Source organism: Emydura macquarii, unplaced genomic scaffold, assembly GCF_026122565.2.
Source record: "Emydura macquarii macquarii isolate MOO-44397 ecotype Brisbane River unplaced genomic scaffold, CSIRO-AGI_Emac_v2 contig_554, whole genome shotgun sequence".
Taxonomy (NCBI): Eukaryota; Metazoa; Chordata; order Testudines; family Chelidae; genus Emydura; species Emydura macquarii.
In genome coordinates this window covers 3,814,047-3,883,953 of record NW_027130691.1, presented here as the reverse complement: position 1 = coordinate 3,883,953, position 69,907 = coordinate 3,814,047, and the positions used below count along the sequence as shown (strand labels likewise).

The 69,907-nt window shown below is 46.3% G+C and overlaps 4 protein-coding genes and 2 long non-coding RNA genes across 7 annotated transcripts; 2 read left to right on the top strand and 4 right to left on the bottom strand.

Annotated features, from left to right (window-relative positions):
- Positions 1–12,305: 12,305 nt before the first annotated feature.
- Positions 12,306–16,942, top strand: FICD (FIC domain protein adenylyltransferase). The gene is made up of 3 exons (XM_067539491.1): positions 12,306–12,374; positions 12,789–13,097; positions 14,333–16,942. The coding sequence occupies exons 2-3, from the start codon at positions 12,800–12,802 to the stop codon at positions 15,406–15,408; spliced, it is 1,374 nt and encodes a 457-aa protein (XP_067395592.1). The 5' UTR covers positions 12,306–12,374; positions 12,789–12,799; the 3' UTR covers positions 15,409–16,942.
- Positions 16,943–18,357: 1,415 nt separating this feature from the next.
- Positions 18,358–40,630, bottom strand: SART3 (spliceosome associated factor 3, U4/U6 recycling protein). 2 transcript variants are annotated; one of them, XM_067539489.1, is made up of 19 exons: positions 40,252–40,630; positions 37,692–37,818; positions 36,807–36,911; positions 33,203–33,387; positions 32,126–32,231; positions 30,881–31,005; positions 30,202–30,357; positions 28,745–28,883; positions 28,203–28,310; positions 27,684–27,761; positions 27,401–27,459; positions 26,502–26,611; positions 26,125–26,237; positions 25,559–25,635; positions 24,983–25,151; positions 23,591–24,051; positions 22,071–22,223; positions 20,386–20,573; positions 18,358–19,383 (listed from the first exon to the last, which is right to left on the bottom strand). In XM_067539489.1, exons 1-19 carry the CDS (start codon positions 40,420–40,422, stop codon positions 19,203–19,205), a joined length of 2,811 nt encoding a protein of 936 aa, XP_067395590.1. In that variant the 5' UTR covers positions 40,423–40,630; the 3' UTR covers positions 18,358–19,202. The 2 variants fall into 2 exon arrangements, with proteins under 2 accessions (XP_067395590.1, XP_067395591.1); XM_067539490.1 differs by lacking the exon at positions 40,252–40,630 and having other exon boundaries at positions 36,807–36,928; positions 37,692–37,810.
- Positions 40,631–40,654: 24 nt separating this feature from the next.
- On the bottom strand, positions 40,655–42,109 carry LOC137147432 (uncharacterized). Its single transcript, XR_010918210.1, has 2 exons — positions 41,153–42,109; positions 40,655–40,924 (listed from the first exon to the last, which is right to left on the bottom strand). It is a non-coding gene; the product is annotated as an uncharacterized lncRNA (long non-coding RNA).
- A 159-nt stretch (positions 42,110–42,268) lies between these two features.
- On the top strand, positions 42,269–46,821 carry ISCU (iron-sulfur cluster assembly enzyme). The gene is made up of 5 exons (XM_067539488.1): positions 42,269–42,424; positions 42,768–42,881; positions 43,736–43,846; positions 44,683–44,761; positions 46,210–46,821. Exons 1-5 carry the CDS (start codon positions 42,323–42,325, stop codon positions 46,305–46,307), a joined length of 504 nt encoding a protein of 167 aa, XP_067395589.1. The 5' UTR covers positions 42,269–42,322; the 3' UTR covers positions 46,308–46,821.
- Positions 46,822–49,023: 2,202 nt separating this feature from the next.
- LOC137147429 (uncharacterized) lies at positions 49,024–52,000 on the bottom strand. The gene is made up of 2 exons (XR_010918209.1): positions 51,794–52,000; positions 49,024–49,424 (listed from the first exon to the last, which is right to left on the bottom strand). It is a non-coding gene; the product is annotated as an uncharacterized lncRNA (long non-coding RNA).
- Positions 52,001–59,215: 7,215 nt separating this feature from the next.
- Positions 59,216–69,453, bottom strand: TMEM119 (transmembrane protein 119). Its single transcript, XM_067539360.1, has 2 exons — positions 69,342–69,453; positions 59,216–61,477 (listed from the first exon to the last, which is right to left on the bottom strand). The coding sequence occupies exon 2, from the start codon at positions 61,449–61,451 to the stop codon at positions 60,540–60,542; it is 912 nt and encodes a 303-aa protein (XP_067395461.1). The 5' UTR covers positions 61,452–61,477; positions 69,342–69,453; the 3' UTR covers positions 59,216–60,539.
- Positions 69,454–69,907: the final 454 nt, after the last annotated feature.

Below are 69,907 nucleotides of genomic sequence, written 5' to 3'. Positions count from 1 at the left end.
CTTGCCCCAGTGAAAAATGAGAGAAACAAACTCTTTAGAAATCAGAGGCGAATGCGAGAAGCAGATGCGCCGGCAATGCTAAGGCAAAACCAAATTTGAGCTTTGTGCAGATCAGACACTAAAATGAACTAACTTAATTTCATGCCATCTTCAAATCTTTGCCAGCTGTCAGCCCTGTAATCATTGGAGACTAGGAGTAATAACTAAACAAGAACAGAAATGCAGCCAAGATTGGGTTCTGGTGGAAGTCCATTTATTAGGAGTTTTATGTTCTGGGAACTTAGTGAGCATGCCTAGTTTTTACCGCAGACATCAAAGGCCAGCAAGAAACTTTTCAAGATGACATCTGCAAACGAAGTAAATACTGGTCTAGGCTAGTGTTTATTCCTCGCATTCCAGTTTAGCCCGTTACCGGATTTCTCTATGGTCCCACCTTCCTTAATTTCCCAACTGGCTGAGCCAGTCTCAAGGTCACATTTCCCCAGAATGGAATGGGAGCCAGGTGGCCACCGTGGATCCTCTTGGACCACGATCTGATGTTCCAACCACTGCACCAAACAGCTGCCTCCATCCATTACCTGTCCTCTTCCTCTTCCATCGCCACACCAGCCTCTGGTTTTGTCATAGCTGGGAATGCACAATGTGGCGCTTGTTTGTCTTCCTGAGTGAAACACCCGGAGAAGGAACACTGTACCCGATCAAGCCTGAGAAAGAATCTGTCTGCCTATCACTACCATTGGTAACCAGGCTGCATCCTATGGCATGTTAGACCTAAATGAGGCCCCAACCTCTGGTTTAAACAGCGGAGCTGTGTTGAATTATGCGGCAAGGTGGGAATTACGCAGCGAAGCTGGCTGATTATGAAATCATTCAACAAGCCTCCATTTTACTGAAGTGACTCTATAATTGCAGCGCAAAGTAAAAAATTCCAACTCCTGCCTGAAAGCGTTTGCTCTGCAGCCGAGAATAGCACTCAGCGTCTTCCAGCGTTTCCACAGCAGGCCACACTCTGAGCAAATGAAATCCCTGCTTAAAGCATTTCCTCGATCCGCAGCATGGCTAGGATTCTCATCCACACAGCAAAATGACATGGGCCTAACTGATTTCAGGAACCAAACCATGTGCGGGGCGAGGCAGTTAGCACGGTAGGGAACATGGTGAACCCGTCACCTGTTGTAGCTGATCGTTAGCCATGAGCGGTACCGATGCAAACTGTGGTTTTAGCCCATCAGCAAGAGCAAGGTAAAAAGCTGCCGCATGGCAAGCAGCAAACAGCAGCACTGCCACAAGTTGCCAGTCACTCACAACAGAAGAGATTCACTGAGGGAGAGGAGCGTGTCACACAAGCAGCGCGGTGAGAAAATGCACGTACCAAGTTTGCTATGAAGGAGCAGGTGATAACAACAACAACGCCCCATCAGAGCAGCTTCCTTAGAGCTAAGACGTCAAAGCAGGCGTTTGCAATCCCTTTCGCTTACAGACTTGACGCGTGCGTATGCGCACATGTGCATCCATCTGCTCTGCTGTGGAGCTGCCTATATTTCTGTGGCAAAATACCTCATCGTGGACAGGTTGTGAATGTGGAAGAGGCTCGGATTTACATTAAGTCAAAGTTGCAGAAACTTGTCTAGAGTGTGCATCCCACACAAGGGGAAAAAACTCGGAGTGAAGTGTTGTAGACCAAACTGGATGAAGAAGTATCACCAACAGGTTATTAAGGAAAAGCAGAAAGCCTCCAAGGAATGGAAAAAAAGACGGATCAGCAAGGAAAGCTACTTCTTGGAGGTCAGAAAGTGAGAACTGCCAAAAGCTAAACAGAGCTGGACCTTGCAAAGGAAATTAAATCCAATAGTAAAAGGTAAAAGCATAATCTAGGTCTGGCCCAACACCTGGATGAATACTTTACTTCAGTTTTTAGTAAGGGTAATGAGGATCTTGCGGACAATGGAAGTAGAAATTACTACATCTGAGATGGAAGCCAAACTCAAACAGCTTACTGAGACCAAATCAGGGGGCCTGGATAATCTCCATGGTAGAATATTAAAGGAAGTGGCACATGCAATTGCAAACCCAGTAACAAGGATTTTTAATGAATCCATAAACTTGGGGGTCATACACCATGAATGGAGAATTGCTAACATAGTACCTATATTTAAGAAAGGGGGAGAAGTGACCCAGGAAACTACAGGCCCATTAGTTTGGCCACTCTTGCATGCAAGGTCTAAGAACAAATTTTGAAAGACAGAGTAATTAAAGACAGAGGTAAACAGTAACTGGGACTAAATACAACATGGCTTTGCAAAGGGTAGATTGTGCCAAACCAACCTGATCTCTTTCTTTGAGAAAATAACTGGTTTTCTAGACAACGGAAATGCAGTAGATCTAATCTACCTGGATTTCAGTAAAGCATCTGATACAGTTCCACATGGGAAATTATTAGTTAAATTGGAAACGATGGAGATTAATATGAGAATCAAAAGTTGGGTAAGGAACTGGTTAATGGGGAGACTATAGTAACTCATGCTGAAAGGGGAGCTGTCAGGCTGGAGGGAGGTTACTAGTGAAGTTCATCAAGGATCAGTTTTGGGACCAATCTTATTTAACATTCTCATTAATGAACTTTGCATCAAAAGTGGGAGGATGCTACTAAAATCTGCGGATAACACACACTGAGTAGGTATTGCCAGTACAGAGGAGGACAGGAATATCATACAAGAAGATCTGGATGACTTTGAAAACTGGAATAATAGAAATGGGATGAAATTTAATAGTGCAAAGTACAAAACTAGGGACTAACAACAAGAATTTTCATTATTAACTGGGGACTCACCCGTTGGAAGCGACAGAGAAGGAGACGATTTGGGTGTATCGGTTAATCACAGGATGACTATGAGCCACTAATGTGATGCAACCATAAAAAAGGCTAATGCAGCCCTAGGATGCATTAGGTGAGGTATATCTGTGTTATCCAAATAAAGGTCAGGGGCCTTTAGGAATCCGGGGCCTCAGCAATCTCCTGGGGCAATGATGGCCACCATGGTGGCCAGCACCAGGGTCTGAAATGGGGAGTCTCCACACAGGCACTCTGGGTACATCATAGACGTGCATCCCCGATGGATCCGGCCGGGCCCCCAGGGGAACACACAACACACAGACCACTGGGTTACACTGGCACCCACAATCTACGGGCCTGAGGCCTTGTCTACACTGGGGGTTGAAGCACCGGTGTAACTGAGCTGATGCAAACCGCTCATGTAGACATGTTGCGCCGGTGTACACTGTGACTTGCACCCTGGGGTGGAGGGACACCAGTGTAAAAGGGGAGAGTAACATGGGAATTCAGGCCCTGGGGGATCAGCTGGTTGCAATTTGGTATGGGACTCCCTGATTCGGCCGTTCACCTCGCAGTCTGGAATGCCCTGGAGGCGTCCATCTCCACATCCCTGGCTGCCACGATGACCTCGCTAGCACCCAGAAGCCCCAGTACATTAAGAGATGGCCTGAAGATCTTAGACAAGACAGGGCTAGACAACGGAAGTGAGGAAGGGGTGCAACACACAAGCAGAGTGATCGGGGCAAGCATCATGTCGGTTCCACAGTCTCTCTTTTTTTGTCTCATTATGGTTTCCTTGCACTCCCGTCTGTCTGTATCCAGCTGGTGTCTCTCATCTTATATGTAGATTGCAAACACCTTGGGGCAGGGACTACTTTTGTGTTCTGTATTTGTACAGCAGCTAGCACAAGGGGGCCCTGGTCCACGGCTGGGGTTCCTAGATGCTACGCTCATCCAAATACTAACAGTGCGGTTCTTTGTTGTGTGTTCACCCAGGTACGTTAAACGTATAACGAGGCAAGAGGAGAAGCCAGGATGCTAACAGGCACATCAGATGTTGAGGTGAGTGAGGACAGGGGATAGGAAGGCGAGTGGAATGTAGAGGGTAAGGACTATTCCCATTTATTAGCCGTTTGGTGCCTCTGGGGTGACTTCATGCCGATAATTCCCACTAGGGCTGGGCCAGGCCTTGGGGATTTCACGAGCGCTGTGTGCTTCCCTGTGCAGGGCAGGCAGGAGCAATGAAACTGGCAGTTTCCCATTTCACCATTAAGCCTTGGGGGTCTTTGATCACAGAGCTCCCAGTGCCCCAGGACCCGGCCCCGTCAGAACAATGACCTGCAGCCGTTGCCGGAGGCTGTTTGGTGGCAATCTGAAAGGCTGCTCAGGGGCTCAGGGTGCAAATGACATGGTGTGTCTGGCCCACATCGCAGCAAGCCGGCACTCAGTGGCCACTTTTCAGCCATCTCAGCAGAGGACCCCACGGACAGAGTGGGCAGGCAGGCAGGCAGACTCAGTCCTTCCGCGGGCGTCCTGCAGAACTGGGCTGCAGCTGGGTGAAGCCGGCCGTGGTGGAAAAAAGCCTGCAGTGCTACTGAGCATGCTCGCTGGAGAGAAGACGTGTCTCCAGGTTGTCAATCACCAGTCCTGAGCTGCCTTCTATAAATACAGGGGTGCTGGGGGCAATACCCAAAGCCTTTGATCTCCACCATATTTTTCCTTTAAAGAGCCCCAATGTGCTGAGCCTGTGAATCGCCTGCTTGTGCTGACTCTGGATTGGGTCTTTGCTTATTTCCCCCCATTAGAATAAGAGAGAGAGAACCAGGGTGGGGGGGAATCTGCTTTTTCCACAGTCTCCTTGCTCATTTCCATTTCTCACGGTTGCTATGGGGACCAAGGATCATACCTTCAACAGACACGATTTTTCTTTTTTTTTTTTTTTTTTTTGGTGTTCCCAAAGCCTTTCAGATCCACCGGCACCTGTAGACGCCACCTCATCACACAGCTGCCTCCGCACTGCCGGGCCGGAAAGTTTCAGTCACGTCAGCCGCATCCCTCTCTGTCACTGGGCTCCCCGAGCAGGCTGGAGCTGCAGCGATCAGGACCCCGGAGCTCCAGGCTCTGAGCAGAAATCTACAATCACAAGGACGTCAGAATTTCCAAGTGGTGGGGGGGGGGAAACCTTTGAAACAGACACAAGCTGCCCAGATGGGAAGGGGAGGGACAGTCCCGATTGAATCAGAGAAGCAGCTTCCTTTGAAACAAGGGGGACCCCTTTCTCCACATGCCAAAAACATCACACAAATTAATTTAAAAAATCCACAGACACTTCAAATCTGATATTAACCAAAGCTGGGCTGATGAATGTGCCGGGAATATCCCACCCTGAGGAGGGATCACGGTAGGAGGCAGAGGGAATCTGGATTAGAGCAGACTCCTTCAGCTCAGCTGTAGAAGGAGCTCTCTGCACCTGCCCTTGGCACTTGGAGACGGGCCAGCACCAGATCAATTTTATGGGCCTGAATCTGGTCTCCCACTGGGCTAAAATCAGGAGCATCTCCATGGAAATCCAGGAAGCTATACTGGTACACATGTCGTGAGAGTGAGAGCTGCCCCAGGCCACGCAAATGCAGCGTTTGTCCCCCACCCTCTGTCTGAAACGGTGTCTGTGTAAAGGACCAAATTCAATCCCGGAGTAAGTGGAGCCAGCTGCACTGTTGTATTAGTGGGGAAAACTGCCTGGCAAAATCCTATAAAGCCGCCACCTTGTTCTCCTGGGACTCTCCGCTGCCGTGAGGCCTGCAAAGCACTGACAGCTGTCAATGCCTCAGCCAACAGTCAGCTGAGACTAGTTTTACTCTGAGCTCATCCTCTGACCTCCCCACCCCTCTTCCCCTCTTGTCGGGAGCCTAGATTGCATGCGCTCTGGGGCAGGGGCTCTTTGATTGGTTTGCACACCACCACGCACAACGAATCTCCAACCCTCAGGGGGCGCCTTTCCTTGCTCCTGTAATACCCATCATGGGAACAACCCTACTCCCATAGCACACATCTGCTGGTATCCAGAGGAGACATGCAGCATGCAGGAAATGTTCTCTGCCACGCAGGCTGGCAGATCCATGCCGCAGGCGGTGCCAGGGCCTGAAATTGGGTGGAAGGCTCCTTCGTCTCTTTCACCGGCAGCCCCCAAATCTCTTTCCTCCACATTACCTGTATCACAGGTGGTCTCCGATCGACAGGCTTCAGGGCCAGCGTCCCCATAGTGCTGACGATGGGTTGGATGCTGAATCATTGAGAAGGAGCGTCAGCTCTCTGCATTAACAGCCCAACCCTCCTCGCACGGTCAAACTCCCACCGTGAGCAATGGGGAAAAAGCGAGGAAGAACCTGACTCTACCCCTAGGAACCTGCATATCCCACAAGGTGCTGATTATCTCCTGGAGCTGAGGAAGTTAATAGAAGCGGGGGGACGTTCAGCACTTTGCAGGATCAGCACCTTTAGAGAGGAGATTGGTGAAGATTGACATGCAAATCACCAGCACTAAAGGTAGCTCGTAGGATTAATGTATTTCCAAATTGCCTGGCATGGACTCACATTAGTCAAGTATACGTGGCAGTCAATCCAAAACCTCTAGTTATTATACAATCAGCAATTCTGCAGTAGCTTCAAGGGCAGCCTGGAGCCAAGGGCTGATGGGAAGTCACTCGGTCATTCATTCTGTTAAGACCTGCTCGATGCAGAGTCCCCAGTGAGACGCACCAAAGTGACAGAAAAACCCCTAGTGAAATGCGGGGTAAACGCATTTGTCATTGTGAGTCCAACCCAGAAGTTTTTAGGGGCGCCACGGACAATGTCAGAGAAACACCCATTTTCTGACCCTGGGAAACTAGCAAAATTGGGCAACTTTCTGGGCAAATGCATTTCTGAAATTGTAACATTTCTCACTTCAAAACAAGCCGGTTCCTGAGGGCAAACAGGTTCTCTCGGTCACTCCAACACAGGGTCGTCGCTGTCAGGCAGAACACTGACATTTCCATGGAGGTTCTCCCCGCAACGTGGACCCGTTTGAAAAGCCTGAAATCTGAAAAGTTCCATTTGTCGAGGTTTTGAATCAGATTCGACCTTTCATACCCCTGTGGGCACAAATGCACTGCCTGGGAAACCCTCGTCGGCGGGAGCCGGGTCGTAGACTCAGTGATTCTGAGCCTCATCATGAGCGTCCACCCTGCTTTGCAAGCCTGGGTTTACAATTGCTGGACCTGGGTCCCGCAGCCGTGCCGACGCCTGCATCCACACTGCACTAGGCAGACCCTGTGACGCAGGGTCAACACTGTGCCAACACTGCAGAGAGACAGGGCTTGGCCTGAGTCATAGTGACCTCTCAGGGTCCTAAAGCCCAGGTTCCAAGTGCTTGTTGACCCGAGTCACACTGATTTGTGGGTGGACGGAAGAGGAGCTTGGATTCAATCCGGAGTCAGAAACTGGGCTTAGACTGCAGTGTAGACACACTCTTTTTGTCTTTAAGCACTTGCCAAACCATCAGCAGCTTGCAGCCAACCGAAATAGCGGGCTGACAGTAAGCGCAAGAAATAAAGAGAATTTCTTCCACTCCACATAGGACCTCCTGTTCCATTCTCTCCAACGCCGCTGAATGGGACCTATCCTTAGACTGGTGGCTTTGTCACTTGGGCTTGCTTGGGACGTGCTATACAAAACAAGCCTGGATTCCCGACATTAAATTGGAAGTCACTAACACTCCTGTACAAGCTTGCTGTGATTACACAGCGTGCTGCTCCAGCATGGCTTTTGAAGTTCCCTTTTTGTTCATTTATTCCCAGTGTTAGAAACCAATCTGCTACAGAACCCTGCTTTGGGCATTTATTAAGAGAGCCAACAAAGACCTCTGTTTCTGTCTCATCCTCTTCAGAGCTTTGTTCCCTTCCCACATACGGATGGATGTGTTTTGCCTTTGTCTTTCTTTGGCATTTGTATTGAGAGCAACACACTTTTGCAAAATTGTTGCTTTCATTGCACGCAAGGCACAGCACTCTAGTAGCGGGTGTCTTTGCACATTGCAGTAATTGTCTTCACCTACAGTCAACAAACCTGGCCTCTGCCTTTTGTTTACCTGGTCCTGTGTTGCATACTAAGGCACTTCTGACGTTTCACTGCTTGCTAATGTGTCTATTTGGGAAGTGCCCGTTTTCACCAGCCTGCCAAATATTTACTATAGTTTGTGATATCAAATTCATTTCTCACAATCAACCTTCCTCTGACCTGGTCAGCAGCTACATACCACAGGTAATTTGGTCTCTTCTTAGTCCGTCTTCTAACTGTCCAAAATCCCATGACTTAGTCTTGGTATGCAGGTCTCTAACTTTGTAGTCAGTGGGGTCTCCTGGCAGGTGGATTCTTGCCAAGAAAATGTGCTTTTCCCAAGTGATATTCTGACATGGATCATAGAATTTTTGAATGATTTTGCCTGCGAGTTTACAAGCCCCTTCACCCTAGCACTGGAATGTATCACAGCTCTCCAAAGCCTCTGGGCCTGGATTGCAGCTCTCCAATGTCTCCGCAGTACTGAGACATTTGGGGGGCATCATTTCCTCTGTTTTTGCCACGATTTAATTTCATGATCTCTCGTGTAATAAAAGTGTGATGCCCCTGGAGAACCTCTGAGATGGCTCCTCTCGTTCCCGACACAGGTTAGGGTTCTGAAAGATTAACACCATCACAAAATTGATTCTAGTGGCAGAACTATACAAGCTTTCATCTAACAGATATGCTTCCCATATAACAATAATGGTAGCTCAGCAGGAAGAGATTTCATATATGCTCATTGCAAACAGCATCAAGGCAACTTTCAACCAATGTTAACAGTCCCCAAGGCTGTTCCGGTGCCTTTCACAGCCTTAAACTCTGTTTTTCAAGCTCACTGCATCTAAATGAAGACCAAATCCAGAAGCAAAAAATATTGCAATGCTCCTTCCAGGAAGAAGAAAAGCAGAATGAATTACTGCCATCTAGTGGCTACATGGCTGCAAAGGGTATTTTCTCCTTTGGATAAATACTTGAACGTTACCGAGACAGGGATGAAGGAACAAAATGTTCCATCATGTCAAACTCCATTGCTAGTAATGATAAAAATTAAGCCTTTACAATTCTTCCCACTTATTTTTGGGTTGTTTTAGCTCAGAAATATGAAATATGAAATGCCTGTGCATCTCTAATTATATGACTGTCATGATATGACCAATAGAACACGATTTCTAGTGCAGTCACCGTGGGAGTCAACGGTGAAATTCAAACCGTTCTGAACGTTTACACTGGCTTTTGGCTACTTCCGCTGGAGATCCTGTCTATAGAACCTGAGTAGAGGCCAGTGGAAGGAAAGTAACCTCTGGGCTACATAAATGTACAAACATGCACCCCTAGACAACAAAGTGTAACATTATTGTAAATGAACTGGAGAATCAGAACAGTTAAAAAATGTCCTAGGCCATATACTACTAATGGCAACCCTGCTTTGGCTCAAGTCATAGTGGCCTGTGCTTCTGGAATTCTTTCTCTGCTACCGTTTGTGAAGCTGTGAATAATCCTGGTGTGCTACAGACCAACAACTGCAGTCCTTACACTGCCATGGATTTGTCATTTACTTGGCATTTACACTGCACTTTATAAACACTGACTGAATAACCCTGACAACACTCCTGAGGGCTAGGTAGGCAGGTAGGTATTATCATCCCTGCTTTACACACATGGCAACCGGGTGTCAAAGACATACTTTTCATAGGCCAGTGAAGACGTTAATGTCGAAGCCAGGATTAGATCCTAAGCATTCCTGGCTACTGGTGTTGTGCTTGTGCCATTCGATCAACTGTAACTACATCACCAGTGACAGATTGTACATTTGCTTCTTAGCACTTAGCTAGGGACTGTCTGAAGAAGAAAAAAATAGCGCGTGTGCTGTGCTGCAGCTGTTTTCTATTCCTCAATTATTCTTCCACAATTAGGTTTGGGTGCAATGCCCTTGCACCCAAGTGTTTGCATTAGAGTTTCTTTGAAGAAATGTTTGGCTGATCCCTTGAAGGCTATTTTATTGTTTCAAAACTCATTCCTCCACATTTTGTCATAAAGGACACGGGCATGGTCAAAATTAATAGACTCCATGGTAATTTCCTGCTGTAGGGATTGCCTTGGGCTTGGTTGGATGCTAAGCAGCCTCCTAGCAGAGGCATTGTCAGTCTTTTAGGGATGCAGGTCTGATTGAGCGGATCAAGCTGCTTTTGTCAATCCCAATAAGTCAAAAAGCATACGGAGACAGCCCAGCCCTGAGAAAGTGGCTGCTGCATTTCATATTTCTGAGCTAAAACAATCCAAAAATAAGTGGGAAGAATTTTTCCGGGCACCCAACTCCTCTCTAATGGCAACACAAGAGAGATCTCTGCCTTCCCTGGAATCCTTCATGTGACAGCAAAAACAACGAGAGTCCTGTAGCACTTTAAAGACTAACTCTGAGCTGCAGTGAGCAGGGTCTGGAGCAGCAGAAAGCAGGTGAAAAGTAGCCCACAATCCAGGTCAGTGTGTGTAAATCACAACCTCCTGCTCAGAGCAGACTTCCCTGCTAATAATGCTTTTATCTACGTTTCTACACTTTGCTTGGTAGCATTCAAGAGACAGAAAGCAGCACAATCCCCCAGGAGCCTATCACCCAAAGAGGCAACACAGCATTGTGTGTCCCCGAAAAAGGTTGTCTTGGACTGTCACTGAAGAAGGGAGTCACATTCCCATTATTTTCAGTGGGTCTCAGCTATTTATGAGAACCTGCAGGGAAAAAGCAAGCTCTAAGGAGGGATTTGAAAGCAGAGAGGAAGAGTGCCGAGTACAATAATGGAGGAAGAATGGACTTGTGTATCAGGCACTGACGCAGAACTCAGATCTAGATTTTCTTCCTGACTCTGCCACAGCACACCTGGGTGACCCCGGAGAAGTCACAATCTCTGTGCCTCAGTTCCCCATTTGTAACAAGGGATAACAACTCTTCCTTACCACCCAAGGTTTGTTTTGAAGGCAAATGTTTTTAATGTTTGTGAGGCACTTGACTGCTGCGGTGATGGGGGAAGGACAGTCCAGCCGTAAGGAGCAGCAAGGACAAACCCAAGTGAGACAACTAAGGAAGTTTTTCAAAGGAGAATTGAAGTGAGCACATTGCCCGTGTCTGAGGCTTTTGTTCTGCTTTGCTACAATACTTAGCTCTTACAAAGAGCATTATAAAACACTTGATAAGAAAAACAAATCTGAGGCAGCTGAGCATAAAATTAACCCCATTTCACAGATCAGGAGAGTCCAGCACAGCTTTGTGGTATCACTTAACCCTTCTGTGGCAGAGATGGGAACAGGGACACAGCACTTCCCGGATCCCTCACGTGTGCTGTGCTGTGCTGTGCAACACCTTTCTCCCTAGGTTAGAGTTTATGTAGTGGCACTAGGCTGTGTATCCCAGGTGCTGAGTGATACTTCGAAGAGAGTCATTGCAAGACACAGATGCACTAGATTTGTAAATTCCAAGGCCAAAAGGGACCATAGTGTTCATCTAATGTGACCTCCTGAATAACGCAGGCCAGAGAACTGCCCCAAAATAATGCCTACAGCACATCTTTTAGGGGGGAAAAAATCCAATCTTGATTTTCAAATTGCCAGTGATGAAAACCCTCCTAGCCCTTGCTAAACTGTTCCATTAGTTAATTCCCTTCACTGTTGAAAACGTACACCCTATTTCTACGCGGACTGTCTGGCTTCAATTTGCAGCCCTGGGTGCATGTTACATCTTCCTGTGCTAGACTGGGGAGCCCTTTACATCTGTTCCCTGTGTAAGCCCTTCTCCACGGTAACCGAGTCACCCCCGGCCTTTAGCCCAGCCACAGAGCAGGTGAGAAGAGGCCTGGGATGGTCAGGACAGAGGGCACCATCCCTGCACTGGTCCAAGTGGCCCCACCCTGCAGTACAAAGGGCCAAGCGGCCCCCATTGGCCCCCAGCAGCAGGGCCATGGAGAGCTTCCTTTGATGCCCCCAGCTCCTGGAGCCGTGGGATTAGGGCCCAGCCTGGGCTTCCACCTCCAGACAGGTCCCCAGCCCTAGTGCCTGGAGGGCCCAGGCACGCAGAGCCCCGGGGCCCAGGTTCTCTCTGCCCCCCCATCACCGCCCAGACCGCGCAGCAGTAGTAGAGCCGTATCAGCCCAGGGGCGTGGCCCGCCCACGCCCTTCCTTTTAAAGTGGGAGACGCTCCCGCCCTCCATGGCCGCTCGGCCGTCCCATTGGCTGCCCGCTCCGAGACTGGCGTGAGAGCTCCCCCATCGCTGCTCTCCACGAGCCGCTCCGGCGCCGGAAGCGGGGGAGGCGGGCTGAGGGGGAGACGGATAGGCCAGGCGGCCAATGAGAGGGGGCGGAGGGCGGAGTAGCCAATGACGGTGGTGGGAGGGCCAGGCCGGAAGAGGGTAGCTGGCGGCCGGCTGCCGGCCGGGCGGAGGAGGAGGGTCGGCAGGTGAGTCCGCGAGGGGCTGAGCCGCGGGGGGTCCCGGAGGGGGAGGGGCTGAGCCCCGGGTCCACAGCTGGGAGGGGGGCGCCCAGGGGCTCCAGGCAGGCCGGGCCCAGGAGGGGGCGGGGGTCCCGGGCACTGTCCAGCTGCCCCCCCCCCGTGGGTGGTCGTGGGGCAGAGACACGGTCCCGGGGGCCCCTCCGCGGCGCGGCACAGACCCCGAGGCAGAGACGGGCCCTGCCCCCCCCCGGTAGCCGGCCCAAGCCTGGGATGGGCAACCACAACCTCGCTCGGGGCTAGCGCCTTGCCCCGCCGCTCGGGGCGGAGGCGGGCACCGAACCCGGCTCTCCGAGCCCCCGGCCGGGCTCTGGCTGCGGCCCGGTTCCCGGTTCCGGGCGCTCACGCGCGTTCTCTCCCCAGCGCCGGGCCGGATGAAGCCGCCGTCCATGGCGCTGGCGGCCGAGGCCGAGCTGAAGTGGCTGCGGCCGTGGCTCCGGCTGAGGTGGGCCGGCGTGCTGGCGGCGCTGCTGGGCTCGCTGCTGGTGCTGCTGCTGCCGCTGGCGGCGGTGGAGGAGCAGTGCCAGGCCGTGCTGAAGGGACTCTCCTTCCTGAAGAGCAAACTGGGAGCGGGCTACGTCGGGATCACCAGCTACACCGGGCAGACCACCGGCCTCAGCGTCACCTCGCGCGGACTGGAGCTGCTGGTGCTGAAGCGCAGAGCCTCCGCAGGTGAGAGACGGGCTGCGTGTGCCCGGGTGACTCGGGAGATGCTGGTGTTTTACCTGCCCGGGGTGACTTCGGTCCCTGTCACGGTGTGTCTGTGCTGGTGAAGTGTCGGTGCACCGATTTCTGAAGGCAGCATGTTGCACTGATGCAGAGCAGCCTGGAGTCTGCAGCACTTCGGAGATGGTATCATCTGTTGGGCTAAGGTTTTTTTTCCTTGGGTGTGCATCCTCTGCTGCTGTTGACGTCTTTGGGCAGAACTGGGCTGAGTGGTTTGAAAAAATATTCCGAGGGACCATTGCACCGCTAGCACTAACTGCTTGGCTGGTTCGGAGCCATTGTAATGCAACAGGAAGGTGTTAAATACTTTACTGGGACATGCTGCTTCATGCCAGTCCCACTGGGTATTTTGCATAATTGGCTACATGCATCATCTAAAGCACCAGCCCTTTCTGAAAACTGGACGCTAGGCAAAGGGGACCAGTCATCTGATTGTAATAACAAGCGAGACGCCTTCTCCAGCAGCAAGCTGTGCGGGCAGAGAAGGTCCTGATCTACAGACCTCTCTCTTTAGGCTAAGCTCAGGCGCACCCTTGGAAGGCTTTGCTGGTATAGCTGTAGCCGTGTATTATACTGACACAGCTCTCCTATGTGAATAGAGCTAATACCAGCAAGACTGTGTTTCTTCCAGTATAGCTTATTCCAGCCCACTCCACCCCGAGCGAAAGAAGCTATACCTGCAACAGTGCAGTTTTGCTAAGACAGTGGTTTTCAAACTTTTTTAGGCTGTGTACCCCTTTCCAAATAATGTAGTCTGCTGTGTACCCCCGTCTGATATACAGTCATAATATAACCATTAGATGGCCAAGCCTTACTAAATAAAGTGTGTTGTCTATCATTACAGGATTTTTCTCGCATACCCGGGACGAGAGCACGCATGCTCCTTGGGGTAAGCGTACCCCAGTTTGAAAACCACTGTGCTCGTATAACTGCATCTTCACTAGAGGCTTCGCTGGCACAGCTGCTTTGGTTACAAATCACACCCTGACCAACATAGGTGTGCCAGCAAAAGTTTATAGGGTAGGCCTGGACTGAGCTTCTAGTATTTGCAGCCCACAAAGTTTAGAACATAATTCTTTATAATATCACCCTGAGCATGATTGATTTCATTTTAATATGAACTAAATGAACACTTAGGGCTTTCTGTAGCAGTGTCTAAGAACTGTTGTTGTGCATTTCAGAAGTCAAATTAGAAGCCAAAGCAGCCTTGAATCAAGCCCTTGAAATGAAGCGGCAGGGGAAGCGTGAGAAAGCCCATAAACTCTTCATGTATGCCCTCAAGATGGATCCAGATTATGTGGATGCTCTGAATGAGTTTGGCATCTTTTCTGAAGAGGAGAAAGACATCATTCAAGCAGACTACTTGTACTCCAAAGCACTGACCATTTCTCCTTGTAATGAAAAAGCTCTGATCAATCGGGACCGAACTCTGCCCCTGGTTGAAGAGATAGACCAGAGATACTTTAGCATTATTGACAGCAAAGTTAAAAAAGTGATGTCAATCCCCAAAGGCAATTCAGCCCTGCGTCGAGTGATGGAAGAATCCTATTACCACCACATTTATCACACAGTTGCCATTGAAGGGAACACATTAACACTGTCTGAAATACGGCACATCATTGAGACCAGATATGCTGTTCCTGGGAAAAGTCTAGTGGAGCAGAATGAAGTTATCGGTATGCATGCTGCCATGAAATATGTAAATACCACACTGGTATCCAGAATAGGCACTGTAACCATCAGCGATGTTTTGGAGATACACAGGAGAGTGCTGGGCTATGTAGACCCAGTGGAAGCTGGGAGGTTTAGGACTACCCAGGTGTTTGTAGGACATCATATCCCACCCCATCCTCAAGATGTTGAAAAACAGATGCAGGAGTTTGTACAGTGGATCAACTCTGAAGATGCCATGAGCTTACATCCTGTGGAATTTGCTGCCTTAGCCCATTATAAACTGGTGTATATACACCCATTTGTAGATGGCAATGGGAGGACCTCACGCCTGCTAATGAATCTTATACTAATGCAGGCAGGCTATCCACCCATCACAATCCGTAAGGAGCAACGGGCAGAGTATTATCATGTCTTAGAAGCAGCCAATGAAGGAGATGTGAGACCTTTCATACGCTTCATTGCAAAATGTACTGAGACCACTTTAGATATGCTGCTTATTGCCACAACAGAATATTCAGTGGGTTTACCAGAGGCTGATGGCAGCACTACTAGATACAAGCAAACTATTCCAGTCAAAACGTGAATGTCATGGCAATTCAATGACAAAATGAATGTGTGGAGCTACTCAACATTCCTGTTGAAAAACAGCTCTACAAGAGGAGAAACAAAGTCACTTTCTTAGCATTTCATTATTTAAAGTTTAGTAAATTAATATACTTTTTTCATATCCATTATCCTTATGCCAAGCTAAACTGTGAAGTGTTAGTGTTGAATGTGCACTAGGTCCAGCTTGTCAGGGGAGGAGGAAAGGGAGAGAGACAACCGGGAGGCCAATTTGCAAGTGTGATCCAAAAAGCTGTAGTAAAACTAATTGAATGACTGTCTACAATTGTACGTGGGAGGGCTGCCTAAAGCCACCACCTTAACTGCCTTGATGCCAATTCTGTCTTCATTTGTATAGCACAGGGCAGGCAAGAGTACCCTTTCTAAAAGCCACAAGGTGGAGACTAATATTTTATTGTATTGCTACTGTTGCCTTATTTCACTTTCCAACAAAACCCTTCAGCCACTGTTGCAGCACTTTCTGTAGAAGCTCTTTAGCAGGATTGTTAGTTTACAGTTGTCCAAAGGCTCAAGATCTCCTTTCCTCCCTCACTCCACTGCTAATGTGCCATATTGCTCTTTGTAGCTAACCTAGTCTTGGTAACAGCTAAGAGAAGGACATTTTTTTACTTTGTACATGCAGCCATTCTATGCAGAGTTAGTATCAGCTCCCTCTATTTGGGTGAGTTTTATGCAGCAACTGGGAAAAACTTTTTTTTAAAAGTGGGTTTAAGACCTCTGTCCAGAGGATTGGGGAGCAACTGATCAATCCCTCTGTCTAAGTTTAAGTCAAAGAGATTGCGAGTTGATTTCATAGTGTATAAGGACCCTATACTGCCTCCTGCAGCTTAGTACAGATAACAGCATACTTAACTCTGCAAGCAGCACTTGTCACCCAATAGAAAGCGCCTCTTGAAATGAACACTCCAGTTGTGTGTTTGAAAACAAGTATTTTCTGCAAAACCATGGAAGTAGGTGTTCCTATATGATAGCATGCAAGTTCCAGCCCCACCATTTCAGTAGAGGAGAAAGCACGTTTACATACTAGATATTCTACATTGTGTGCATTTTCATTTTAAAATAGTACAAAAGGCTACTAGTCCTAACTGAGGGCTTTAACAAATTCTAGATTGTCTTACTGCTGATGTGCTTGAGCTATAGATGACATCTCACCAGTAATGGAGAGGGCCCCTTTATGATGCTATAATTTTGCAAGTACACAGAAGCACATCACAAACGGTTTCCTGCACTTAGGCGTCAGTAAATTCTAGTACTAGAGTCCAATTACTGTTTGTGTAAATCCTTAGGTGGGCAATATCTAATGAAACAATGTCCATATACTGCCATGCTCTCATCCCTGCTCTTGATTGAGATAAGACATTTGAAGCCTATTATGACAGTAGCTCCTCCTACCTCTTGCCTGCTAGTTATGTGACAGTATGACAAAACACTGTAGCAAACTGGAAATATAACAGAGCCCAGCGCATCCCAGTTGGATTACCTACAGCAGCATCCTGAGTCAGAGAATGCAATAAGATCTTTACACCATTCAATAACTGATAGGTATCATAGAGCTAATCCATTTCTGAAGTCACAGTTGGCAACTTTTAATTGTTATGCTGCCCAATTGTTTACTATGCAGAGTAATTTCCCCCACCCTCTGACAAGTATCATTTCTCACTTAGGGGCCAGGCATGAATCCCATTTAATAGCAAGTTTCATAATAAAATCAGGAGGCCAATAAAGTATCAAGATGTGGTGTTGCCTGTTAGCATGTGCTGGTCCGTGTTCATGACATGTATCATGACAATGTACTAGACATCACTGATTGGGACAAATAGGACATTTTTAAAAGCGTGTTTATTTTTGTAATACAAGATGTGTATAAGGATTCTGCACTTTAGCTATTTGTGAAGTTATTTTAGTAACAGATTAATAAAATATTTTATGTAAAACTTTGTTTTGGGATATTGCTTAGCGCAGGTTTTTTAATACACAATTTTAATTTTACATAGTAGACCCTGGTTCCCCAGAATCTGTGTTCTAGACGTAATTACCAGTTATTGTTAACGTCTTTCACACTCAGGCAGATGTGGACTACTGTGCTTAGTTACAGCAAGACTTCCTGCCCAGTCCCTGGCTTTTTTTTTTTTTTGTATTAAATGTAACTACGTGTGGCTATAATCTACTGCACTCCAACCAACATTTTTAATTTGCTTTTAGATTAAGGTCTCATGATTAAATATTACTTAATGTTACAAGCAGGGGTACATGGATGTATGCGTCTAGAGCAGTGTTTCTCAACCTTTTTGATACCAGGGACCATTTGCTGCCTTCCTAAACCATGTCAGGGAGATTTCAGGGACCAGCAGCAGTCCTTTAGAAACACTGTTCTAGAGCACACTGAACAGAACTCATGGGACTATGGGGCAAACATGGGTGGACCTTGTTCCTCCCTCTCCCCTCCTCCCCCCATTTCCAACTGTGTCACCCACAAGTTAGGATTTGGCAATTCTGTTGTAAGGCTACTGTGGTGCATAATTTGTTTCAACTTTAAATTAAAAAACGGCACAACTAGAAAAGTGCTGAAAATACACAGTGCCTGGGTGTTGCAGAACTGACCTCAGCACCTTCTCCCCAGACTCATGTATATTCTAGCATCTGAAATTGCCTCTAGTTTCAGCTGGATAATAGTATTAGTCGTTTTCCCTTACACGCAGTGTAATGTATTAAGTTTCTGTAACCCAGTTTCAGTAAAGCATTTCACCACATTGATCACCGAAGTGGTTTAGGATATTTACATTAGATGAAATATGATCTAATTAAATACATAACTGGCATGCTGGAGGATTCCTGTGGGAACAGCTAAGAATCACTATCCTTACGGTTAGTACAAATCAGACACCATATATCTAAACAAAAGCGAGAGTATTTTAAAAAACCTTTGAGAACTTTAGTTTAATAAAGCATAACTTGCACTTCACATTGTGTACAAAACAAGGTTCAAGAAGCTGAAATCATACAGAAACCAACTGTCAAGACATGGAATAGTCATTTAGCAAACGATGTAAAATGGTCCGCAGCAGCGTGTCCAACGTTTACATGAAACAAAGTACCAGCTCTAATATTGTTTATGAAGCTTAAAAATAATAGTTTGAATGTCATTTACAAATACACAATATAAAAACTGACCAACTTGAGCAGAACATCAATTGAATACGTTTTTATAGAATTCCCTCCCCTCCCTTAATACTAAAATAGGCCATTGTGGTGAAGTAACTAGCATCTGTCATATTAATTTTGTAATTGGAAGGTGGTGTATGGGCCCATGACTTCTGAAATAAGTCAGTGTGTGTGTAAAATGTGTTGTATGTTGCCACAGAGGCTGCCTACCATTGCCAACCAAACCACGGAGACCAGTGGGGCTCTACAATCACAGGATTAAGTTTTCACTCAACTCTCATTCTTTATAAAAAAAAAAAAAAAAAAAAAAAGACTCCATAAAACTTCATAGTGTACCCACTCTGTAAAGTGGGGATTTCCCCCCATTGCCCTCAATATGAGGGATCATTTAAAGCCATTTTACCGGAACAAGAAACATACCTCTTTGCTCTCAAAAAATAAACGACTGGATTTGTACAGCCCCATTCTGGATCTTGGTGAATACAATAGTCCAGAGTAGTATTTACACGAGTGTGATTGGCTGTTTCTCTTGCTAGCGTAAGTAAGGACACAACATGGCTTCCAAAAAGGCATTTCTCATTTTACTCTTCTTCACTTCTCCAGTAGCATCCTGGCAAAATCTGCATTGGACATCTTTTTAGGCTCCTCAGTGGATGCAGATGAAGTTGCTGGTGAATTCTGGACCATCCCATTCTCAGCCTTTGTCACAAGATTGCTCTGGCGCTGTAATGCACGAGGCACCATTGAGAGCTGAGTTCTGCCCTTCCCTCGTCTAAAAAACAAAAGACGTGTTTGAGAATATCAGAGAGCTTTTGAGAGGGTGCTTTTGGTGCATTAGTTTGAATCATAAGAGGAAACAAACGTGGGTTTGTTCGCCACAAGGAACATCCATTTAACTTCTGGCCACTTCTCAGTTATTTTACTAACAAGCAATGCAGTATTTACACTGCTTTAATATTGTTGCCCTACAGTGAATTTTAGTGCTGGCAAAAGCAGCCTGACAGCCCAGGAGACTGAATTCTCCTATTTATCCACTGAACACATACATAGCAGCAGCACAACATTCCTTTACTAGCGTGCCTTAAATCCTTATCTGTGAGAGCACCTTTTAGAGATGAAAGGAGAACTCAGGGCTTGTCTACGCTTACCTCGGAGATTCAGCGGCAGTCGACCGGAGTTATGCAAACTACGCAAAAAAATAGCGTAACTCCCATCAACTTCTGTGCTTCTGTTCTACGCGCGGTCTTCACTGCACTGCGCCGTCAAGAACCGTGTTCCCGTCGATGCAGCGCTATGCCATTTGAGAAGGTGGTCTTAATACGTCGATTTCTGGATCAACTGAGCGCGTCTTCACTGATCGCTCAGTCGATCCAGATAAGTCGATCTGACGGAGGCGAATTTTCCATTGTCAGTGAAGACACAGCCTCAATTTTCCTACCCATTTCAAACCCTGGCCAATTTGCCAAGACTGCCAATAGCAGGTAATTCAGGTCAGTTCTGTGCTCAGATGTTCACATCAGAGATTATTACCATGGTACCTTTCAGTCACTACCGCAAGGGCTGGATTTGAACTAGCAATCTAGACATGCAAGTGTCTCCATCCCATTACCAACCCTGTGAGTCAGCCATTCCCTAAATGATAACAATAAGGCACTTATACAACACCTTTCAAACATTATCTTTACATGTGCTTGATGAGGTTCCTAAGTATCCCTCTGTTCCAGACCGGATGTTTTCTAAGCATCACCAAGCAAAACATCGCATGAATACTTACGCTCCATAAATCTGTCGTGGTACCATAGACTGCGAGGTTCTCCCTGCCTCCGGTTTGTCTGGGAATTTTCGGAGAGGTGGATTACTGATTGCCACCTTGATGACATTTTCCTTAATCATCAGGCCATCCATTTTCAATACAGCCTGGGAGGCCTGTGCTTCATTTTCATACTCTACATAGGCCAGGCCCTAAACAAGGAAAGCCCAGACACAATCTAGTTAACTATCAGTGTATATTTTCTGCCTCTTAGCTTTTGCACAGAACTTAGTCAACTAAGATGACTGAAGTGACCATGGTAGATTATAGACATGACATAGGGCTGAGATGAAGTCCCACTATTCATGATGGAACTGCAGGTGCGCTGAAGAATTCAAAGACTGTTTAGAGAGCAGAGTCTTGCTAACTCACACTAACGAGACCTCTTTTAATTGAAAATGTATTTTGTATATTAGTAAGTAGTCACTCAAGGGTGCTGCAGTCACAGAATGCTCTCCTAGTAGCGAGACCTCACTGCAGCAGAGACCACAGGGTTTGAAAGAATCATCAGATGTACAGATTAGCACAGTGAAAGTTATTGAGTCTATGCAATTTTATCTAACAGCTACAAGGGCAAGATCCATATGAAATCTGCTGCAATTCTTTTTACTGGGTTAAAACTTCCACTTAGGAAATCAGGTCCATTACCCTATGACATAAGCAGTTACTTTAGTTTCAAGAGCAGCAAATCTGTTTTAGGCAACATCATCAACACTGAATGGTAGAAATGGTCTCTGAAGGGTTGGAGAAATTTGTCCCACAAACCACATGGGGATACTTTTAAGTCATTAATAGCAACAAAGCTTTCCCCATAGGCAGCTGTGCAGCTTTGACTGTATAACAGCTGCTAACCACACTGCTGATAGTCCATGTGGGGTGAGAGTTCCCCCATTTTTGAAAGATTACTAAGAGCTTGAAAATCCACTTTAAAGCAACATACACATGATTAGCAGGACGACAGTTGTTCGAGTGCCTAACACACTTAATCATGTCTATTTTATAAAATGTGGGAGGGCAGCATTTTGAGGGAAGAGCAGCTGATTTTAAATCTCTCATTTAATGAACATCCATAATTTCATACAGGGTGCAAATGTAACAAAATCTGTCACGAGACAAGGTGGATAATTCCTTACTGCCACGTCCACTGCTGGAAGAGGTATTGAGATCATTAGGGTCAAAGAATTAAAAACAGGAATAGTTTTAAAACTAGTTATGATCACAGCTGCATTTCCATATCTTTATGTTAGAAAGATACTGTCAGATGCGGTCAATTTAAAACATATTCTTTACAGACATTACTAAAACCAGTTCCTATAACTAAAATTGAAAGCACTATAAAATATCATTTTCCCCCATTTACACCAGTACTTTTTGCATTTCACTTAACTTGGGCAACAAGAGACTCAGTTTCACTTTCTGGTGCTCATGCTGAAACGTTTGGGTTATAGATACCACATAAGGAGGTATAAATCCAAACAAATCTGGTTTTGGATTAAGAATAACTTGTGAAAGCATTCAAATTCCCTTGTTTGATTGTAAACACAAAATCGATCTTTCGGACTCAAATTATCCAGTAGTTTCCCTTTGAAGTTTCGTTTAAAATGTAGATGCACATTAACATTAGATTAACATGAACGATGGCCGCTTACCTTAGGTTTTCCAGCTCGATTAGTGACCAGTCTAATGTCTTTCACATTTCCGTGTGCTTTACACAACTCCTCCAGCTCTTCTTTAGTGCAGGAGAATGGCAAACCAGAAATAAAGAGTTTATGCTTCTCCAGCGCAGTGCTGTACCGGAATACCTGGGGTAAAAAAGGGACACTAATTCCTGTCCAGTTGCAGACATTCAGAGAACCTATGTTCAACTCATGTCGTAACTTACACAAACCATTAAATATCAATATGAGACTGGGCTGTGTCTTACGTGATTACAACAGCACCTAGCACAATAGGGCCTCTGTCCTCATTGGAGCTCTTGGGCTCTATAGCAATACAACTAATAGGTATGCACTTCTACGAATTCACAATTTGAACTCTAAGCAAGTGAAGGTTTTACCCCAATGAATCTCTACAAGCTCTGCTTCAAGTTCAGGAAGAGCATCCCAAACTGTGCCTGTCAGCTGTATTTTGAGTGTTAAAATAATATAATATCTAGCCAGTGCTGCAAGTTCATAGAATTATAGAAGATTATGGCTGGAAGGGACATCAGGAGGTCATCTAGTCCAAACCCCTGCTCAAAGCAGAACCAACCCCAACTAAATCAATCAGGGCTTTGTCATGCTGGGCCTTAAAACCCTTAAGGATGGAGATTCCACCACCTCCCTAGTTGCAAATGCACACAAATTCTTTGCATCTAACATAAAAACATTAGCCAGACTTCAAGGATACTGCATATACTTCTGCATATACATACTGCCAACTGCAGTGCTGATGTGCTTCACAAACACTGCGCTTTGGGATCCAATGTGGATAAAGTTCACTATATACAATACCTGCAAACAGTTACTTCTGCCACATTTGGCACGAATCTTTCCCTGTATTACTAATTATGTACCTCGCAGTAGTCGCAGCCTCTTGAAAGGCATCTTACAGATTATTTGAAAAAAAATACAGCTAGGAGGTTTTTGAGAAGCATTGTTACCGCACCGAGTGAGTACACAAATGACTAAGGATTTATTTAACTGTGGAGAGTCAGAGATACACTGATCACTGCTAAAGTCAGGTCTAGCACATGGTTCAGCTACCTGAGAAGATACAAGAATTGTCAAGGGCTTCAACTGCTTTGGAGGGTCAACCGGTCAAGTGCATTTCACTTTACCTATCACCATCCAAAGAGATCACGTCATGGGTTCTCAAGCCCCAAGGCATCACACTTACCCTCCTTTACTTATGGCTAAACTGGGGGGGGGGAGGCACTTTTTCTGTTGTAACAGGAGAGTACCGAAAATGTTGAGGTATCAAACAAAGGTGTCAAACGGTGTCACCAACATGCACTAAGCATATCTAGTGTGCAGATATTTTTAAACGTAAACTCTGGACTGCCAGTATGAAGAGGTTAGTGCAGGGTCCATCACCTGGAAGAATTCTAGAAGAGACTAGGCACGCTGCTAGCCTTCCTACGCAATCTCATCAATAAGGTTATTTATTGAGTGATTTTAAAGTTTTGTACCTTAAAATCTGGATTCTTGGTCTTGTCAACACAGGGAGAAACAAACATTGGCCTCCCCTCCACAATCCTACGATCCAATCCAAGGGCCTGTAGAGCTGATTTTTCATCCATAAATTCTACATAGCAGTAGCCCCGGAAAGTCCCCCTGTTAGAAAATATGGGGCGGATTTCCATCACTTCTCCACAACTTTCAAAGAGCTCTTTCAGTTTCACTTCAGGATCTGTCATGCTATAAGAAAGGTTGCTGACAAAAACTGTGACATTATCTTTATTACTGTCATGAAGAATTTTGGGAGCTTCTTTTCGGCTTGCAGCTGCCTTTTCCTTTTGTTTAGAGGAAGTATCTGGTCTTGCAGGTGTACTTTTCCCAAACAGGCCAGTTTCTACCTCCATATCTTCCACCTCTTCCTCAGCAAGCATACTGTCACCATCTCCCCTGTGTCTCTTGCTGGGCTGCTCTGCTGTTTAGTGAAACCAAAGCGTTAAATGATTTAAACTTTCTAGCGAACAGCGGGTTTTTATTTACTTATTTACTTTTATTTATTTTATTTTATATTAAGTGGAAGACTGCCTTCCTCTAGCAACATGATCCAGGGGAAGTGCTCAGCACCTGAAACTGCAAGTCCAACATAAGGTCCTAAAACAGGTGAAGAGCAGTCATCCTTTCGGGGGGAGGGATGCGGCCCACACCGCACAGAGAGCTGCTTATACAACCCATAATGGCAAATAGGTTGTGAACCGCTGCTTTAAAGGGACAGAAGATTAGCAGGCAATTTTTTCAATTTACAATTGCAACATACACACTGTAATTCTATGTACGTGCATGTGTTTTTCCCTCCCCACAAACAAATGGGTATAACATTCTTTTAAAAAATGAGCAGTCTTCTGAAACCACTGTGAGTTAAGATTATGTGTGTGTGTTTTCCTCCCTCCGGGGGACATGCCACAAAAAACCTTTGCTTCAGTCTTCTGAGATGCTGTTATAAATACAGGAAAATGCAGATTGTTTGAATAGCTTGGAGGACATACGTAAGAAGTCAGGGAAAAAATGGGGAGAAGTCAGTTAATTGGAGTTTAGATAATTTGTGTTTATATGCAATGAAATAATTGTATAAGCTAAGAAACATGTAGTGAGTGTTCTTTTGAACTTATTTTGATTAAGGTAATTTAAGTGTTCATTCAGTATTTCATTTTATGATCATTGATAATCAAAAAAATGCAACAGAGGCCGTTTCATGACTGATACGTGGTGATGAAGTAAGATCCCTTTGGAACACACTGCCCTGAACAAACCCCAACAACAACATTTACTTGACCCTTGGCTGACTGCTGAGAGGCAAATAAAAGTTCTGCTGTCTTAAATGGTGAAAAATGTTAAGCTACAATTTATACCTTCCTCCTCTTGCCCCCATTCTCCATCATCGTCGTCATCTACTTTGCGTTTGTCTCCAGGTTTCATTTTTTTAGCCTTTTTTGAAGCTTTTTTCTCAGCCCGAGACAGCTTTCGTTGTTCAGCTTTTTCTTCTTCTTGCTTCGCAAGAGCAGCTTCCTTCTCAGCAGCCTGGAAACAGTTAGGAGCATTGTAAATCACTGCAAACTGAAGCAGATTTTTTCTAAAGCATTTATTTTTAAAAGTACACTGCATGTTTCTATAGCAATGAGAAACACATTCTTCCACAAAGCTTTATACACACAGCCCAAGTGGGATAATCACTTAAAAGATGTATCTTAACTGCTCATTTCTTTAGTTTTAATTGTCATGTTGAAACTTGTGTGGAGTAAAATAAACTAATGTTCAGGTCCAGAAGAAATTAGTCATATCAATACACTAAGAAGTTAACTGATTTTCATCTTGAAGATGAAGAAGCTTGACAGGAGATGCTTAAGTCAAAAAACTCCTGTAAAGATGACCTTGGAATAACTGTTCCCTATTGAGATCTCAGACCATTCATATAAAGAAATTCTGACCTTTACTCTTTGTTCATTAACTCGAGCTAGTCTATTTTCTGTTTTTTGAACAGCTGCATCCCAGTCTTCTAAAGTGCCTATAGGATACAAAAATGATTTTTAATCTTCTCATAATTTGAAAAAACCACATTTACTAAAAGTAAGAAGGATGCTTTTGGTTATGTCCCTCAACATTACCTATTGTTAGACACAATGGAAAACAAAGTCCCCATCTACCTAGTGGTCTTTAAAAGGATTAGAACAAAATCAAATACAATGGAAGCCCCTTGTAGGGTGTGATGCAAAGAGCACTGAAGTCAACTGAACGAATCCCATTGACTTCAATGGGCTCTGGTTCAGACCTACAGTAAAGAATTTTTCCTGCACAGTACTTTACTCAAAATGGAGGTTTCTTTCTAAAGTTTAAAAGATTTTAAAGCGAATGCATTGTGTACCAGAACAATTCCAGACTGACACTCTACTTCAGGAGAACCACAACTTCACTAGCTCAGCGTTTGCTACATAGGAGTTCCACCATGTTCTTGATAAACCAACAAAGTGACACAATAGAGGGCTACAGAAGTTACCTTCTATTCTCTCAAGAGCTAGCAGCACCTCACAGACATGCTCTGGGTAGTCACTTGTGCACTGCACAGCTCGATGCAAGGCCTTCCTACAGTGCTGGGTATCTCCATGGGCTCTGTATTGGGGAAGTCCGACAGTAAGGATCCAATTCTCATGGCAAAAAAATGGAGAGCAATTATATTATCTGCTTTCACTCCCACGTAACATTCATAGCCCATTACTATAACATTTAACGATTCTATAGCATCTTTCCCTAGAAGATCTCAAAAGCACATAAACATTGAACAAACATGACCCAGTGAACCACATTAGACCCATCTTGAAAATCGAGAAACTGAGGCAGAAATTAAATCATCGCTCCAGTAAGTTAAGTTCTTACCGTTCCAAGTTATAGTACTCTAACCACATATTGGCATATTTGGCATTCCCTTTAGTCATAATGCTGTCCCAGAGTTCTCTGGCCTTCTGCATATTGTTACACAGGCGAGCCTAAAAAGGCAACATTAAAATATTAAACATAGGGACGAATCATTTCTTCAAAGCACACACAAAGGAAACCAGAAAGGCACATTTATCACGCTTTGCAAAACTTGAGAGACACAAGAAATGTCAGAATAAATTCTTGCTATTGAAGGCCAACTTCTCCACAGTTAGAGCTCTTATCGCAATCTTGGCCTCTGGTTACCAGGCATATTTCAGTTTATATATTATGTAAGAGCTCATTTAAATATTTCTGAATTCCTTTAATTTCAAATATTATTCATAATTGTATACCTTTAAGAATGATGAAACATAAAAACATCTTTCTTCATATTTATACAATACAACAGATGCTCTATTTGAATAGGAAAGTTTCATAGCCAGCACTACACTTCATTAGCACCTTTAATTTGAGGAAATCAAAGTACTTTGTGATTATACTCAACAACATATCCCCTTTTATAGGTAGAAAAAAAAAAAGAGAGGTGACTTATTCAATGTTGTACAAGTTTGTGGCAAAGAAAGGAACAGAAACCAGGAGTCTTGTTTCTAATCTGTATCAGAATGATGCCTACTCAGGGTCTTTGAGCTCATGCCTTTAGGTATACCATGAGTGGTTGATCAGTTTGGAGGGGGTGTGGTGGAATAGGGAAATAGCTTCAGCTATTCAGATCACTGACACAAGGGCATAAGTGGTACAGAGGAAGGAATATGTACACCTCTATAAACATACATTTCTAAAAACGTAATTTCCACTAGCAACACAATTGAAATACAACAGATCGATGAAAATATTACCTCAATCCTTGCCCAGTTCTGCATTATAGTGCAGGATGGATCCCCACTTTCACTAAAACCTTCAGATAAAAATAAGCAGAGTTGTTTGACACGTTTAAAAGGAGTGGTTCATGAGCAAAGTATTTGTAACACTACAGTAAAAGACTTGCATTCTAGATTTATTGTATTACTTAGAACATTATCAGAAAATGAATATTCCTCAGCCTCAAGATAACACACTCAGAACAGAAAATAAGCCATTTTGGATGGAAAAGAATGAGAACATTTCAAAGCTCTGACTTACGTTCTTCCACTTCTTGTTTTAAATATTCCACTGCACGTGCAAATGAAGACCTCAGCTCTTCTAGTTCTTTACTTGAGTCTTAGAAAAACAAAGAGAAATATATTTTCACCTTAAAATAATGATTTCCATTTCCTTTAGTCTACTTTCTTCACTAATGTCCAGTCCAAAGAAGAAATCCACTTCCACCAACAGAAACCGTATTTGTTTTTTCAAAAAGCATTTTTCACTTCAGCAGAAGTCATTGCATATGAAGTTTTAAAGGACAAATAGAGCCACATGAGATCAAAAAGAGAGAGAGAGTTTTGGGGCAAAGCAATCTATTCTCCAGCTAGGAACTGATTTAGTGAACTATACAAGTTGTGTTTTAATAGATACCAAATGATTATTTCCTCCACAATTAACAACATCTTAAACAGAATTATTAGAGCCTCTTTAAGAAAAGTATATTATCATTTCTAAGGGCTACACAGAGCAGAAAATGTAAACTAAGGTGAGTTATTCACATAAGTTTATGTTTACCTTGTGTAAAATCCACCCTTCTTCTTAGATAATCAAGATATGCTTGCCAGATCTCTACATAATCCGTAGCCTGAATAAAACCAGCATTCAAAGCCTTTTCAAAGTTTTCTAGGGGGCGGGAAAAAAAAAACACATTTGCTTTTGTTCCCTTTGCCAGTAACTGAAGTTAGTAGATTGGGGCGGAGAAGGGTGCTCTTTCTGTGGTTTTATGAATCAAAAGGTACACTTCAAAAAGCTGAATGATGCAGTGGAACCTGTATGTAGTAAATTCTGATTTGGCAAATTTGTATAAAATTGCAAATTTGTTTCAATTCAGTAATGTGCAATTATGGTTATAACGAAACCTGTGCTTCAACATGAAGTTGTTCCAGGACAGAGATTTGATGGGAAAATGGTTCCACTGTGTTTCCATTAATCCAAACTAGTTTTAGGGATACTTCAGAATGGGTTCAGATTCCTTGCTGAATGTGCACATCACCATTCGTCAACAAGAAAACATCCCGGTCCAGACACTTTAGAAGCTGACAGCAGTATTTCCTTACCAGAAACAATCTGATGATCAACTCTGTGCCTCTCCATTGCCAAAAGGTACCGATTCCACAGCCCAACTGTCCAGGGACAGTTCCTAACAGCTCGGTCATGTGCTGAGAGTACCAATTCTTTTACTTTCAACTGCCGGTCCTAAAATAACCACAACATTAATTTAAGGATAAAAACTAGCCCACTGCGCCTCTCATTAGGCAGCCTTCATCCCAGATGGAACCAAAAAAATTGCTGCCTTCCAAAAAAAAAAAAAAAAAACCAGAAAAAAACATGTTTTGATTTCACATAAAAGTTTGAGGATATGTCTTCCCGGACAGCGGCAAATTCACCCCCGTCAGATCTCTCTATCTGGGTCGACTGATCGACAGGGAAGACCCGCTCAATCGATCCAGAAGTCAATTCAATTAAACCACCTCCTGAAAAGGCATAGCGCTGTGTCGACGGGAATGCATTTTCCGTCAGCGCAGCACAGTGGAGACGGTGCGCTAAAGGGAAGTTAGGAAGTCGACGGGAGTTACACAAGCTACTCTGTGCAGCTTTTGTAACTCCCATCGACTGACACCGAATTTCATCTGAAATTGACAACTATGACAGCCCCAGATTTCACCAGTTATCCTCTTTTCCTGTCTCTCTCTCTTGCCCTCCTTCCCTGTCTCTCTCTCTCCCCTTCCTCCTCTCAAATCTATGGCAAAAAATTTGGCGCGGCACTTTATATCCCCAGCACTGGCATGCCGCTCAAAGCCTCCTAGCTTTGGCCAACATCACCTCTAGCCCAGATACATACTTGAGTTGTGCACCCCTGATGTAAAAGTGGTAACCCTACCCACACTAGATCTTACATCTGTCCTATCACAGTCTTATATACTCAGCCCTTCTTCCAACATATGACTCACATTAGTCTGTAAATATAAAATCCTGTGGAAAATTGAGTGCTGGGGTACTTATTAAAATTTTCAGAAGTTAGGGGGTACTTGCTACTTAAAAGGTTGAGAAACACTGGCTTAGAGCACAAGAAAGAAAAAATAATTTAGTATCACAGCATGGGATGGCCCCTTTAAGGGAAGTGCCTAACTCAATACCTCCCAGGAGGTTAGATAAAAGACCAGGAAGCAGCTCAATATGGGTATGTCTTCATTACAGAATTACCCTGGTCTCTTACTTGGGTGTTGTCCCAGACCCCCTTCCCATCCACACACAAAACACATTAGGAGGGACCAGGAGGTGGGACCCGGTTTACCTGCTTTGATCAATGTCAAAGTGTGTGTGTGTTTGAACAATAAATGCACCCCTGAGAAAAGGGAAACTGATATTGGTGGAAACTATATTGATGCAGCTGTCTGGTTAGGTGGCCAGCCAGCTTACGTGAAAGTGGGAAACTGAGGCAGAAACTGACAGTCTGAGGAGATGCTTACGACTACAAAATAGGGCAAAGATAATATTCTTTTGCTTTCCTTACCAGATACTGATTGTAACGTGCCCACAGATCCGGCACAAGGCAGTTCTCAGCCAGGGCACGCTCATAGATTAACTGAATGCGTGCTGGATCCCCTGCTTTCATTTCAAAGTCAATATAGGTTTGATATTCCGCTAGCTTCGGTGTCTCAGCAACCAGCTAGAGCACAAAGGGGAGTACAAAAAGGAAACAGTCATACTTTGTTAGGAAGATAAGCAGATCAGCCTTGAATCAAAACAGCCTTTTAGAGGCCAAGAACAATATTCTGAAGAACAAGAGTTTAGCCTTAAAACCATGAGAAGATCTAGGAGAAGTCTAAGCAGTGGAACTGGATTATGGCCTTTGATTTTTCACTGATCTCTGAATACAGGTCAGGCTCTAGGAGGGTTAAAATATACAATTCTACCCCTACTACTAGCCAGCATGTCTGAAAGATCTTGAAACCTAACAAGAATTTTAATGGGTACCACAGCAATATTGTAGAGTGACTCGATACCAGTTTCACTGTACAGATTACTATTTCAAGCTGCTATAAAATTCTGAACAGTGTATACAATAATACAGACAACTAGAAAGTTTCCTTTATGTTGTTTGCTGTTCAGAAGAGTTTTCAAAGCCACCAGTTTACTTCTGTGGTTGTTTAATTCTTAGTCTCACAACACCACATGCTTAAAATAGTTACCAATGCCTCTTCATATGGTTTAGTCTTTTCCATCTGCTGCAGAGCTTTCTTGTAGTTCTTTATTACTACTTCGGGTATAGGATCCTCTGACCATTCCTCATATTCAGCATATGTGGCTTCCATATCTATTAATATATACAAAGAACCCCAGTGACTAAAAACTATTTTACAAAGTAATCTAAACTCAGCAACATGAGTTTTGATGCTGTCCTGTATGTAAACCCAGACGTAATACAGCTCAGCCACTTGGTTAAAGGGCTCAGATAACAGTTCCTATATAGTGCACTCTAATTCAAACTCAAGACGAAGTGCTTTAAAAATCAATGGTTTTTAACACAAAAAAAAAAAAAAAAAAAAAAAAAACTAGGACCACCCTAAGGCTTTGGGGAAGAGAGAGAACAAGCCAGATTGTTTTCATGTGCAAATCAAAACAAAAAGTGAGAGAACTGTGTTTACTTGATGTTTGGTTAGACTTTTAAAAGAAGGGGACACAGAGGGTACCAAGTGAAAGTATGATGGAACTGGTACCCTTACTGGACATTAGGGAATCACCAAAAGCCAAGATAACGCAGCAGCTAGTATGTATTCCTAACCATTAACGCAGGCTCTTACATAAAGCTGGTCGGGAATTTTTCAACAAAAAGTTTTTTGAATCTGCTCCAAATTAGGCAGAGCAGGAACCCGAACCCAGGTCTCCCACATTCCAGGTGAGTGCCCTAACCAGCAAGTTATGAACTGTTCTGGGGTATGGACTCTCTACTTCCTGCCCCCCGTTCGGAAACACCTCAAACAGCATCCATTTCATTCCAATGTGCAATGGGCAAAATGGCTGAAATCTCAACAGTTTTAGTGGGATGAGAAAACCGTTTCCCCCCCAGATCTACTCTTATGCCATGCCTATCACCGTGGCATATCCATGCCTTATTGTCTTCTGTTTAAAAGTTCCTAGTTTAAATTATATGACACATTATATCAAAGCATGTACAGAAATAAAAGATATTTTGGCTATATCCATTTCCTTAAGTGTTGTGAAATCAAATTATCAATTAAATATTTCCAAGACAAAGCAAAGGCACACAGTCTTTGAAGCTCTCAGAATGACACATCCATGGACTGATAATTTCAAGAATACACAACCCTCGCAGCAGTATTTTCTGTGACATGACCAAAAAGAAAACTCAGTGGCACAGTCACTGCCCAAATTAAAGGAGAAATTATAGCCGTCCCAAGTGCATAGGCTCTTACCTAGCAGTGGGATCCCCAGCTGGCGCCTAAACAGCGTGTGGAGCTTCTCAAGCTGTGCACGGAGTGTCTGCTGCTGTTCAGGGGAAGGAATACTGCCAGCAGCTGGCTACAAACAGAGACATATTGAGCATTACTCAACTCCCTTGGGGCCTGGGTTGATAAACAATAAACTAAGTGCAATTTTACATAACATGGACCTGAGATCTAAATAATCTTTAAAAAGCAGACACGGCAAACAAACGTCTGACAGAACTGTACAAGACCACAAGAAAGATGCTCAGCCTGGAGGTCTAAGGCATGCAAGAAGCAATTCTCAGCAAGAACTGAGGGGTACATTTGTAAATTACATTTACAATCACAACAGGTGTTCCAAGTCTACTATAATATTTGATGAAGAAAGTAACATGTGATAATCGCAATTCACAAGTGCAACGTCAGTGGCTGCAAGACAGTTTCTAACATGATTTAATAAATCCCTGAAGATCACACAAAAGTATCCTCTTTAAGACTTCCAAGTACCCTGACAACCCTGACTAAAGACAGGATTCCTTAATACCATGATCTCCAATTGCCCCTCTTAAATAGTTATTAGCATTCTGAGAGTGGCTCTTTCAATGTCTTAGTCTGTAAACTCCCAAGAAACAGGAGTGGCAATGTTATTGGCCATGTTGTGGGACTATTATTTTAGGCTTTATGCTTGCATATATCCGAGAGAAAATATGCTCTGGAAATTCTGTCTGGAATCCAACATTCATTCACACAGGAGAAAAGAATGAATGATTTCTGAGGAATGGTAGAAAGCCCCCAAAAGATAGTGGGTGAGTTATGTTGATAAATATTACGTGAGGAAAAACAAATGTTTAAAAATTAAATATTTAATTTAATTTAAAACTATTTTTCTGAGTGCCAAGCCAATGCAAAAGCAGGAAGGAAACTAATATCTGGACTGAGACGGCTCACTGCCCACATCACAAATGACACCACTTTCTTAGGAAAGTATTAATAGTAATATAAAGTATTTATTCATGACACCACCATATGCTCACTCCTGAGATAGCAGAAAAGTCTAGATTTTACCTGTACAGTTTCCAAGATGGCGTTTTCAAACTCACGGTATGCTTCCCAGATTGCGGCTCCTTTTGTCACATGTAAGCCAACAGCAGTCAGAGCTCTTTCAAAAACTGAGCGAACTTTCTCAATCCCTCCTTCCTGACCAATGCCACCAATCGAATACTGAGCATACTCGAGCCAGATTTCAGGACCTAAATAAAAGTCGTCAGAAACAATGAAGTCAAGTCTTCTCCTTGGGAAAAAAAAAATCTCCCTTCTGCTTCCCAAACCATCTAGTGTTCAGAGTATATACACGGCATCTAATACACACCAACAATATACCTTCCTAGCACTCTACACTTCCACAAAGGAAAAGGAAAATATTCTTTCATGCTGCATTCTTGCACCAATGCAGTGTGACAGGGTTACTGTCCTAGTGAATAAGGGAACAGCAATAGACACAATATCTTGATTTTAATAAGGGCTTTTGACACACTCCCACATGACATCGTCATAAGCAAACTAGGGAAACGTAGTCTAAGTGAAATTACTATAAGGTAGTGTGCACAACTGGTTGAAAGACCAAAAGAGAAGTTATCGATGGTTCGCTGTCAGACTGGGAGAGTGTAGCTAGTGAGATCCTGCAGGAGTCAGTCCTGGATCCAGTACACTCCAATAGTTTCATTAATTACTTGGATAACGGAGTGGAGAGTATGCTTATAAAATCTGCAGATGACATCAAGCTAGGAGGGGCTGCAAGCACTTTGGAGGCCAGGATTAGAATTCAGAACGACCTTGACAAATTATAGAAATGGTCTGAAATCAACAAGATTAAATTTAATAAAGACAAGTGCAAAGTATTTCATTTAGGAAGGAAAAATCAAATGCACAATTACACAATGGGGAATAACAGAGGAGGTGATCGTTCCGCAGAAAAGGATCTGGGGGTCACAGTGGATCATTAATTGAATGAGTCAACAATGTGATGGAATTGCAAAAAAGGCTAATATTCTGGGGTGTATTAACAAGAGGGTGATATGTAAGGCACGAGAAGTAACTGTCCCACTTGGCACCGGTGAGGCCTCAGATGGAGCACTGTGTCCAATTCTGGGTGCCACGCTTTGGGAAACGTGGACAAACTGGAGAGTCCAGAGGGGAGCAACAAAAATGATAAAGGATTTAGAAAACCTGACCTATGAGAAAAGGTTAAAAAACTAAGTATGTTTAATCTTGAGAAAAGCAGACCAAGGGGGGACCTGAGAATAATCTTCAAATATGCTAAGGGTTGTTATAAAGAGATGGTTGATCAATTGTTCTCCATGTCCACTGAACGCAGGACAAGTAGTAATTGTCTTAATCTGCAACAAGGGAGATTTAGGTTGGATAGTAGGAAAAATCTTTCTAACTATAAGGTTAGTTAAGCTCTGGAAGAGGCTTCCAATGGAGGTGGGAGAATCCCCATCACTGGAGGTTTATAAAACAAGCTGGACAAACACCTGTCAGGTATGGTCCAGGAGGCTGGACTCGACTTCTTGAGATCCCTTCCAGACTCACATTTCCATTATTCTAATTTCTCTGCCTATTAAGGGCATGGATACTCTGGCGATGGGCCAGGTATAGAAAGTGGGGGATGCTAGAGTGCATAACTTTCCATCACAAACCCTAAAAAGCAAGGCACTCAAAACCCCAAGTGTAAGCCACTCACCAGCTCCCCTTCTCAATCTCACCCTTCCCATAGTTCACATATTTCCACCTGACTACAAATAGCACCCTTAAACGCCAGCCATATTAACTATTACGTCCATGTCTTTCAATGACTAGTGGGTTGGTGTGATTTTCTTAAGTTTCTCTATATGTAGTTTCATACTGGTGTGTAAGTTAAGAAAGGAAAGATATCAGGCTGAAAATGGTGCATGCAAGATTTTTGTAAGAGCTGGCCAAAAAAATTCTATCAAAACAGTTTTCAGTCAAAAAACTCTGTTTCTCCAAAACCAATTCTTTTGTGAAATTGCATAGATGTGCAATTCTTGTTTCTAAAAACATTGGAAAAAACAGTGACATTTTTAGAACAGAAAGGTTTTTTTGTTTCTAAATTTACTCTAGTCATATTAAAATATACATAAAGAATGGCTCAAATCAAGCCAAAACATTTCAAATGGCCCAAAACAAAGCTTTTTTCAGAACTTTGTTCATCAAAAAAATTCAAAATATTGGCTTTTTGTCCCGAATCAGGACAAAAACACTTTTGAAATCTCAAAAATTGTTCATGGGAGGGAAAACCCATTTTCCAACCAGCTCTCTTCTGTAATGCTTAGGAAAACACCATACATTTAATACCTGCAAGTGGGGATGAAGGGAGATGAGCCGGACATAGATAGGGACAGCACAGACAAGCAAGAAAGGACAAAGAAGTTGGCAGCAGGGCTGCAAAGTAGAGCTAAAGAGCATAGCTCAGCACCAGAGCTCCCATATGAGTCCACGGCTCTCCACTATGTTCCCAGCCCTGCAACAAAACCCATTGGGCACCTCATCCACCAAGTTCCGGAAGTCCCCACGTACCCTTCCACATAAGAAAGTTAGCATACTAGCTTTCCCTTTAGTTTCGAGTGTTTATGTTTATTACTCTAATCAAACTACCATAAAAAAGTGTTAAAAGTCAAGAAAAATAAAAAGTAATGTTCTGTTGGAATTGGAGATAGGACATGCTGGGTGAGCAGTTCCATCACTTTTCCTGGAGATCAATTCAGTTATGACAGATCAGGGAATGATTCCTTTTGTACATGATTTTTAAAAGTTCAAGAGTGGCTTTGCCTGCACAACTGAAGAATTAGCCATGAAGCCGCTAGTAGTACCTCCATAATATCTGCCAATTCATTTCACAGCTAGCTCCACCATTACAATACGTGAAGAGAACCTAGCTGTTCAGGGCACTAATTAGATACTTAGCAGCAGCCATCTCCTGGTGAACAGGTGTAGACAAGTACCAGATATGTCATCTCTCTTTTAATGAGAGTCCCCATGGTCCAATGCTGTAAAGTGAGGACTGGCTGATGAACTTAGCAGGTTAGTGTCTTTGTGGTATTAATGGCAACTCACTCTGAAAAAGCTTTCACGGACAGTGGGCAATAATAAAACACAGTAAAGTAAGACACCAGGAACTAACAAAATAAGGTCTACAGAAAAAATGCAAGGTGCTGAAAATAAGCCTTTTAAAAACACTTTCGAATCACAAAAATAGAAGCACTCATTATGGGATACAAGATTCAATAGCTTTAGGGAAATACTCATCAGGTAACAGCTTGATACAAAGCCAGAAAATGTAGTGTTAACCATCTGCTGAAATCAATGAAATGATAGAACAGATCTGAATCATTCAAAAACTTCTCTCCAATTTGCACAAACTTGAAATCTCCAACTATATGTGACCAACAGACTGCAAATTATTGCTTTTAAACAGGTATTCTTTTCCTCCCAAGTCCAAAACAAAACTTTGGGGGAGTATTTTTCACAGTAATACTTCTGATCCGGTTTCAGTATTAACCAGAGGGAGACACCTTCCTAGGAAAAAGAAAGCAATGATTTGAATGCAAAGCTACAAATGTTTATTTTGTAGGATGTATTTGCAACGTACAGATATAGTCTTTCACAGCTCTCTCAAACAGCTCATAAACCTTCTCTCGATCGGAGCTTTCAGAAGCCATTCTTATCTCATCCTTCAACCAGTCCAGCCAAATTTCTGTAAGACAGCAGGAACTTTAGAGGTACATTACCAAGAATATTCAAGAGAGTCCAAAAGACAAGAAATGGGTTTAATATGGGTTTAAAATTCTATCACTAAATAGAATTGTTTGAATATCTGATTTTTTGGTAACTTTATTTTGAAGCTTTACAGGTAACTATGGTTAATTTCACTACAGCTTTGGCCAGTTTTTACCACCATGGCACGAAATATATAGACAAAAATTATATTTGTAAAGGCAGATTACCACCAAGCCTGTGTGAAAAGTGTACGACTGGTGTCAGTTCTATTCCTAGCGAACAATGGTCCACAGCACAAGGGATCACCAGCACAAATGGTACCCTTCTGGATACTTTCCAGATGCCAATAACTGAATAGCCATAAAGGTTGATCATCACCCTTGCTCCTGGAAGAGGTCCTTCCATGTCAGGGGTGAGGCACATCAGCAAGACAGTGCAGGGAAGCTTACCCAGCTGCTGTCTGTACCATGGATAAATAAAACACTTCAGGCTCCAGCGCTATCTGCAACTTTCAACAGCATCATATTCAGAAGATTACAAAATATTAACCTTTTGGTAGGAGTTTGTATGCGCAACACTGGACATTAATGCCAGAAGCATCCACATAACAGTAACCCTCAAAAATATCTGATTTGGTCTTACAGACTTCATGTTAAAATTCAACGCAAATATTTTACAAAGTATTCAGTTTAGCTTCTAAAAACGGTGAGAGTTTCACACCGATAACACTGTAGGGTCAGCTGAAATCATCCTGTACCTTCAGTAAGTGGAAAGAGTTCACTCATCTTCTGGCGGGCTCTTCTAAGCTTTACCAGCTCTCCTTCCTGGCGAAGCAGTTTTATCAGGTCCAAGTGACAGTTATAGTCAAATGCATTGATGGAAAGCTTTCAAAACAAGATTTAAAGAAATGTAAGACAAAGAGTACATCTAGTAGTTTCAGCAGGAAATTAGGACACACAAGTCCTGAATCCTATTTTGGACTGTGCCATTGACTCTATGAACTTCAGTGTCTCAGTCTGTTCGTGTGAGATGAATACAATACCTCACGGGGTGGTCCAAGGTTTTGTTATTGTTTGTAAAACACTTTGAGGGCACAAAATGAAAGATGTTAGGTTTATATAGAATAATTCCAACACAGATGATTGAATTAGGTTCTCAGAACAAGAAACCACTGTTTAATAGTGTGGACCCACAGATTATAAGCATAATAAGACGAGTGCCTACAAGCCTCACTGCACACTTGCGTGTATTGAAGTCATCATTTCAATTGTAAAAATGACGGCATGTATCTGAACTGCGTTAATCTCCACTTTTCAAGAACATCATCGTACAAAATTGAGAATTTGCCCTAAGTAAAGTGGTATAAAAATCCAAAGCGCTTCAATTTCTCCTACAATAACTAGAAATAGCCAACAAAAGAAGTTCTCATCTACAAGATACAGTAGTTTCTGACCTGTCAAAAGATTGAAGTTCTTTTCTCATGAAGGTTCTATTTTCCCTTTTCTGAGAATATGTCAAGCTCAAAAAAATCCTTACACTTGTTAATTTAGGGCAGTGGTTTATAACCTTTTTTCATTTCTGGACCTCTAAAAAATTTCAAATGGAAATACAGACCCCTTTGGAAATCTTAGACATAGTTCACAGACCACAGGTTGAAAACCACTGTTCCATGGTAAGGATAACCTTTTGTGGACCCCCTAGACATAGTCTATGCCATCCCCCCACCCCTTTTTCCCAGGGTCCAGAAACCACAGGTAGAAAACTGTTGCTTTAGGGTCCACCTTGCACTCCATTTCAGCAATAGAATTCATGCTCAGAAGAATTATCAAACTATATTAATTCTTAAAAATTGCAGCCCCTTGCTGCAGCCATCAATTATTTCGGTAATCAGTGCATAAAGAAAACCCTCTGAAATTAGCAGCTATTCCAGAGTTTGCCATAGTAATTAAATTACTGAAGGATTACTCAACAGAAAGTCTACTTTACACAGGTGTAACATTTTCATCATTACCACTCAAACTGTGAGCAAATAGCACACTTTTGTAGAAATACTGAGATTGAGAATTGGCCCTTTGGTTGGAGACAAACTAATAAACAACACACACAAAGATTAGAATGTGTAATTTACATACATTTCATATGATTATAAAACTTGGAAATTCATAGTTGATTTTTTAAAGCAGTTCCGGTGTGTGAGCAAAGAATTTGAGACTACACTAAACTAGAAGGATTTCTTAATCCTTTGCAATAGACAGCACAACTATACAATCCTGGATTAACACTACAAAATAGATATACTTAAAAAGGAGAATTCCCCACTCCTAAAGTTTAACGCAGCATACTCACTTTCTTCCCCAAATTCACCCATCAATAGTATCACATGTCCCTTATTCTCTTTAGTCCATTTGTTCACGCAAATCTCTCTTTCTTCACATAACAACTATGCTCCAATATTTAATGAAGGATTATGATACTGGCTCCCTCACATATTTATTCATTTGCTATGTAGCAGTAGCAACACTTCATTGATCACTTGTATCCCAGGAGTACCCACAACATGCCAGGGCACTGCTATATACACACACATGAAAACAATCCCTGCCCTGAAGATCCTTAAGCTAAAGACAGCTAGCAATGCAGCAAGGGCGACGAATGACACTATGCATGTAGACACATCACAGAAAGTGTTCTTCTCCTTAACCATATTGACCAGCCCTCAACCTGGATGCTCAGAGGCAGTGAGGGGCGCCTCATTGCCCGGCCAGGTGGAACCCAGCCCTCATTAGTCGGATTCCATTCATTGGTCCAATGGGAACTGGGAGGGGGGAGGCAGAAAAGGAGCCTCCTGGGCTCTCCCTCCAGCTCAGAAAGCACGTGGGCCGGAGCTGGCGATGGGGGTGCGGGGGAAGTGGAAGGTGTTTCCCCCGTAGTGCACGTGCACACACACACACACACACCCCTCTAGTCTAGTCCAGTCCAGTCCCAACCAAGCCACGCCACGGGTCTCCCACGAAAGCCAGGCGCAGAAGGGGCAGGAGAAGAGCCTCCATGGCAGGTGTGGGGAGAGCCTCCCCCAGCCTCAGCGCCCAGAGCCGCACCCCGGGCCGGCCAGCCGGCCACGATGCTGGGGGTCGGGAGCGCGGGACGGCAGGGGGTGGCAGCTCCCTCCTGCGCACGCCGCCGTGTTGGCGCCCCAGCCCCTCCCCCCCCGCGGCTCTACCCCGACGGGAGCCACCCGCGGCAGCGCTGGGGGGGGGGGGTCCCCTCCCCCACGCGGGCAACAGGGGCCTCACTCACGCACGCCGCCCCGCCCCCACCTGCTCCTCCAGCCGCTGGATCTCGGCCTCGTTTTCTTTCTCCTCATCCTCGCCGTCCGCCGAGGAGTCCGAGTCGCCTTCGTCGTCGTCGCCCTCCCCCTCCGACTCGCGAGCCGCCTCCCGCCGCAGCTCTTCTTCCTCCGCCGTTGCCGTTGCCGCCGCCGCCGCCATCTTGTGCAGCTACCTCCGCTCCGCTGCTGCGCAACCGGCCGATGCGCAGCGGGGCTGCCGCGGGCGCGCCTGACCGAATCTCCCCCCCTTCCCCGGGCGCAGCTGCTGAACGCACCCCCGGAGAGAAGAGCGAACGCCCGCCTGCAGCTGGCGCTGCACAGCCGCTTCCCTTCCCGCCAGGGAGTCGCGGTCTTCTCGTGCACGGATTCCGTCAGGCACCTGTGTGGTCTCCTCGGGTCCTGGGCACCTGGGACCTGAGGGAAGGGCCCAGGCTTAGCCGCCCCGCCATATTGTGTGTGGCAACACTCACTGCCCAACACATGCTCAAGACGAGCCAAGCCAGCCTGGGCTTTTTCTGATCAGCATTCAGCTCAAAAATCCAGGGCAAATGGCTCAGGCCCTTCTGCCCCATCCCCATCTATCCTCCCACCATCAGTGCAGGATTCCTTATTATAACTGGCAATTCAGTAAACATGGCTGGTGTACCACGGCGCTGGGGCCACTGCACAAGAAATTAAAGAATTATTTCTGTAGTTATCAAGTTCTCTCAGCCGCAGCCCTGGAGATCCTGCCTGGGCATTAAATATAGTACCGTGTACTGTACTTGCAAATCTCCCCCTATCCCACTTGCCCCCTGCACTGTTCGCAAGAACCTGAAGAAATAACTATTTGCAAAGCTCTCCCCATCCTGTTCGACCAGTGTTTAGGATGCTGTCTACAAAAAGGATACAATAGCAATGCATCATGTGCGAACAAGATCTTGGAGGTGTGGGGACCCGGCATATTAATTCATCAAAACACTTGATCCCGCTGTTTGTACTCACTCCCACCAAAGCCAAACAAGACAGCAAGTAGCCAACAAAACAGACCCACAAAAGAGCTATGGTCAAATCTGACTGTATTTAGCTTTCTGGTAGTGAATCTTCACCAGCTAGTTGTCAAACTACAACGCTCTACAGGACAAATTCAGGCTTGGGATAAACAGCAGGAGAGGCAATCATCATCTGTCAGGCAGTAGCTGTTAGGGTGAATCTTTTAGAGGGGGCTCTGAGAACATCAGGCCAGAGACTTTGAACTGAGCTCTGAAGTAACTGGGGAGCCAGTGCCAAAACCAGGCCCAGGATATGTTGCTTAGCATTTGTCCCAATCAGCTGGAGCTTTTGCAGGGTTTGTGTCTTTCTCCAGCCCTATATATGGTCCCCGCCCATCGAACACCTCCTTAGTTTACATGCACTACGTGTTGGCTCCTTAGTTTACATGCACCTCTTCAGTTTACATGCACCGACTGTGGGCTGGATTGCAACCGAGCCTGCAAGGCACAAACGCCTGGCTCTGCTCAGCCGGCCAGGTCACCAAGGTGACCGCTATGGTGGAACCCGCGGCTCTGCCCGCAGCGGGGACGTGGAGGGCGGGGTTTATCCGTTGCTGGGCGCGGAGGGCAGGGCCCCTGGGACCCACCTCGGGGCCAGCCACCGCCCCCCGCCGCGGGCAGAGCTCCCCGGGGGCAGCCATGCCCTGAGCCGGCGGGGAGGGGCCCAGGCCGAGGGGATGCCAACAGCGGGACGCTCTCAGCGCGTCCTGCACCGGCAGGCACCCCGCTACACCCCGGGACCCGCCCCCCGGGAGGCCTGGCCCAGCCGCCGCCGCCAGCAGCGACCCCGCGCCAAAAGCCGGCCGGGCTCGGCTCGGGCAGCGCAACAACAACTAACAATGCGCGCGCGCGCGCGCGGCCCTAGTGACGCAGGCAGCGTCACCAGCGCGCCAGTGGCGCGCGCGCGCATGCGCAACCGGCAAAAGGTGATTGGCCGGCGGGCACGCGACCTGCGAGCCTGCCCGCCCGAGGGGACGTGACGTACACGCGCTCCGTCCTAAGCCTAACTGCGCGGGGTTCCTTCCCAAGATGGCGGCGCTGAGGGCCATGTCGGGGGGCCGGGCCACTGCCGCTCTGCTGAGAGCCGGGCCTACGGGGCTGGCGGGCCCCGCCGCGGGGTATCACAAGAAGGTGGGGGGGGGATGGGATTATCCAGGGGGGCGGGGAGTAGCCCTGAGGGGAGGGGAGTGGGAATAACGTTGGGTGGGCTCCTGTGAGGTGTGAGGGGAGCTTGGGGGTGGGAGAGGAGAAGGGGGCCTGGCTGCTGGGGGGCAGTGGGGCTGATGAGCCGCCCTGCACTGGCCGTGAGCCCATCTCCTTGAGCAGGGGGCCGCTGTGGGGTGAGCAGCCCTGCGCCCTGCCCTGCCCTGAGCTGTGCCCGAGGCCCTGTTTCAAAGCGTGCAGCCTTTTGTGAGCGCTTCCCCGGCCAGGAGCTGCAGACCCCCTCGTCACGGCTGCTCCAATTCCCTACCAGGTGGTGGATCACTACGAGAACCCCAGGAACGTGGGCTCGCTGGATAAGGGTGCGAAGAACGTGGGCACTGGATTAGTGGGTGCTCCAGCCTGTGGAGACGTGATGAAACTACAGGTGAGCTTCCAGATCAATAACCACGTCCTGCTTATTTCTGTGGGGCTGAAAAGAAGGCGACTTGTGTTGTTGTTTTAATGACCTGATAAGTTCTATATATAGTTTATTTACTGAGGAAAAAACTTTAGCACAATGGACCACAACATGGTTGTGTTGACAATCATCAGGGGTTTGCAAGGAAGAATAGTGAGATGTGCAAGTGACGCTACACAATGGAAAGCTACGGAATATGAACTTGTTAGTCTTAAATGAGAACCACCTGAGTATGGTCTGTCAGAGAATTCTGATTTAATGTGACTGGTATCTGATGCTAGAGAAAGTTTTCTATCTCGTGTATGCATCCGATAGCACTTTGTGCATGCTCGTTTTCACTGTTTCCCCTGTATTGTCATTTTCCCCATTATCATTTTCGTGGGTTCTTCACACAACATGAGGCAGAAGATTTTCCTTTTAAAAAAAAATTTAAAAAAAAAAAATGTTCTGGTAAAAACACAAAGAACCAGGTGGGTTCAGGGGCAGGTGGTCAGACTTGCAGACTACTTTTAACATACCTTTTGTAACTAAGTAGTTTTCAAGTGGATTATGACCTCTGAAGACTACCAGTAACTGTAGGCTTAAACCATTAATAAAATGACTTTCTATTTCTAGAACTAAAATGTAAGTGCTTTCTACAACATTCCTTGCCTTAGTCATAGGCCCTGTCCTGCTCCATGGACACCAGTGGGAGGGGAATCTTGCCCCTGACTTCTCTGTTACTAGGCTCAATTTAAATCTTTATCCAGTTGAATTCTCTTTAGTTGTTTTAGAACAAGACTGTGATATAAACCAAAGTGATGTCATTGAAACTCTTGCAGATTGAAGTGGATAAAAATGGAAAAATTGTGGATGCAAGATTCAAAACATTTGGCTGTGGATCAGCAATTGCCTCAAGCTCATTGGCCACAGAATGGATCAAAGGAAAAACGGTAAAACTGACTTCGCACCTAGGACAGAGCAGATGATAGGAGATGGTAGTAGTCTCAGAGGTTGCTATTAATGCTACACCATCCATTATCAGAGACCATGTGGAACACAACTATCTGAAAAGCATAGTATGGAGTTTCCATGTTACCTGGTGTGAATTTTTTTTCTAGAATGAGGGGGATTAAGAATCTTTTCCCCATCCCTATCAGTGGAATTTGACTCTTCTATTTCACTAGTTTTAATTTCCATTTCTGGCAAGACAGACCTTACTTGGGTAGCTTGATGACTTTTCAGAATGGTTATGGCTTATGTAGCAGGAAATGTTCTCTTCTGCACAAACACCGTAATTCTCCCAACAAATGAGAAGCTCTTGTGGGGTTTGTTTTTTGGGGTTTTTTTTTGGTTTCTACCTGTCCTTTTCCTATCAGTCTAAAACATCAAGTTGTCAGTCTTATTCACATAGTGCAGTACAGATGTAAATGCACAAACTGCCATTACAGGTTCCTTGTAGGGTCACAGCCTACTACACTAGCGTATGCCTTGACTTCGGTCATCTATCACTGTTCATTTGAAAACCTTTTCCTTAAATCTGGTATCTTGGGATGGAAGGAGAATGGGAAAGATGTTGACATGTCAATTTGTTTATACACAATCCTTTAAAATACTTTAGCACTATCACTGAGTATAATGAAATAATTCTTCCATGTTTCTCTGAACCCCCATCCTGAAAACTAATCCTCAAAATACCCCTTTCACAAATTTGTGGCACGTGTATACCTCATCAGGCGGCTGGTGACAAGCAGCCATAACTGTATATTAACAGGTTTATAAATTTCAGGTTGACGAAGCCTTGAAGATCAAAAATACTGATATTGCTAAAGAACTCTGCCTTCCTCCAGTTAAACTACACTGTTCTAGTAAGTCACAAGTTAAATACAGATGTAAACACTAAAACTATTCTAAAAATTAAAATCTATGTTTGACCTAGCCCAGAAACATGTATAACTTACTGCAATTTGATTCTAGAGGTATTATTCATTGGGATTTCTACGTATTTGCAGAGGACTTACGTGGGTGTGTCAGGATGCACCTAGTGCAGTGGTTCTCAAACTGAGGGTTGTGAGCTGCCCAACTCTGAAGGCAGCGCAGAAGTAAGGGTGGTGCTAAGAATGCTGTGAAAAGTGATATTGACAAAGTTTCTTCATACCCCCCCCCCCCCAAATATTAACCAGTAACTATTTAAAAAAAAAACAACTTTTCTGCTTACAACAATTTGACAAAAATGTGTTTGTCTTAATTTAAAAGCAGTGAGGAAAAAGTAAATTAATTTTAAACAGTAGGACTATAAATTTAGCATTTAAAAGTTAAATATAAAACACGTTTTTTATTTACAAGGGGGATCGCGCTCAGGCTTGCTTTGTGAAAGGGTCGCCAATACAAAAAGTTTGAGAACCACTGACCTAATGTTACCTGTCTCTTGAATCTGCCATAAGTTTCTCCCAAGTGAAGTTCTACTGATCTGTTTTTAAAGGTGACCTGCAAAAGAAACAAATCCAGGTTTGGCTGCTCTGGGATGTATAATAAAGGCCTGGAAGACTTTCTGCTTTTATTTTTACATTAGAAACCAGATCTTTCTTTCATCTAGAAGAGTCTGTGGTGTCTAGAGAACTAATTAAGTGACAAAGTGCCAAAAAATGAAAGTTGAGCATTTAATCAGAAGGAAAGTCTTGTCTGACTAGTTTTCCTTTCTCCAAAATATTAGTCATAGACATTTTAAAGATTCAGTACCCTTTTCCCTTCAATGTAGGAGTGAGTTCAGAAACAAAGGAAGATCAGAGTTGACATTTCTGATGCTAAGGTAAAGCAGAAACCTCCACTTTAAAAAACAGGACCTATGCCATCTTTTGCATTATGTAGTGAAGGGTTTTTTTTTTGTTTTTTTTTAATTTAAACAACTACTTTGTTGGCTCCCTTGAAAGGAACATAACACAGATTAAGAACGTTGAATAAGTTAAATGTGCAGTTGGTTGGCAAATGGGGGGAGGAAGATATGTCTAAAACTTCAGTTAATTCCTGAAAGAAAATTAAGAGCATTCTCTGAACTACAGAATAGTGCAGGCAGGAGCTGGGCAAGCTTTGCTGCAAAAGCAGTCCTCATGTTCTCAGTTGTGACCTGCAGGAACTCCTAGCCTTCTCTATTTCTGCCAGTCTCCCTGCTGCATTGTCTTACGGTGTACCTGATGAAGAAGCATCTTCTGTTTTTTGAGAAAGTGGATAATTTCCTCTCTTCCTCCCCCGCCCCCCCTTCTCCTCCTCCTCCTCACTTACAAACAAGCTTCAACGCTTTCTCACTTTTGCTTTTCAGTGCTGGCTGAAGATGCAATCAAGGCTGCCCTGGCAGATTACAAGTTGAAACAGGATCCTAAGAAAGAAGAACCAGAGAAGAAAGCAGTCAAAGCCTAAAATATGTGTGAGACCGTAAAACTTGCTGTCTCATTCCATTTAAATTTACAGTGCAATTACTTTAGATGTTAGAGATGAGAAAACCAGTGCAGTACTAAATGAAGCTGTAAGATACGCACATAAGATACGCACAATGTTTCACTGTTCCATGTATATTAAACCACCGTTGCAATGCTCAAATTACTGGAACCTTTTTTGAGCTTATTCCAGCACAAACTACTGTCCTATCTTGATTTCATATGAAGTGTATGGGTGAGGGAGTCAGTTACTGAGTTCTGAGTGTGCCAGTTGAGTTTTCAGCAATTAAAATCCTCAGGTTTCAAATGTTGGAAGGGCTGAAAGTCATAGACTGAATGTATAGTTTTGCTTAAAGTTTTGTACAGAAGAGGGTTATATTGGAAAGCTTTTTTGCCTTGGTCTGAATGTTTGCAAGAAATTGCAGATCAGTTTTATTGCATATGCTATTATTATTATGTTATTATATGCATAATATATATTAAACCGTCTATGGTAATTCCTGTTGAGTACAATTGTGTTGGAAGTCCAATTCGCTCTTTGATTCTTAGATACCTGTAATGGGGCATTCATATCCATCCACCCTGCAGTTTGGCTCCCAATATTTCAAAATTTAGGAGATATCTGTCTAGAGGCCCCTTTTAAAAACACCATTTCATCCTATGGCCTTTACCAACCACAAACTGAAATGAAAGGGCAGGCAATGGCCACTAGAGGGCAGTACCTTCATAAAGCTGTTAATAGACAAGCACAAAATTCTGATTTTTCCAGTTCAGGTACCACTTTCACCATAAGTGTATTGTAGTCATTTAAACAAGGGGTACCAAATGTGAGGGAGGGGGAACTTTGAACACTAGGCCACATGTAAGTGGTAGGGTCTACCAAAAGTTTGGGGGTCTCCTATTGTGGATTCATGTCTGAGTTTTCAAGTGAGACATTCTTGTGTGGGATGATAGGGGTTGTTGCTTCTAGACTAGCAATCTAAATGTAGGGAATAAACAAAACTCTCCATATAGTTCTCATTTCCTATAATTAAAGTTCTCAAAGGCCTTAATAAAGTCCAATTGAAACTGACAGGGTTCAGAAAAAGGGTCCTACAACTGACTTCAAGGAAACACTTCACTCTCTAGGACTTTCATAGCGTCTGACTTGAAACAAGTAGAAAGCTAGCCACGCTGCCCCTTTGGTCCTTACTTCTTGGATGACAATCTGATGGAGGAAAAGCGGTCTACTTTGTAAAGGCGTGACTTTGCTACGTATACGATGGGTACCTCGTGCAGGTATCAGTGGCCACAATACAATGTCTCTAGTTTTCATACAAAGTTAGCTTGTATGCAGTGAGTTCCTGAATGCTCTTTTTCATGCTGGATACACAGAGAGCCTCCATTAACTATGAGGATTATTTATTTATTACAAGGGGGCCCAGGACCCCATTTTGCTAGGCGCTGTACAAACAGAACAAAAACCATCCCTGCCCCAAAGTATAGGATGGACAATAGAGGCATACAGTTAGGGGAATACAAGCAAACTGTGAGACAATGTGGGTCAGCATGATATGAAGTGGTTCCAGTGCCCTGTTAAGGGATATTTGTAGGCATTACAGCTCAGGTGGGATTTGAAGAATGAGGTAGTTTTGTGAAGGTTTATAGGGAGCTATTTCCAAACACAAGGCCAGCATGGGGGAAAGCATGAAGGCACATGTTTGAAAAAATGAACAAGTGGGCAGTGGAGGCAGGCACCATTGGCCAGTTAGAGGCAGGAGATAAAATTTGGATCGCGAATGAGAGAGATGAGGTGGGGAGGTTGTTTTTAATAGAGCAAGGGGAACCAGCGGAGAGATTCATAGAGATTTAGCAATGGGCTGGAAGAATGATCTTATGCAGTGTATAATATAGCTCTATAGTGTACAATCTCCACAAAATGAAAATGGAAACATCTTTCCTCTAAAATAAACACCCTGGAAAACATGCACTTCTTGATATGCTTTGAACTTGCATTACACAGCACTGTTCATCCTGTAGGATACCATAGAGCTTCGGCTTAAGTAGTTTAGAAATTTACAGAAGGTTTTGTTTCAGCACCTGCAATTCTTCATTTTCAAAATGACACCTAATTATAGAATTCCTACTCCTTGGTATTAGAGACCTCCTCAATTATCTCTTGTATTGTTTAAAATCCTAACTCCTGGAAACTTACTACATATAAAAAAGCCCCTACGTTAAGGATGCAAAGGCCACCAATCAAAAGTTAGGAAAGTCCAGAGTTAAGGTTGCCTATGGAATCTTAATTCGTTCACCATATGCATTACAGTCTCATTATGTGATCACTCAGGTCCTAGACAACTTACATTGGCCATCCAAGCTTAGTGACCTTAACCTTGGCGCCTCTGTTCCCCTTCTGTAAAATGGGGACAATGCCCCCTCTTACATGATTGTTGTGAAAATAAATATTTGTAAAGCATTCACATACTATAGTGATGAGGCTGTAGGAAAGCCCATGAGAAAATTAATTGTTCAGAGCAGAGTGTGGATGCTAAGCAGTAAATAAAGCACAAAGCCACACCCTGAACAACAGAACATTGAATAGATGCTCGTTAAGTGAGCACCATCCATCCTCTGCACTGAATGAGGTAGGGGTCTTGTGGGGGAAGAAGTATGTGAGCGTTAAACATATCAGAATGCATCTGCACCAAGAGGCTGAATTCAGCTTGCACAGGCTCCGAGCAGTCCACCTGGCAGGAAGCTTGGGAACTGCGACTCTCAGGCTTCCCACAGGTTGCTGGTTAGCCTGGGCTCTCCCAGCTGATGGGGAAGTGGGCAGACCAGCTCTCCAGCTGCCTCCCTCTCCAGGCTGCCCAGTACCATGGACTGACAGTGAGGGGGCCAGGAAGCTAGCAAGCCGTCTCTGGGCTTTCAGGTTCCCTGACAGGCCAGCCCACCTAGCAGGCAGGCAGGCCGGCCGGCTGGTCACATGGCTCCTGGAATTTTTGGGTTCTTTTATTTTGTTTGTTTCCTTCCTTCGGAAAACGTTGCTTCTGACTTTCCATTCTGATTTGAAAATGCAAAATTTTTCACGGGAAGGAAATTCTGGTTCCCTCCCAACCTAAAGAGGCAAATTAAAAACACATTTTATTCATAAATCCTTGTTTGGTGGGGCCTTGTCTCATGTGTTTTGACTCTGGGAGGCTGGCGTTACTCCAGCTGCTTTGTAAGCCTGTTTTAGGGCAGGAACAGCACGTTTGCCTATAGGCAGCATTAAATCAAGGAAGAAAGCGGGCTTTCTATCAAATAGTACACATCCCTCCTTTCTGTATCCTACAGCCAATGCACAGGGCATGAAGGGAGTGGGGAACGGGCTCCTACAACAAACACGTTCCTTCTCCAAGCTCATGCAGAAAAAGGGTGCTGGCCCATTACTCCCGCAGGTGCTGAGGCTGTTCATGGGAGGGGTGTGGGGGGGGAACAGGAGAGAAAGCCTCTTAGGGGAAGGATCCTGGGAGGCAAGAGCCACCAAACTCAGCCCAGCTCCCGTAGGCTGGCGTTGACTACGCCAGGACCTGTACCCCTGCTCCTGCCCACACTGGCGCGAGGGCACGTGCAGGAGTCGAGCGTGGACTCCAAACTGAGCCCACCTGTGTCTTCGACATGTTTCTCGAAGGGACCTGCCCCACTGCCTCCCTGTGCATGATGTCAGAGAGGCGGAGCTAATGAGGGCACGTACATAGGAGGGGCGTGGCCTGCCTCTGCCTCTCCTGGCTATGTGTGGTGCTGGAACACTTTTCATAGTGGGGGTGCTGAGGGTGGAAGCCATGTATTTGGGTTGTTATTCCTACTTCAAACCAGGGGACACAACACCACCCCCCAGCACCTCTACTCCCAGCACCTGTGCCGGCTATCCCCCTGGCTGGGCTGTGTTTGTGCTTGGGGTCCCCCCCACCCATACACACAATCTGTTATACATCCGCGTGGCACAGCCAGTGCCTGGCTGCAGGCCGTTCTCCCAGGGCCTGAGCCTTTCAAGGGGCAGGGACCTCCCGTGTCCTTCAAGCTGCAAACGCACCCCACACCCACAGCCTGGCCTCCTGGCTTCCCCCCTCTGGCTTCCACTTGGTAAAGTTGTTTGCAGCAGGTGGCTGGAATGAGCGATTATCAATGGAGTATCATGGCAAGTGCTGCCACATGGCTTCCCCAGGGCCCCCACGTGAGGAGGGGAAAGGGTACATTTTATCGGGGCCCTGCGGGGGCCCGGCCCAGGCTGCAACTCCCATTACCATGAGGAAAACATTCTTCACGGCTCATGAGATTGTATGTCTGGGATGAGGGATTGTGTTGTGTGTGTGTGTGTGGGAGGGGGCCCGTGGTACAAGTTTGTACTGGGCCCAAAAAAAATATGCTTGGGACCTGGGCTTACCCCCCCCCCCCCCGAGTCCTTCTGCTGAGCCATTTGTACCGACCGCCCTAGAAAAGCAGCATGTGGGAATCACTGTCCACGTCGCCCACTCCCCATTTTAGTGGAAAAGGTGATCTTGGCTCCTGCTTCAGCTCTCCCTGCTGCCAAGCGACACAGAGCTTCCAACTGCTCCCCAAGTGCTAACTCATTATGCGTCCTCGACCCCCAACGTCTGCCCCACCCCAGCAAATGCCCCCCTCCCAACCCTGATAGTGGTTCTTCCCCCACATCATTCCTGCCCCAGCCCCCGCACGCGTCTGTTCTACCCCGCCCACATCAATTCTCAGCCCCACATCGGTTCTGGTCCCCAGCCCCCAACATCACTTCTCCCCCACACAGCGCCCCCTACATCAGTTCTGCCCCTCAGAGTTCCCCATCAAGTCTGCCTGCCCCCAGAGCCCAACAGATCAGTTCTCCCCCCATAAAGCCATATCATCCCCCAGAGCCTCCATTCAGTTCTGCCTCCCACATCACTTCTTTTCCCCACAACCCCAGTTTAAATGTGCCCCCAGACTCCACATCAGTTCAGCCCCCACATCTGCCTGTCCTCCAGCCCCAAGATTAATTCTGCCCTCAGCCCCAAATTGTTTCTGCCCCACATCAATTCTCCTCTCCCCCAGATCTGCCAGCTGCCCAGGCACCACCACCAGTCCTGCCCTCTCCACCTGGTCTCCAAAGCGCCACAGGCCCCGGTGGGTGCCCTAAGCCTGCGCTGGATTCAATTAGGAGTCAAGCTGTTTTAGCTGCTACCGCACCCACTGCGCCCTCATGCCCACTGCCAAACGTCTGGGTTAGCATTTTGCCATCTCCATCAGTGGGTGAAGGAGCAGGCCCCCCACTGAAGACCAGTGCTGTGTGAATCACAGGAGGTACAAGATACAACAGCACTAGCAGGAGTTGCAGTGAAACTAAGCAACGTCCCAATGCATTTATCAGAGCCCTCCAGTTTCAAGACAGGGGAAACACCCACAAATACAGAGCAAAGGATGTTACTCCGGATCCCCAGAGCACAGAAAACTTACCAAAAAGCTCAGCCCTGCTCCATCGCCTTTTGCCAGACCTCGCTTCTATGCTGTGTCCATAAGCGAACGTGTCATCTTTCACTTCCACTCTGTGTAATCAAAGCTGGGCGCTGATAGATGGGAGCTACATTACGTCTTGCCAGATTTCCTCATGGTAACTGGTTAATGCAAAAATGGAGGCACTTTATGTGCTAAATGCTGCCAGGGTTTTGTTTTTTGCAGTTTCTCTGGTCCCCGGTGACATGGCGTCAGCCTTTGATAATTTCTACAGGCTCAAACGTTGGGCACTGGAAGTTGGCACAATCTTTTCCTGCCCTCGCTCTCCCGTATTGCCTTGCAGCATTCGATTCCAGGGTGTGTTTTATACTGTGAGGGATCCAAATTGCTTAAAGCCATCTTTTCCCTCTCTTGGCTAAGGCTGTTCTTAAAGGCACAACCCAATCCCAGTTCTTAACTTTGGGGTTGTGAACACTGGTGGGTCACCATGCGTCCAGGGGGGTCACAGGCCAAATATCCCCCTACCCCAAAAAAAAAAAAAAAAAAAATCAGCTAGGAGGCCAACACCACCCAAGACATGCACACCTAAAACTCCCTCAATCCTAACACCCAGCATTCTGCCAGCCTCACTCAAAACCCAGCACCCACCCCCATGTTTGAAAACAAGCAGGTGCAAAGGATTGCAGGCCACGGGTGCAAATTGTTGTGGGAGATGATCACAAAGAATTGTGGGCCTGGGGTAATCATGTCGCTAAACACAGCCCGGTGGTAGGGTGACTGGCAGAGACGAGTTTGAGAGCTCCCCTATTAGAAGAGGCTCTACTTTAAATTCAATGATCAGAGCAGTGCAGTGAGAGGCCTATGGCAGAACGGAGGTTTGAAAGGTGGGGGGAGAACTCTGATTTGCAGCAAAAGCCTTGAACTAAAACAGACAGAATGTAACGAGGCAGGGAAAGTAGGTCAGGGGATGGTGCTGGTGGAGGTGGCCTTGGTCTGTTTTCTTTGGCATGACACAGAGAAGGGTACGAAGAACATTTTGACTATTCACCATTTAATTGTGGGCTAGCTGTCTATTAAAGCAAACGCAATTCGCTCCAAATAAGTGCTATTTAAACACAGGTGTGAGAGGGGGGGGGGGGTTAACACCAAGGGAAAGCTTTTGTACCACCCTTCAAAAAGCCATCTCACTGCAGCTTGCACCCACTGCCCCCACCCCACACACTCCTAGCAATGGTCCAACAAGGAAAGCGTTGCGTTTTGCAACAGTTGCTTAAGCCTCCGGCTTCTAGTTTATCCAAACCAGGGAAGCCTGGGGTGGCAGGAAGGAGCTACGTCTTTGCAGCGATAAAAGGACTTTTCAAAAACTCCTCCTTACTTATAATACCGGAGCTGAATTGTGAATATCACCGAACTCTTCTGTATCTTCCAGCTGCCAAAGCCTGCAGCTCCTGTCCACCTACCCACGCCTGCGCGGTGGATGCAACAGAAGCCAAAATCTGCTGGCTCAGGTGCGGTTTAGGGTCTTGTTTCTGGCCCCATTAAACCCTCATCATAGGGCAAAGGGTGTGAGCAGCTCCTTTCATAGCTTCCTGGCATTCATTATTGTCCACATCTGAAGCCCATAGTAATTAGAGGTGGCAAAGGCTGATTACCTCCCATCTACTCCACCTCCTGGGGTGAGGGTGGGGGCTCCGGATGGTCCCTGCGTGCCAGGGTTCTGTGCAGTCCAGTTTAGTTATCCTAAGCGGCGGGGTCGTCCTATCTTCGTCACTTAAGTGGTGACTCCACAGTCCAGTAGAGCTTACCTCCAGGGAGCTTATCTTGCGCTTTCCAGTCAAAGTTTTAGTAATTGCATCCCACGGCTCCTAGCTATACAACCCTCAGTAATTCCCCTTCCCCCTCCTTCCTCTGGGCTTTGCACTGTACGCCAGATAACCGCAAACTCTGCACACATTGACTCCGGAACCAGACAGCTTTGTTGATGTGTAGCTCTGCAGTCAGACAAAGGACAGGTCCAGATACTTCTGCAAGCCACCGGGAGCGGGGCAGGCGTTTGGCTCCAGCTCGCGACGTGCAGAGTTTTGACATCTGCCGGTGAAATGTTTGGCAGTGGGATGGAGGCTGAGGCCCGGAGCCTCTCACCTATGGAGGTTAGGAGCCTCAGTGCCTCTGAGGATCTGGGCCTGAGCCCTTAAGGTCCAGGCCTGCAATGCTCCCCAGACACATAGCTCATTGTAAAACTGGGCCCCAGTTCATCATTCCAGCTGTGGCTGCAGCAGAATTGCAGGTGGAGGAGGCTGTAGGTGTGGGCTGGGCGCAGACCCTGCCCACAGGGGTCCCCAAAGAACACCGTTCACATGCCGAGGGCCAGTGTCAGCTCTCAGTTATACTGGGGTGAAGCCCCCCTTCATGCCAGTGGGCGGATGGGGGTGCCCCACGGGTGAAACCGAGCACGGAACACTGCCCAAAACCTGGAGAGTAGAAAAAGGGCTGATTTGTTTGCACCATTTCTCTCGGCTGTGCTGGCTCCCCCTTTAATTTGACAAGTGCTGCAGCCACACTGGGACCGAAACAAAGCGCGTGGAGAGGCAGAAATCCCTTTGAAAAGCTCTCTCCCTGGAAAGAGTCCCTTCTTGCTACAGTGACTAATCGCCATTCACAGACGCTCGGGGTGTACATGTGCCCTTTGCCCTCCAGCATTACTAGCCCGCAGAAAACCAGGCGGGTCAGGCTAAAAGGAGAGGAAATCGGTACTATGGCCTCTCAGCTGTTCCCACGCAGCTCTTTCCTATTGCCAGAACTATGCTGGCTATTTCCTGTCTTAATCCCAGGGGAGAAATACATTGAAGGCGGCTTTTTCCAGACATGGCACTGAGACATTCTGAGGTTTAAGCAGAAGTCGCCACCAAAATCATTTGCTTCTATTTAGGATGTCGAGGCGAGCCGGACAGCTAAAAAATCACAAGGGCTGGATGGATGGGTTGGGGGTTGCTGGGCAGATTGCAGAGAGGAACTCCTGCATATTGATCAGTAACACTGTAGAGATATTGAGCGCAAAGCCCACACTAATGCAGTGGCCCTTTTCAGAAAAAACCACTCTCATTTTTGGACTCTCTGGTACCTGGGGACGTACCCTAGGCTTCAGGTTATCATCGAACTCTCCCCTACATGTACATTACGGTTGGCCCTGTGCGCTGAGGGATTTTTACTTCCTTCTGACGTATTAGGTATTGGCCACTGCTGAAGGCAGGATACTGGGCACTGATGGCGCCACGCATACATTTGTATGAAAGGTGGGCGCTAAATCATGACCATTGGTCAGTTTCTGTTCCTGGTAAATGAATCCTTTGAAGAGCCAAGCTGATTTAAGTGGCAACCATGGGGTGCAATGAAAACCCATGACTGCACTTTACACTCCATGATGCCCTGTTTCTTTCCCCACCGCCCTCACATTAAGCATTTTAACAGCTATGTACGTGTCCCCCCTCTATTCTTAATTAAAAAACATATCCTGCCCTCATGTTTGAATTATTATAGTCTCTTGTATCAGTCTGCATTTCTTGTTTGTGTCTGTCTTGTCTATTGTAAGCTGTTAGGGGCAGGGACCTAGCTACTGGATTGATATTTTCCATTTTTTCTCCGCCTGATGTTTTCTTTTTTGAAAACTTGAGACAAAACAGTTCAGCTATTGCCAAGAACAAAGGTAGTGGGGGGGGGGGGGGGCTTTAAAAAACAAATCTTTCCCATCATTTCAAACAGGGTTTGGAGCAGAAACTTGAAAGGGTCCTGCTGTCAAAAGTACCTTTCACTGTCCTGGTGAAATTCCAGCCAGATAGGCCCCCGCAGTCCATCATTGTCTGTACATGTCTAGTAGAATGTGTTAAAAATATATTTTTCATTTTTTGAATGCCCTTAGTGCAGCATGCCTGTTCCCACATCTTGCTGGGCCAGCTGCACGGTTTGCATGTGATCTGCACACAGCTCGAACCCTAGATGGGCCACAGGTCAGCGTTGCATGCTCGCATGCTCTCTTTTCCTTTGCAGCATTCAGTGCAGAAGTCGTGAGATGTGTAGTGAATGGGGCAGGCCGTTACTGGGGGGAGGCAAGGAGGATAGTCTAACAGCTAGAGCACTGGACCGGGACCCAAAAAACGGAGTTCTATCCCAGGTTCTCCCACAGACACGGTATGATTCTGGGCAAATCACTTCAATCAGAATTTTCCAACATCACCATTAGTTGTTTTCTTCACTTTCCGGGTGCCCAGTTTGAGACACCCAGGGGGGAAGAGAAGGGAATCTAATTTGCAGACGTGCTAAACACTCAACTCAAATTGGAGTCAGTAGGTGCAGTGGGGGGCTCGGTGCCTCTGAAAAAGAGCCCCTCTCCCCTCCCCAGGCTCACAAAGGCAACCAAAATGAGAAGGCACTTTTGCAAATCCTGATGTGCCTCAATGCCCCATCTGTAGGGCAGGGCTACGCATGCGAACGTGTTTAAGTGACTGTCACACATTAGGATGCCACCACCACAAGGCTGAATTCTTTTTGCAAAGTTCAGCCAAAACAGGTCAAACCATTTTGGAGAATGCGGCGAGGCCAAAATACATCTAACTGCCTGCTCATCTTCTGGGTGCCCAACTGGACTCCTGGAGCAGCCTTCAAATTGGGCACCCTGATTTAGTGGCAACTTTTGCTCTTAATCTCTGTGCTTCAGCTCCCCCATCTGTAAAAATGGGGATCCTGACCCCCGAGAGGAGCGTTGTGAAGATTAATAAATGAGGGTGAAGCTCAGCTATTCCAGTGAGCGCCCTAGAAAAGCCTAGGGGGAAATGAATAATTCTTTCTTCAGAGCCGAGTCTGAATAATGTGCGGTAAATAGGGCACATGCTGAACAGTGAGGAGAAAACAAAATAGCGAGCGGCTGCCCGTTATGTGAGCACTAGTGATCCTGTGCCCTGAATGAGTAAAAAATAGTCTGTAAAGAAAGACTGTTTTATTCTGCAGAATCACAAGGGGGGGGCTGAATTTCACTTTCACAGGCAGCCTGAACCTTGGGCATTGCCAAACTTTTGAGTGCTTTGCTGTTGCAACCTGCAAACTGGGCTCTGAACGTAGTTTGTGTGTGTAACAATTACGTCATGACTAAGTTTCTAACGGCGAACGCTCCATGTGACATGACGCAGTCTAGCAGCTGACAGCAGACGAGACAAATGATTGGAGGAGCCGAAGCAGGTCATTTAATTCCATCTTTTGCCAGCCCTGCATAGGAAGTGGTTGTGGACTGCTCATGAGGAGGGATGAATTGAACACAAGGACCTCATTCGTTTTGAGCACCGTCCGGCTCTCATGGCTGTGGCGCTGATTGATGGGACTGGGTAGACATCTACCCACTAGATGCCAAAACCTGGGATGTGTCATTGTCCCTGAATTATCTGCTTGTTGGTTCGTGGGGAGTTAGGAGGGAACAGTTTGGACTGGCGAAACGAATGTGCATGTACTCTGCTCTCTTGTCAGTCAATCAGGCCAGGAGTCTCAGCAGAAGAGGCGGATACAGGAAAGCTTGTGCATCAGAAATTACAAGGCTGCCTTCAACAGTCTTTGCAAGCGTGCTCCGTCTCTCAGCCTTCTGCTGTCAGAGAGAACCCAGGGTCTTTCATTTCAGATTACGCGTCCAATGACGTGTGTGAGAAATGAGGGCGGATTGTTGGGCATCCCTTTGATTGGAAATTAACCGGCCCTTCATCCCATCTTCCTTTTTAGTCCTTCATGTGAAGCATGCCAGAGGTACTCTGCGCAGCACTGTATGAATAAAACTCTGCGCAGCACTGTATGAATAAAGGGCTCACGCTTTGTCTGTCTTGTCTACTTCGCTTGTAAGCGCTTTGAGGCAGGGCCTCTCTCTCAAGGTGTGTACATAGAACGCCTAGTGCAATGGGAGCCTTGATCTTGGTTGGGGTTGTGACGCTGGTAAACCAAGTGCCAGCCCTATGCATCAGCAAAGAATTTGGCAAACTCATAGCTGGAAACCAAACCAACGCACCTGTACCTTAGCCTTTTAAGACTGTATTTCGTGTTTAGACCCTATTTTGTGTCTTGCCTCATTGCCTAGGTTGCCATAGCAACAGAGCTTAGCTTGTTGCCATAGCAATAGAGTTAGACTATTAAGGGATAGCTCCGTCAGTCCTGGCTGGTTTTAGTGTTAGTTCAATAAAGATGCTCCTTGTTTTGCATCTCTCTGTGATCCTATGCTGATTTCTCTCTCTGAATACAAGCAATTCAAAGGAATTCAACATAACACCATGAAACGCTTGTACAGTTGCTGCGTGCATCGATCTCACTTGCAATGTATGTGTTCCACGCTATAAGGAAATAGGTCAAGTTTGATTTATCACTTTGAAAATGTTTGCTCTGAACTTATTCACCCAGGCATGGGAATTGCCTTCCCCGCCCCCCCCCCTCGCCCATCCCAGAGGACAATCAAAAATTAAGCGGGCCATTAGAAGAGAAAAGCTTTGTTAATTGCCCCAGCCACCCATGGGGGCAGGCGGCTTTCTCCAATTGATCTGAATGCTGGAAGAGGGAAATAAAAATAGCTGACATGAAGATTTTTCATCTCTATGCTGTTTTAATTCTCACAAGGCCAGAGATATTAAACTAAGGCAGAGATCCCCAGGGTTACCCGTGGAACTGCACTGAAAGACATTTTGAATTGACATTACCACATCTGTCATCTTTAGAAACCATAGGTGGTAACTCATTTGTGTGTCTATGTTTGCTTGCTTTAACCTGTAAATAACTCACTTCTTTTTCCTAGTTAATAAACCTTTAGCTAGTTTATTACAGGATTGGCTACAGGCGTTGTCTCTGATGTAACATCTAGGGTACCAATTGATCTATGTCCAAAGGGGTAGCCGTATTAGTCTGTATACAGCAAAAACAACGAGAGTCCTGTAGCACCTTAAAGACTAACACATTTCTGTGGGCATAAGCTTTCGTGGGCTGCAACCCACTTCATCAGATGATCTAGGGTAAGTAACCGGACTCCTGGGACTGGAAGCAACCTGCATATTTAGTGATTTTTGGTGTAAGTGACCAATTTAGTATTAAGTCCAGCGTGCCTGAGTGGCAAGATAGACTGGAGATCGTAAGGGGACTGTCTGTGACTCCATGGTAAGGTAGTTATAGTGATCCAGGAGTTCACATTTGTTACTGGCTTGGTAAAATCTAATTGCAGAACATGCCACCAGTCTGGGGTGTCTGCCCTGTTTTTGAGAGTCTGCCCTGAGGTCGGCACTTATGGTCGTGAGCTGCTCCTGACACCATGACAGGGTGTTCTAAGCAACACTATAAAACAAATATACAATAACAAAACTAACAAGTCACCCTCTTCGATTTCTAGGCCACAGAAACACAAAACAAATCTGCATAGAAAATGTCTTTATTAATAACTGGGTGGAGGGGGACGAAGGGAGGGGAAGAAAACAAGAAAATTACTGTTTGCAATTTTATTTCAGGTTATTTTTTTTTAAGAAATCAGTGGAATGTTGGCCTAGAAATTAAAAGCTAACATCTCACTACCTCTTTCTTCCCCCTCCATTACCTACTATCTTTAGTCAAGTTTTTGTGGTTGTGGTTTTTTTTTTTTTAATGGAGACCCTGAGTAAAATATATTTCTGTGAGTCATATTAACGTCTTTATGGAACAGTTAATCAGTGGATATAAAGAAGCTTACTCTTTTAATCTATAATTATTATTATTATTATACACTGAACAAAATATGGAGGCCAAAGAAAATAACTGTAAAACTAACCCTCTACAAAGAGCTTGCAGGTTCCCTCTTATAGTCCTTTGAAGACAAGGATGTTCGAAAAAAAGGTCACCGAAGGTCATAAATATCGGTAAAGCCTTTATGAGACCAGACGAAAAGTCTGAGGTTATGTTTGAAAACAAGATTCTTCACACTAGATGGAATGTCATGGTCCAGCTGCCCATTATATGAAGCACCCCTCCGCCTCCCTTTTCAGATTAGTCTAGGGAGAGCGAGGTCCCAAATTCCCATCTAGCGTCATCGTTACACACAAAGAATTTCTCTTCCACCAAAAGTCCTCCATTGACTAATATAAAAATGAATTAGAAAAATAACATTTGCAAGAAAGCCGGCAACATCTTATGTTACAGAGAACACACAATTCCAAAGAATTGCCTGGAAATTCTTCAGGAACTATATGTTGACCCAAATGGATAAAGGCCCCAGATTTCCCACCAGGTAAAGTTCAAATCCTAGGTGCTCACGGTTTTTATTCAGGCAAAACTCCCATTGATTTCCCCCAGATACATGGGTAAGGACCCTCAGGATTTGCACCGTATAAATGACTGGTCAGACCATACATAATCAAAGGCCACTATTACAGACAAGCTTAAGTCACAAAATTTCATCCCAGATCTGTCAATCACCCTGAAACCCAGGTCATGGATTTTGGTCAAGCCCATCTCTACCCACTACTTGGGTACTTATTGTAAGTGAGAGCTACTAAGCAATTACACAGTAACTGAACAGTCTGTTAATGTAAAACACAGTGTACTAATTCTAAAATGGTGTAATGACAGGGGGGATCTACCTTGCCCACTCCATAGGAAAATAGTCCATCAATTTCCAAATCAGTAACGTGGTCAGCGGATGAATGGCGATGGTTCGTTTTCTTAGCCTCGTTCAGGAACGAAGGCCCATCTTTCTAGCGTCCGAGTTCCTGTGCTAGACACCTGCGGCAGCAGCACTGGGAGCCGCTGGAACAGACCCGCCTGGTTTCTCCCCTTCCGTGGTTTGCACGACGGGAACGGCGGCCGCCCCAGGGCATTCTGGGAGCTCGTCCGGCGACGCCTCTTTGGCCGGCACGTGCTGAACTTCCTCGGCCGAGGGGGGCTCTTCTCCTTTGGTGTCTGTTTCTGCTGGGCCGCTCGGAGCTGGCGTCTCGTTCACTGGGTCAGCTTCCTCCCGGGGAGCCTCCTGTTCGTTGGAAACGCCCTCAGCTGTTTCTTTGTCGTCCTCCACTTCGGTTCCTTCCTCCTCTTCTTTCGGGGGCTTATCCTCTATTTTGGTCCCATCTCCATTTACCAGAGAAATCTTGGCCGGGGATTTCAAGTTCTGGGCAGCAGCCAGAATGTCTGCTTGCAGCTGTTTGGATGAATCAACAGGCTCTTCAGGATGGGTAGCGGGAGCCTTTTCAGGAACTTCACTGAACGCCTTGGCACCCCCCAGCCTGTCATTCTGGTCCACGTACTTCTTCTTGGGAAAAGACGATGGGTAATAGGCCGACGCCTTGTGTTTCTGCCTGACGATGGCTGCTGCGCATACAATGAAGAGCAGCAGGAAAACGAGGGACCCTACTACAATAATTAGCAGCGTGTACTCTTTAAAGAAGTTCACAATCTGGTCGAAGATGTTGAGTGTAGTCGAGGTGCCATTGACGGAGTTACCAGCTTCTGCCCCGGAGGTCGGATTCACCCCCAAATTCACGCTCGCAGAGGGCGGGATGGAGGAAACGCCCTGACTGTCTCCACTCCCACTGTTATCATCCAGGACATTCGTCTGCGTATGTCTCGATCGCGTGGCACACAGAGGAGCCATCAGAACGAGGAGCACACAGATGGTAGCTGGAGGAGCCATTTCCCAGACAGGCGGTGCGCAGGAACCTGCCGTGAAGAGAAAGAAAACAGGGACAAGTTAGTCTCTGTCCTGGGCAAAGTTCTGATGCCTGGTCTGTGCCGTGTGGGAGTTGTGATGATGGAAAGGTGTCTGCTTCTGGGTAAAAGAATGAAGGGTGTGTCCTGGCAGGTGGCTTAACTTTTCATGTCCTTGATTTTGTAGTTTGTGTCAGCAACCCTCACTGCTTCTCAACACCGATTTATGGTGTATTCATTTCCTAGGTTTGTTTTAATGCTTTAATTGGGGGTGGGTCATTTGGGGGAAGGGCGCAGTGGATGTACTCAGGGTCCTTTTCTCTGCTAAATTGTATGCAGCTGGATTATGGTGGGCTTTTATTCTGGGGCGAGGGTCTTCAAGAGAGACTAGTCACTCTAAAACAGTAGGGCTTGCAAGGATAAATTTCAGCCATTGCCAATTTCAGAGCCTTTGTTACAAATGTATTATGAGAAACCAAACAAAAAAACTTCGCAGAATACTCAAAGGGCTTAAAACGAACCCGGGGTGAAATTTCACATGGATTGGCCTCCCGCTTTTGGAGAGGAACAGAAATTTATGCTCCATCATCAACCCATGTTAAAATGTAACCCAAACTATGGACTCACTCTCAGGCACCTCTCTAATAAATTATGGAGAAAGGGTGGGAAAAGGAGCCCTCAGGACGTAATTGCTTTAAACAGCAACCAGAGCTTCAGGAAACAGTCAGGAGAGAGAATTAAGAGGAAGAAGCTGCACTTTCTGGAGCCGTCTTTCTTAGCTGGACTTTATCAGCCCTGTGGCCCCTCCGCCCCTGCTGATCCTGAGTGTCATTTTCAGGATCTTGTCGAGAGCACAGAGCTACTGCTGATATTCCCAGTGTCCCCCCTAGGACCTCAGATCCCAGCACTGAGAGCTACGTCATATTATTATTCCTGTTGCATAGATGTGTTGTCCATAGGAAATCTTCAATGACCGGAGGCAAACAGCCCAGCCGACTAGTGGCAATGGGACACCCACTCCTGGCCAGAACAGAGTTCAGATCTAAGCCTAGTTCCTTCCGTGAGTCACCTGGGGCAAGGATCCCGCTGGAGGCGGCACGCCGAATGCTAAGGAAGGGAGGTGAGTGACCCCTGGCCAAAGCTTGTGTGTCCTCAGGGAGAGGGAGACTTGGCCTGTCCCAGGACTTTCCAGTGCATAGGCAGGGGAGAGGAACGTGAGGACCACACCCTCCCTGGTCCACGTGCGGGAGCAGCACCACACACAGAGATGCGGGCGGAGGCGGGCACAGGTGGGCGCACGCCTCCCAAACTCCACACGCTCAGAATCCTCAACTCCGTTTCGCTCCCTTTTTCCTCGCCTGGAGGACGATCTTCCAGGAGCGCAGCTCCGATCCGCACCTCCAAAAAGCAGGGGCTGGGCGGCAGCCCATTTACCACCTTGTCCGGCACTTAGCCAGCCAACGTTACCTCCGCCCCCCCCGGCTAGCAATGACCTGCAGCAAGCTGGAACGCGGGCCCATCAGAAGACGCAACGCTGCCACCAACCCGACGGAATCGCAGAACAGAGACAGCCACAGCATCCTTAACTCAGCCCCGTGCTGCCTAGGGGTTTCTAATCACGTGGACCTCTGCGAGGAGACGGCCTCCCAGCCAAGCAGCCGAGCGGTTGCACAGGTTAAGCAGTGATTTGACGCAGGACCTCCAAACGCCGTGTCGTGGAGGCTGCAGAGACCAGTGATTCCCACCCACGTGACTTTGCTTTTGTCGGTCTATTTCTCAAACCCAGCTTCAACAAGGGGAGGCGTCTTTATGACTGCGAGGGTGACGCTGCGCAGCTCTCACAAGACACCGGGAAGCTATGTGCGTTGTAGCCACTCTAAAGGTATTTCTGGTGGGAACCAGACCTGGCAATAAATGACTTTAAGCTCCAGGGGGTCTGGGCACCTCTCACAACAGAAACTGTGATTGCAAAATGGAACACACACGCGCGCACCCCCAGAAACTGACAAATAATTCCCCACTCGCTTACTTTATTTGCTGCGATCCCGTTGATCCCAGCTCTTTCCAGCCCTGCGCTGCTAACTCCTTTACCAATTGGAAGCCGGAGGGGGAAGCCAGGGGGCCAGGCTGTTAAAATAACAGTGTGTGAGGTGTGTTTGCAGCTTGAGGGACTCTGCAGGTCCCTCGCCCCTGAAAAGGATCAGGCCCCGGGAGAGCGGTCTGCAGCCAGGCACTGGCTGGGTTGTGTGCCGTGTGGATGGTGCGACTGGATGGGAGGGGACCCAATGCACACTTGTCCAACCATGGTTTTAGCCAGGGGCCCCTTTAACTAAGCCCTTGCCAATCAGCGGCAGAAGGCCATACCTGTCCAGGTACAGTCCCTCCTGGCTTGCAGACCTTCTAAGGGTGTGCATGGACCTGCACCCTAGAGTGACCCAGCTCAAGAAGACGCCAATTTTTAACACCACCATGCAAGAGTCACAACTTCTGACTTGCATAGTATTGGCTGGCCACCCCAATCATCCAATCGGGGGCCACAAGCAAATGCCTGGGACTTACGGCTAATAAACTCCAATACAAGAATTTTGCCATCTCTTCACCTAACACACTGGTTATAGGGATGCTGAGCCAATAAGATCAGATCCAGCTCCAAAGAAACGCGTCTGATCTAGCCATTTTTAAAAATGTTATTTATTCAATAAACCCAAATGGAGTGAGAATTAGAGGGTTTTTCCCAAAAATTAATGTCGGAGACAGAATTGCATTTACTTACATACATTTGCTGGCAAGACCTTTAAAGGGAGGAGGCCTACATCACCATAGTCAAAACAGCACAGAAGCTACCAAGTAGCCCCTTTTGAAAGTTGAATGGCATTGCTTTTGCCAGGTGTTTCCCAAACAACAAAAACTGGTTGATTATTTTAGACCCAGAATTACTTGCCAAGTTTCATTTCTTAAAGAAAAAAAACAACCCGAACTTTGATTTCATTTTTATGATTACAAAGAAGCATCATAAAGTGCAAAATTCCATTCGTTTTACACCAACGCACTTGAAAAACGGATGAAAAACAGATGAACTGGCTGTTTTCCCCCCTTACGTTTTGTGTTTTATAAATGCACTGCTGGGGTGGGTGTGTTGAGTGCCAAGATTCTGGCGCAAGCAAAATTAGTTTGGCTGATTAATAAATTCCTGAAAACTGAGGTTTGACAATGGAAACTTTGACACGGACAAAACTACAAAAGGGTAAATGTGCCGCCCCACAGATCCATTACACACTTTGTTTACTAATCATTCGATCCACGTGTAGCGCTGTAACAGTGGCACAAGAAACATCTTCCTCGTGCATCGTTAGAAATAGATTCATACGATATTTGGGTGAGGCTAAACTATTATTGCTGCGAATAGTCCTAGAATGGCAGAACATCCATGGCAGAGGCTCAGCACAAATAAACACCAGGGCAAGCTTCTGGTACACTGCCCCTCATCTGTTATCTAGAGGGACTGCTACATCCATAGCTGATTCAAATTTGCAAGGCCACAATTCAGGACTGCCCGTGTCCATCCATACCTATTCAGGAGAGCACTTAAACATGTGCTTAACTTTAACACGCGCTTAAGTCCCATTGAATTCAATTGTGCTGAGCTGAATCAAGAGGTTTCCTTGAACGGCAGCCACTAGGAGCGAAAAAGTGAGAAACGCAATGACCGACACTTCAAATTAGCACCCACTGGGCAGGGAAAACATCCCCAGCCATCCCTACGATATCTCGGTTCCCACCACCCTCGCTATGAGCAGCCTTTTAGACAGCCTAGGGTGGCGCTTACGCAGCAGCTGTGAAAAAAATCACCAGCAGGACCACTTAAGTATATTACGTCTATTGATCCAGTGGAAACAAGAGGGCAGTTTTTGCCAGCTGCCCGTGAGAGCAGTGAGCAGTGACTTCTGCTGTCTTGACCCCCGTGCGGCTTGAATAGAGGAGTTACAGGAAGCCCTGGCATGATCAGTGAATAAGGGCTGCTGGTGCCACACATACGTGCATCTTATTTTACATAATTACTGCTGAAGATGCACTTACGTTTTCCCATTTATCTAGAGGAGATGAGGCAGTGCCCAGCAGAGAAGGACATTGCATGTAACCTTTTGCACAAATGTATGGTTCCCTGGGGCCCTGGGGGGGGTACATTGAAGTGATAACAAAGGCCAGTTCCCAGCTTCATTGCTGACTTGCTGCCCTGCAGAAGGTCTGCATTAGATCAGCGGCAGTGGTGCGACAGGGACTGGTTGGCAGGGTTTTGGTAGTGGGGTAATTCACGTCCGGCCCCGGCGGGCAGTCACCAGATGCTGGAGCGTCCAGCGTCTGCTGGAGCCTGTGTGAAGCGAGTTGCAGGTCTCAGTCCAGTTACCAGCGTGACAAGTGCAAACGGCCCCTTCAATGGTGGATCAGAGCAGGAGGCGAAAACCAACTTGTCTGCACTCCACAGATCCTGGGGGGGGGATGCGAGCTCTCACCGGCTAAGGGTGGGGGTGGCGGGGAAGCTGCACTGGAGCCGCATTCGGTTCTCCCAGGCACTTGCCGCTGGTGAGTGGGATGAGTCCCTTTGTGCCCGAGGTGGGGGGTGTTTCGCTGCCCTGCCAGCAAACAGCCCTGGAGCTGCGTGGGACGTGACCGTGGGTCGAGCTGTGGTTCTGCCCAGGCTGCTTCATGGCCAGACCCTGGCTGCAGGCCCTGGCAACCAACAGCAACTGGCCTGTGGCCCACTCCCAACTTGCCCGGGGCTCACTGCGCTCTGCCAGCGCTCGTGAGAGGATCCGGGGTGGCATCCCGAGGGAGGATCAGGGACACCTGACGGCTACCTGCAGGAGAGAGTTCCTCCGCCCTAGGAGCGTCTACACCACCCCAGCTGGCTGATTGACTGACGGAGGGGTTTCCTTTGTGTTGTCTGCCCCTGTTCTCTTCGCTGGGACGGACTGAACCTGGGATCAGTGTAATCTAGCCAGAGCTAGGCAAGCAGAAACTCCAGTCCACACCTGGGCCCTGCTGCTGTGTTGTCTCAGCTGCGCGGGCCGCGACCCGCCGTCCCCAAGGCTGAGTCAGCCCCCTCACTCCGCCCGTCGGCCCGGCCTCACCCAGCGCTCGCCGCTGACCCTCGCCGAAAGGAGAAGCAATTCCCGGCCTGAGCTCACCTACGTTGATTTCGAGCTGGCTCAGCACACGAGCTCAGAGACAGGCTGTCCTAGTGGTTAGGGTGTGGGCCAGCAGCTCAGGAGACGAGGGTTCCTTTCCCCACCCTGCGGCAGATCTCCTGTGCCAAGTCACTTCATCTCTCCCCGCCTCGGTTCCCCCTCTGCAAAGTGGAGCTGGTGTCCTCCCTCACAGGGTGTTAAGAGGATAAAGCCCTGCCCGGGATGGGCAGTTGCACAGCCCTTTCCTCCCCCCCAGAGCACATCCATCTTCCATCGAGGGGCAACAGCAGCCATCCTTGCCCCAGCAATCAGCCCGCCGCGAATCACCTGGACCCAGCTGCACCCTGTGTCCCATGTTCCTGGCCCGAGGCTCCACGTCCGCTCCCCCTACTCTACAGTCTTTTTTTTTCTTAAATAAAAAGCTGATTTTAAACAAAAGAAACAAATATTTTGAAAAAATTAGAAGAACCCCCCCCCCCCCAGAAGCTGGACTTTAAAAAGCACCCCACCAACTCACTGCCCCTCCCGCCCCCACAATCTGGGTTCCATCCAAACACAGAAAAAAGGACAAGGTCTCCACTCTCCCCCACTCTGCTGGGTCACGTCTTTGCAAAGAAGCTCTGCAGTGAGCGAGGGGGGCAGGAGCTGCTGCTGCTGCTGTCACCCAGGTATGTGCCGGGACAAGCACAAGCTGCAAACTTTGGCTCCAGAGCCAAACTTCTCCGAAGTGCCGGAGGAGCCGGGGTTTTGTTTTGAAGGCCAGAATCTCCGTCAGCCAGCAAAGCGAGCAGCTGTTCTCAAGGGTGCTGGGGTCCTTCTGACCTGTTTTTACTGGCCTTCTTTTATCCAATGTATTTATTTTGTGAACACTTGTTTTGTAACTCCCATTTGGTGGCCTTGTCCCTCCACCCCCAGCCTTCTTCTCCTGGACCGGGGAGCTGTGACCCCCTCAGATACGTAGCAAAAAAAAACGCATCAGCATGGCCACACCAGAGAAACGAGGAGGCTAACTCATCCATAACTGTTAAAACACTTGGCCATTAATTCCGTTTTGCTCAGTGCTTTATAAAGAACTAGATGGGGGGGCCCAAACTCGGGGGAACTTCAGAGCTGAAGCTAAACTTTATGGCTTGCCCCACTTCCCCGAGATAAGGGATATTCTGCTTGACCGATAGCCCAAAATCCTGAGGTCATTATTCAGGCAAAACTTCCTGGATTTCAATAGGAAGCTGCCGCATCGGGGCCATATTCATCTCAGAGCCAGTTTTGCTGGAGCAGACCAGGAGCCCTCCACGGTTTCAATACCATTTAGATTACATTTTAAGCTCCCTTTGGAATGAAGTTTCCCTCTCAGCTTTGCTACGAGAGGCTCCCGCTGTGTTATTTAGTTCAGTGCCGGCCTCCCCCTCCAAAAGGGCTTGTTGGTACGGGAGCAAGAAGCCCGGCACGACGGTCAGACCAGGGCTTTTCTGGACCTCCGGGCTTCAACCAAACCAAGACGCCGTCTGGTAACCCTGCTACAAAGGAAGCGGCAGCGCAGGTTTCAGCCACGTCACGCCGAGAGAAAGCCCCGCGGCTCTTCCCCCTGCCTTAAAAATGACGTCGGACTCCGTTCGACACTTTGCAACGTGCAGCTCGGGCAAAAATAGACCAGGGGAAAGCGGCGAAGCTTCACTCCCTTCCCCTGCCACCCAAAAACCTGTTTGCTCCCCGGATTACCCCCCAGTAGCTGGGCCAGCCCCTCCCCAGCGGACATGCCCCTCGGCACACGCTGCTTGGGCCTTGTGCCATTGACCGCGAGACGCTACGGGGACATGGAAGGCCGAGTGCCCGCTGGCCGGGCAGCCGATTTCTCAGTCGCATTGCCACATTGCACATCCGAAAGCCAGCGTGCACAACCTCCTGCAGGCCTGATCCCTGGCATATTTCCCCCCCAAACGCCTGGCCAATCACAGAATCTCTAGCCCCAAGCCCCCATCGTATCCACTTCTAAACTCCTCCCCACTGCACAATGTATCCCCCCCCCCCCCAAACTTCCCCCAAAATCCACAGCCCGCTCTTCTGCCCCCAAAACTGCTGCTTAAAACCACAGTGGGGGATTTTTAATTGTAAAGCAAAGGAAGCAAATCTCACTCAATTCTCCTCTTTTTGGCAAACCCCTCTTCTTCCTCCCCACTCCCCGCACAGCCCACTGAGATCTACCCCCTCGATGCAACTGCATCCCTGGCCTCTCCACCCAGCCAGCCACCCCTCTGCCCCAGACCAGCTCAGCGTGTCCATTGCAATGGCACTTCAAAACTTCATGCAAAGATTCAGATCAGGTCTGGCTGCCTTTGTCTCTGACGGGTCTGATGCTGCAAGCAGCTCCAAGATGAAATCTTCTCGTGCACGCTGAAACTCTTATTCCAACCAGAACTCCGCCAACCGGCCTGACTCGCCGTGCACACGCAGCTTGGTTCACAAGTGATCGTGAAAGCCTAACACCAAAACCCGGGGGGGGGGGAACGGGACACATCATATCTGTGGCAAAGAAAGAAACACACTGCGCTGCGGGGAAAGCGGCAGTGAGGAGTTTGCAAAGGAAAGAGAAGGCTGCAATTTTGTTCACCAATTAAATACGGTAAAGAAAAGGGAAGGATCTGAAATACTGAGGGGGGGGGGGGGGTGGAGCGGGGGTTGCATGTACTCACCAGCTGTAGGATAGCCAGAGGCCAAGGTCTCCCAGCACCCTCCTGCCAGGGGAGCTGTCTGCAGGGCTGGGAAGAACGTAAAAGCGCAGGGGGAAAGTTTGCTTGTCCTGCACTCCTTGGTCCTTGCCCAGTTTCTTCTGGCTGCTTGGGACGGTGTCTGATCTGAGCCCTGCCTGGAGGCCTGGAGCCCTCCTCCTCCTCCTCCTCCTCCTCCACAGCCTTGAGCTCACTGGCTGGGATTGCTGCCCACCAGCTTGTTTTCATTAAGGCTGGTTTCATGTGGGGACAGGGGCGGGAGAGAAGAGGGGGCAGGGAGACCCTCAGTGTCTCCCCCGCCTGCTGGCAGCTCCTTCCAAGCCGTGGGAAGCCCTGGGCTTTCACTCGCACATCTGCAAAGGGGGGGGGGGAGGGCAAAGGCAGCGAGCTTGTTCTTTATTGCAGATCTGTCAAAGGCATCCCCCTCCCCGCCCCAGACAAAAGCAATCTGGGGAAAGTTGGGTCTTTAATTCCTTCCAGCAAATCTCTCTCTTAGTTCCCCTTCATTAACCACCCCCGTATAACGGGAC

Coding starts and splice junctions, on each gene's coding strand:
- FICD (XM_067539491.1), top strand. CDS start 12,800: ATGAAGCCGCCGTCCATGGCGCTGGCGGCCGAGGCCGAGCTGAAGTGG. Junction 13,098..14,332: donor GAAGCGCAGAGCCTCCGCAG/GTGAGAGACGGG, acceptor TGTGCATTTCAG/AAGTCAAATTAGAAGCCAAA.
- SART3 (XM_067539489.1), bottom strand. CDS start 40,422: ATGGCGGCGGCGGCGGCAACGGCAACGGCGGAGGAAGAAGAGCTGCGG. Junction 36,912..37,691: donor ACTCTTTCCACTTACTGAAG/GTACAGGATGAT, acceptor GCTGTCTTACAG/AAATTTGGCTGGACTGGTTG. Junction 22,224..23,590: donor CCAAGAATCCAGATTTTAAG/GTACAAAACTTT, acceptor TTTTTACCCCAG/GTATTCCGGTACAGCACTGC.
- ISCU (XM_067539488.1), top strand. CDS start 42,323: ATGGCGGCGCTGAGGGCCATGTCGGGGGGCCGGGCCACTGCCGCTCTG. Junction 42,425..42,767: donor CCGCGGGGTATCACAAGAAG/GTGGGGGGGGGA, acceptor ATTCCCTACCAG/GTGGTGGATCACTACGAGAA. Junction 42,882..43,735: donor GAGACGTGATGAAACTACAG/GTGAGCTTCCAG, acceptor AAACTCTTGCAG/ATTGAAGTGGATAAAAATGG.
- TMEM119 (XM_067539360.1), bottom strand. CDS start 61,451: ATGGCTCCTCCAGCTACCATCTGTGTGCTCCTCGTTCTGATGGCTCCT.